Here is a 65001-nt window from a genome sequence, read left to right on the forward strand (position 1 = left end):
CTTCTTCTACAGTAGCTACTTGTTTGTCAGTTAGAGACTGTAAGGTGCCACTGCATGAGTGGAGGTTGCTTCGACACTTCTCTGGACTCCCTTCTTTGTCTATTGCCAATTGTGGTGATCTAACCGGCTCACCAGATATCATCCAACTACTATCCTCTTTGGAGAAACTATGCCTAGAAGACCAACACATGGAAGAACTGCCAATATGGTTGAGCGAGCTCCCATCCCTAAAGAAACTGGTTATAATGAGTATCAATAGTGTAAAGGAGGTGTGTGAGAGCATGAGGCAACTAACAAAGCTTGAATCACTAACACTGGTGGCTTGCTTTAAAAGCATATCAGTATCACATTGGCTAGGCGAATTAACCTCTCTCAAGGAACTTTACATACATAGCAGTGATGGCTTGAGGTCTTTGCCGGCAAGCATACAACAGCTCACCAGCCTCCAGGAAATACAATTGACTTGGTGCAATGCATTAGAGCACGTGGTTGCTGAACCAGAGGAGGGAAAGATGAAGCTCAATCACAACCAAGAAATGGTATGTCTCCTGCCCACCTCCCTCAGGAAACTTCGAATCGATGGATGTAAACATATCAAGTCTTTTCCTGAGGGAATGCATCAACTCACTAACCTCCAAGAATTAAGGATAATTGCGTGCCCTGGACTATGTGAATGGTTTGAATTAGAGGAGAACAAGATGAAGCTGGCGCACATAGAAAACAAGGTATATATGCGTCCTCCTGCCACGTTCTCTGTCATCTTAATCATATCTTGCAATGCTTTGCTTACTCTTTCTTCTTCTCTTGATGTTAGAGTGTGATACATTATGTCCTGCATCTCTTAGGGTATTTTCACGCCTAATTGTCTAGATATTCGTGTATATTGCTTTGCAATTTTCCTTTTGTTTAAAACATCTCGTTTATGCAAAACATAATAATAGAAGAAGGTGAATGCTTTGATTTTTAGAGTACAACTAGCGATAAGCTGCCACCGGCCCGCTACCAGTGTAAAGACTATAGATAGACACGGTAACCGACTAGGGGATTTGTTTGCAGCATTAGACAGTGCACTACACTTGGAATCATTATTAGGAGATCTGAACTAAACAAAAAAATGTGCACTTGGAATCATTCGTACGTGATCTAAAAAAAATCCTTATGTATAATACACGCTTATCATTCCCATGAACTAGAATATCCAAGCTAATCAAAGAATTGTTATTATCCATTTTGCAGAGTATTTCAGACACGTACTAGGTCCCAGGCCTGAATCAACCTACAACATTTTGTGGTGGGTGATGTTAATTTCAGAGAGTTGAAGGAGGAGCAGAGTTTTGCAAGATGTGCAGCATGCATGGAACTCTGAGGCTGCAGGTCATCACCCGTACTAGTGTTCTGTTCTACTCTGTCCCATAAATCTTTACTAGTGTTACATAGTATTGAAGCTCTCAACCTAGTCCTTTATACTTTGTGCTTTTTTTTCTTTTCGAAAAGGGGGTTTACCCCAGCCTCTGCATCAGAGAGATGCATACGGCTCATATTATTAAAACAATAATCCAGTAACAAAGTCTCGAAAGGTCATCGTGCAGACATAAACAAAAGCTCAAAAAGAGGTAAGACCCAAAGCCACAACCGGCTGGCAAATAAATAGGAGCACTACATGCCTATCCTATTACATGACCGCCATCCAAACCGGTTGAAAATATCCCGAACTACCATCTCCCATCGGGTAGACGCAGTAACCGAACGCTCCCTGGCCTCCGTCGGAGTGAGTAGCGACCACATACGGATGAACGCCGTGGCCCTGAAGATAACCTGCAAAAAGTGAATGTTTGTTGATCTGTTAAAGACTAAATCATTTCTGCAGTTCCATACTGCCCACAATAAAGCACAAACGCCAACCCGAATGTGTGTTGCAGTATCAGAATCAACCCCATCAAGCCATGTTCCAAATAGCATATTGATAGAAGTGGGCTGATTAATATTGAACTCAATATGAATCGACCGCCACAAAATTTTAGCCAACGGACAATCAAGAAAGAGGTGTTTGATATTTTCGTTATGATCGCAAAAGCTACACCTAGACGAGCCCACCCAATTGCGTTTTACAAGGTTATCCTTAGTCAAAATGACTTGTTTATGCACAAACCACAAACACTTTGATTCGTAAGGGAACCTTAACTTTCCAAATGTGCAACGTGGTCGGGATGACGCTAGAGTTAATTACATCCAGATACATTGATTTGACAGAGAACACACCGTTCTTAGTAAGTTTCCAATGCAACTGATCTGGCTGCTGAGACAGCCGGACTTCCATTAAACGTCTAACGAGATGGAGCCAAGCCTCCCAACGATTTCCAACTAACGTCCGTCGAAAACTAATATTGAGGGGAACAGATTGTAAAACATTTGCAACGTAGGCTTCTCTACGTCGGACAATGTTGTACAATGTAGGATATTGAAGTGCTAGGGGCGTCTCCCCAAGCCACGTATCCTCCCAAAACCTCGTAGTGGCACCATTCCCGACAATAAATTTTGTCTTGTTGAAAAAGAGTTGTTTAACTCTCATCAAACCCTTCCAAAAGGGTGAGTCGTAAGGCCTCACATTCACCTGAGCCAAGGTTTTCAGTGCTCCGTCTCAGATGACAACTTAAATAGCCACTTGCTAAGGAGACATATGTTTTTGACTTCCAGATTTTCAATACCTAGACCTCCTTGGTCCTTCGGCCTATAGATAATATCCCACTTAGCAAGCCTATACTTTCGTTTAAGCTCATCATTCTGCCAAAAGAATCGAGATCGGTAGAAATCTAACCTTTTCCTGACGCCCACTGGAACCATGAAAAAAGATAGGAGAAACATAGGCATACTGGTAAGGACCGAATTAATCAGAATCAATCGTCCTCCGTACGACATGAGCTTCCCTTTCCAACATCTCAGTTTCTTTTCAAAACGATCCTCGATGCATTTCCACTCAATGTTAGTCAACTTACAATGATGAATGGGTATACCTAAGTACGTAAACGGTAATGAGCCCAATTCACATCCGAACAATTGCTGATACGTCTCCTGGTCATCATTTGCTCTTCCAAAGCAAAACAATTCGCTCTTGTGGAAGTTGATTTTGAGCCCAGACAATTGTTCAAATAAACATAACAGCAGCTTCATGTTTCTAGCTTTTGCCAAGTCGTGCTCCATAAAGATGATAGTATCATCAGCATACTGAAGAATGGAAATCCCACCGTCAACTAGCTGAGGAACCAGGCCACCTACCTGCCCTGCGTCCTTTGCCCGACCTATTAAAATAGTCAGCATATCAGCCACTATGTTAAACAAGATCGGTGACATAGGGTCTCCTTGCCTTAGGCCCTTGTGTGTTTGGAAATAGTGACCTATGTCATCATTCACCTTAATCCCGACACTCCCTTTTTGCGTAAAGGAATCAATCTGGTTTCTCCAGGCCGGATCAAAACCTTTCATACGTAAAGCTTGTTGAAGGAAAGGCCACTTAACTTTATCATATGCTTTTTCAAAATCCACTTTAAAAACTACGCCATCAAGTTTTTTTGGAGTGGATCTCATGAAGCGTTTCATGCAAGACAATAACCCCTTCAAGAATGTTTCTATTAGGCATGAAAGCAGCCTGTGACGGATGAACTACAGAGTGCGCAATCTGCGTAAGTCTGTTCGTCCCGACCTTGGTGAAGATTATGAAACTCACATTGAGCAGACATATAGGCCTGAACTGCTCAATGCGGACAGCCTCTGTCTTCTTAGGAAGAAGAGTAATCGTCCCAAAATTCAGCTTAAACAACTGAAGCTAACCCTCAAAAAATTCCTGAAACATGGGCATCAAATCTCCCTTGATAAAATGCCAGCACTTTTTGTAGAACTCCGCCGGAAACCCATCCGGTCCTGGGGCCTTATTATTCTCCATTTGTGTAATTGCCTCAAACACCTCTTTCTCTAAGAAAGGAGCCATCAGGATCTCATTCTCGGCAGTCTCAAGTTGAGGCACATCCTCAACTCTAGACTCATCTAACGTCACAAAAGTCTCTTCCGGGGGGCCAAACAACTGCTTATAATAATTGGTAATGTAAACTTTGAGATTGTCTTGACCAACTATCGTCCCTTCGTCTTTTTCTAGTTAGAAAATTCTCTTCTTACGATGCTTCCCATTAGCAATCATATGAAAGAATTGAGTATTATCCTCGCCTTCTACTATTTTGCGAATCTTAGCTCGCAACGCCCACTTCAATTCCTCCTCGCGAAGAAGCTTCTTAAGTTGCATCTCCGCCTCTATCTTTGTTTCCAGCTCATTGGAATCCAAGATAGATGCTTCTGCTTTAACTTCAAGGTTTTGAATAAGTAGAAGAAGTCTCTCCTTCTCCGCCTTATAAATTCCATGCGTGTGCTTAGCCCAACCAAGAAGGAACCTTCGGAGATGACGAATCTTGCATTGCCATCGCTCGATAGGCGTCCTTCCTCCTGAGGCCTGAGCCCACTCCCGAGCTAACAACTCAAGGAACCCTTCTCTTTCAAACCAGGCAAGTTCAAAGGAGAAAATGTTCTTATTGCCCACAAAAGTTTGAACTTCAGAGTCGACTAGTAACGGCGTATGATCCAAGACACCTCGTGTCAATGCCTGCACAGTTACCAGAGGAAACTTTTGTTCCCATTCGACACTTGCTAGCACACGGTCAAGTTTCTCAAATGTTGGAACCGGTAACGAATTAGCCCAAGTGAATTTCCTACCCAATAGCTCAATCTCCCTGAGATCCAAGCTTTTGATAATAGTGTTGAACATAAACGACCATCGGCCGTCAAAATTGTCATTATTCTTTTCCTCTTTTCTACAGAGAATGTTGAAATCCCCCCCCCCCACTAAGAGAGGAAGTTGTTCGTTACCACAAATACGTACCATATCCGCCAAAAAGTCTAGCTTGAGCTCGGGCTGCGCAGCTCCGTAAACTGCCACCAGGGCCTAATCAAACCCATCTGCCTTAGTTCTAACTCGAAACTTGACAGCGAACTCTCCCATTACAACACTCCGAACTTCCAACGTTTCGTACTTGACCCCAAGTAGAACCCCACCGGATCTTCCTCGAGGGGGGAGGCAATGCCAATCAAAATCGACCCCCCAGACAAAGTTGCAAGAAATTGAGAAGTGAAATTGCTTCTTCCAGTCTCAGACAAAGCAATAAAATCTAAGTGATGTTCAAGAGAAGCATCCGCTAGAAACCTCCTTTTAGCCAAGTCTCTAAGACCTCTGCTATTCCAGAAAATGCCTCTCATAATTCATCATGAAATTTTTTGGCAGCACGGATCCGAGCACTCCTACGCGCTGCCGAGACTGGATAGACCTTCCATTTCCACGTCCGTTTTGGCTTAATGTGACCATCAGCCTGATCACCGCACTCATTCTCTGCTTCTAGCACTAAGGGCTCATCTACATGAAGAGACGTCTCAGGATTGGTGTCCTCCTCTGTCTCAAGTAATGCAGGGTCAAGATCAGCACACAGGCCATCAAGAACCTTAACCCCCAGCGCATCTATCTCCGAGTCGTTCATTGGTTTGACGGCAGCAATGTGACGAATCATATCTACCGCACGTTCAGCTTCCAAATCAAGAATGTCATTAACCGACTTGGATATTTCAAGATCATTATTACCAAGTGAAACTCCTACTTGATTTGCATTATGAATAATTTCATCATCAGTAAAATGCAAAATGGAATTCGACTTATTAACAGACAGTGGAGATCTCGACGTCATGCAACTTGGCAGCCCTCAAAGCGCATCTGAGCTGCATGTCATCAACGTCCGGCTGCCCCTGCAGCCTCCCGCTGATCCGCCTCCCCTGGGAGACAGGATCCGGGATACCGCCAAAGGCGATGACCTCCTCGCGTGAAGCTCTGCTAGGGGAAAGGCCTCCTGCCCGTCCCCCAACAGCCGGTGAGATGGCCGCATCACCCAGCCCTCCCCTCACAACGGGGCCCGAAGAGCCGGCGGCCACCTGCCCAGCCACACCCCCGCCCGCGCGCGGTGACGTGGAGATGAGCGCCGCGCCCGCCGTAGGGACAGGTCTGGCTGGAGAAGCGGTAATTGGCCCCTGACCGCGTCCAGCGGCCGACCCTCCCAAGAAAGCTGGCACCGCCTCTGATGGCACCAACTCCGCCATAGGGGAAGGCATCGCCATGGAGGGAGGGATGGGTGTGCGGGCCTCCTGCCCGCGTTTACACCCGAGGCCGCCAGAGCCCCCGGGGAGGCCATAGCCTCCGCACAGGCCATTGGCCCCATCGAAGCAGGTGCATCAGGCGCAGCAGAAGGCCGAGCCTCCCGCCCGCCCATATCCGCCGAGCCGTCCAGTGTGGCCGTCACCTCCAGCCTAGTCAACGGCGATGCAGGAGGAGTGGCATGAACCTCCTGTCCAGTGAGTCCTCCCGGTCCATCGACACACAAGACCGAGTCAATCTCCGTGATGGCCGGCGGTAAATGTTCCGACGGGTCATCCATGTCCACACGATCACTCCAGAGATGAGGAGGCGTTGAGAAAGCTCCTACGGAACCAAGTTGCAACATGTTGGACGGGACCGAACTCGACGATTTCCCCTGAGCAGACTCTCCTGCCTTAGACGAATCCGCAGGCCTGGAAGCCCCGTCACCATCATTATGTGCGCTATCACCATGGTTCCCAGGAGCACCTCCCCCCTCAGTAGTGTCCATATGGTGTACCTCCTCAAATTCCTGAAACAGATTAGGGTCCTCATACTCGACATTCAACATATAAGCAATACCCTCGTGACACCATCTGACCACCTCCGGCAAGAACTCGATGTTAGCCACACTAACCAGCAAACGCGCCACACCGTGAGCACGTGTGAAGGGCATATCTACCTTCTCCGTCTTACCGAGCAAGGATCCTAGGCTCCATGTGACCAAAAAGTAATCCAAGGGCTCAGATGGCGCCCCCAGAAAACGCACCCAGATCTGAGTCAGTGGCGTGCCCTGAGGCTCTTTCTTTTTCCACTCATCAAACTGTAGCACAAAACTTGTGCCTGTAACTCTACTCATGCCAAACTTGAGAATTCTCTTCTAATCCTCCTTAGAAGGAAAGTCCACTTTAAAAGTCTGATCTGAAAGCTTCATCAAGGACCAGTTAAAATTCCCCGGAGCCAACTCCCGCAACTGCTGAATAATCTGGGCTTCAGTGAGAGGTCCATTAACCACCTTAACCACCCCGGGGAAGGAAGTTTCAATGACAGGAGCCACCGGAGCCACACTTGGTGACTCAAAGAACATCAACTCAGAACAGCAGAGCCCATAAATATTAAGTGTCGTTTTGGGGCCTAGAAGAAGCGGACACTCAGCCGCTACATGCTTGGGTTTCCGACAAATATCACATAACTCAGCAGAGCAATCAACCATAAAGTGACCCGTCTCACCGCGCCGGAAACAGATCAATTTCTTCTTCTTAGCCGCCCACTTGGACAGCTTGTCACCCCCGGCCTTTTCCGAACCTTTGTCAGAATCAGCATCATCAGGTTGCATGGTCGCCGGGACTGTCACATCGGCGAGTGCCCGAACCGTCTCCACCGCCGCCTGAGTGAGACCAGCGTCATCAGTGGACATCTCTGTGGTGTCCGAACCTGTGGCACCGGGCAAGTTACGCGGAGGATAGCGGCGATGACCGCCACGACCACCGCGGTAGCGGCCCCGGAAATGACTCAGGCCAACCGCCCCCTCAACAAAATTCCCCGGAGGTCCTTGAAATCCTCGACCGGCAGCCCCGTGATCCGTCCAACCATAGCCCCGCCCACCAACGGTGGACGACGAACCTCGATGAAGACCTTGACCGTAAGCGTCGTATCCATCGTCACCCCACTGACCACGGGGAGGGTTGCGGCTGTCACCCGCAAACGCACCCGACCCGCAGCCCGCAGCACCATTAGCAGCTCCTACCCGCCCGGCAGCCATCTGTCTAGGCCATGGGCGCTGCGTCTGAGGTGGTGCGGCCCCAGGCGGCGGCGGCGCCGCAGCCCTGGCTGTAGGAGTCGCAGCCTGCGCAGGCGCCGTAGCCGCAGCCGATGCCAGCACAGTCGTAGTCGGACCACCCGGAGCAGCCCTCGCAGGTGGCTTCGCCGGCGGCGGACCCTTGGCCAGCGGCGGGGCCTTGGGCGGCATGACATCCTCGCCGGCTACCGTCGGAACGCCGTGGCAATCTTGGAGCCCCCGCCTCACACGTCGGATCACAGCAGAGGGAAAGCCAACCTGACCGCGGCGGCGAACCCTAGTAGAATCTACGTATCGGCCGAGAGAGACCGAGTGTGCATGAGATAACACACGATCCGATGCGATCACATGCACTTGAGCCTCCGCAGCCCCTTCGTCGGTGGCCGGTTTTGCCTGGGTCTGAAACCCTGCTAATCCCGGCCCATCCTCGGTCATATTTCCCTGGCCCAACGGCCTAAATGCGGACGGGCCCTCACAGCAGCCCACCGGTTCAAGCCCATCAGCGCGCAGCAAAAAATTCAAACGTGAGATCCGCTTCGCTCGGATCACGCTCGCTCGGTCGATCGCCGGCGCCGGCGCCTGCGCCGCCGGCGTTCGCCGATTCTTCTTCCTCTTCACTACTTTCCACGATCCCTCTGTAATGAAATCAGACAAGATGGGTTTTGGAAGATGTACCTTAGGAATAGGCCCCTTCCATGGCCGGATCGCAGCTATCGCCGTCCGTCGATGAACCATGCGTCGAACGATCTCGACCTTGTCCTCTGCCCCCAATCCTTGCAGCGCCGGATCATCAATCGGCACAACGCCATCAACAATCGTGGCCACTTCCTCTTCCGAATACCCGGGACCGAACGCCTCGCAGATCACCGACGACGGCATCGGCGAGTACACTTCCGGTGAGCGTCCGGCGCAGTCCCCGTCGTCTTCGTCCTCCTCATCAGAATCCGCGAGGGCCCAGAACCTCCCACCGACGTGCCCCACGCCGGAGATGGTCGCCGGAGGTACGCCCGCGGTGGACGCCACAGGCGTCGCCCGTGTCGCCCTAGTCGCCCTCATGCCCGTGTCGCCTGTCAGAGTCAAGTCCCTAGTATACTTTGTGCTTAGTTTGCATAGTTTTCTTTTTCCTGCTTTGATCACTGTACTAGTTTTGTAGTATTTTTTACCAGAGAGACAGATACAGATGATTGTACAACTTGTATGTTAGTGGCTTGTATTCATTCGTTCCTGGTGAGCGTGATAGGTGCTGCTGTACTTGTTTGTTGAGCATGCCTAAACACCTGAAGTCTGTTGCTAGTTTGCCTGTCAGCGAACTACTCTACTCTGCTAGTAACACTTAACAGGCAGCTAACCATGCCGAAGAAAGCCTGAAACATATGACAGTGGCAATACATCGTCTTACCCGAGTGGTGTCCTCCCGCCCCGCCGTGCGGTGCCCACGCGTCGCCGGTGACCTCTCTCTTCCTCGTCATCTCCGGTCGCCGCACGTCGACCTCCTCCGCTCGAGCTCCATGGTGGCGCTAGGGCGAGAGGATGGCGGTGGACCGGAGGTGAAAGAATTCGAGGAAGCGGGAGGAAGTCAAGGGTGGGGGAAGATTCCCGCCGGCTCGCCGGCGTCGTGTTGCGCGTGATTTGGGGAATTTGCGAAGACGACGAGCCATGTGCGTACTGGACTCACTGGACTCAATTTGATGATACAGGCCCAGCCCACTGCCGACCAGGCCCAACTCTTTTTTTCTATACCACAGACTAGAGAAAAATGCATATTCATCTGGAAAGATGGAAAAGAGAGATGGTCAACGCCTATCACGCTCGTGTGTGTGTGCACTGTTTCCTTCTTGAAGGCGTCGCTTTTGGAGAATTTGGACTTCGGGCGTTGTCCTGATGGTGGTTCGTGCTGCAGCTACAAAGAATTCATCACTATAACGGGATCTTTCTTTCTTCTTCTTCTTCTTCTTCTTTTTGTATTTTGGCTGTGTGCATCCGTAATGTCTTTACGACATTGCGTTGTTGCAGAGGCTAGGTGTAATTGATATCACCGCGATATTAATATATTTCCTTTGTCGAAAAAAAATCATGCTCGTGTGTGTTTTTATTTTTTTGCGAGAAATCATGCTAATATTTAGCTTTTATACACTTGGATGCTGTTTTCTTTCTCTGCTGCTTTGCTCTTCGGTTTTTTGTACACTCCTTTATTGTTTAATAAAGAAAAAAAAGAAGCTTCAGTACGCACAGGAAAAACACACATGTATACGCTAGCTCTGTAAAATAGGCGGTTCGATCATGTCAGCTTCTGATCACGTTCCCTACAAATTAGCCAATTGATTTGTTACGTACAGGGTTAAGCCGCCTCCAGAATCGTCCGATCAAGTGCATCCCAACCGTAGGATCCATGTGCACCAAAGCAACGTGCGTCCACTCGCTTGCGATAGAACATTGCAACGGAGACCGTGCTGCAATGCAACACCGGCTACACACCACGTCCCACCTGACCCCCGTGAATAGCGTGTGGCGGCGACCGACCAACCGTCTGCCCACCGTTCGGCGTAGTTCCGTTGTCGCAACGCCACCGCTACATCATCCCTGCGACACCTGCCGCTCGAATCATCGCAGCACGCCCCCTGCTTCGGCCTGATGGCCCACCATATCGTCAGAGATATGCTCGCCTATGCCTTGCCTCGAAGCTTCGATTGCTCCGTTGCACCCCAGTGGACGGATCCAACTCCGGTGAGTGGCGTAGATCCCAGACAACATGCTCTTCATACGATCTGATCTTCGTGGCGGGTAGGATTGGCCGGTGTCTCCAATATATAGGCGCGGCCTCGTGGAGAGACCTGGGTTGATCCTAGACAACGTGCTCTTCATACTTACACCTTTTTTCTTTTTTTTTTCTCTTTTTTGAACGGTTTCGTTCTGTTTTTTCTTGTAACGGTTTTGTTCGGTTTCTTCTTTTTCTTTTTTTTAAATTTTTTTATTTTTCTTTCTTTTCTCTTTGCTAAATGTGTGAATTTTTTCTTCAAATAGTGAACTTTTTACCAAAATTCATTAAAAGAAAATCAAACTCGTGATTTTTAAAAAAAATGGATAAATTGTTTGCATATTTAAAAAAACATGAAATATTTCCAGATTTGTGATTTTGTTTTCAAATCGATGAACTTTTTTTCAAATTTGTGAACATTTTTAGAATTGATTAAATTTCTTTGAAATATGATGATTTTCTTTTCAAATTTGATGAACTTTTTTCAAGTTGATGATATTTTTTCATAATTGATCAACTCTTTACTGATCCTTGAACTTTTTCAAAATAAGGTGATATTTTTTGAATTTGTGATTGTTTTTTAAAAATTGATGAGTTTTTTTAAAAATTCATGAACTTTTGATGAACTTCTCCAAATTTGTGAACTTTTGTTTGAATTCATGATCTTTTTGTCAAATTCATAAACATTTTTTCAATTTCGTGTATTCCCGATTTTTTTTTCTTTTTTTGTTTTAAGTCAACGGTCAACGCTCCATGTCCTCGGGCAAAGGTCAAAGGTTGCTGATCAATGGTCCTAGGTCAGAGTGAATGGTCAAAGTGTGCTTGTAATCTGTGCGATTCTAATGTAGTGAACGTCGGCTGTGTTCACATGCTGTTGGGCCGCCCACGGCGACCGTCATACAGGCGCTAGAAGGTGAGCAGGCACATAAGGTACCCTATAGGAGCTCTCAGGAACCACGACACATGCTAGAGGAATTGGTGGACTGTTTGCGTGGTGGCTCGAGGACCTCAAAATTTGCAGCAAAGAATAGAAGTTACGTCCCTTTGACTTCTTAGGAAGGGTCGGGGCTATATCTCCGTCACATGAGAGAAGCTTGCGACTAACTAAAGCGACTTGCAGTGGCGCGAGCATATGTGCCGGCCCAGTGTGTGGGAGGCCACTGCCTCATTTTTTCTATTTTTTCACTTTTTATTTCATTTTCATCCTTTTTTACTTTTTTCTACACTTACAAATATTCTATCCATATAGGAGTATATTACAAATATATTCTTTACTTTTGTCTACACTTACAAATATTCTAACCATTTATATGAAAAATGTATACAAAAAATCTACAATATGTGTGAAAAAGTTGATTATGTATTTAAGGAAAATGTTAATCAAGATTTTGAAAAAAATTATTGACCATGTAATAAAAAAATGTTAAACTTGTACTTGCAAAATAATAAATGTGTATTAAAAAAAGTTAACCATGTATTAAAAAAAGTTAAACTTGTATTTGAAAAATGTTAAATACGTATACAAAAATTGTTGACCATATATTAAAAAAAAGTTAGAACTTGTATTTCAAAAAAAGTTAAATGTGTATAGAAAATTATTGACCATTTATTAAAAAATTAAACTTGTATTTGAAAAGAAGTTAAATGTGTGTATTAAAATATGTTCAACATGATCAGTAGCTCCGGTGTCGAGATACCATTTGGTATCGGCGCCATAGGGAGCAGCAGCAGTGTTTGCAGATTTCTTGCCGCCGCCACCTTGTCGATTGGGAGGAGGGTTGAAGGTCTTGTCAAAACGTTTGTAGCAGCGCCATGCAGCATGCCCTTCATGTTTGCAAATCTGACACTTCTCACCCCCCCTTAGATTGGACACCGCCATTGTTGGAGAAGTTCCTAGAGTTGCCGCCCCCACCATAGCTACCACCAGTAGGACGACCAGAGTTGTTGCGGGGGCCGCCCTTGGAGGCATGGTTGATGGAGTAGCTGCTGCTGTTACCGCATTCTGTGCGTCGAGGCGCTCCTCTGCCGTGATCAACAGCGAGTAGAGCTCCGTGAGACCGATCTGCTGACCAGTCCTGGTGCGGGTGGAGACGTACGAATTGTAATCCGAGTCCAGCCCCTGCAAGATGTAGGAGACCAGACCATCGTCATCGACAGGTTTCCCGTTCGCCGCCAGTTCATCAACGAAGCCCTTCATCTTGGAGAAGTAGATGGCAGCAGACAAGTCTCCTTTCTTCGCGTTGCCGAGTTGTCCACGAAGTTGGATGTGACGTGCCCTGGACTGGGATACGAACATCTGCAGGATGGCCATCCAGACACCAGTGGAGGAGAAAATGTAGTGCACCTGCAGAAGAACCTCTCGTGACAAAGATGGAAGAAGAAAAGTGAGGACCTGCTGGTCCTGCCTGTACCAGAGGGCATGGGCAAGGTTCGGAGCAGAAGAGAGCTCCTTCTTCCCGCCTGCAACTTACCTCTCCGAGATCAAAACAGCGGGTGGCTCGGCCATGGTTCCATCGAGGTAGCCCAAGAGACCAGCAGCACACACGTGTGGGAGAACTTGAGCCTTCCACACACAAAAATTGTCCCTAGCTAGCTTTTCGGTAATGGTGTGACCTAGTGCAGCAAGGGAGGAAGCCATGGTAGAGCTTGAGGACGAGGATGACATAGATATGTGGAAGAGGTAGGCTCTAATGCCATGTGAGAAAGGCTGGAAGTGTATGCAATCGAGCAGGGACGCGACGCGTGTTATATAGGCAGAAAAGGCCGAAGAGATATACATCGGGAGGAGGTTAAAGGAGATAGGATTGATCAACTCTTATCTACAGAATAAACACAACGAGAAGATCAATCCTAACGCCCAACCTGAACAAACAGAACACGCTACGTCCCTAATACTTGGAGACCACGGTTTATACATGTACCGGCTAGATACAATGTTTTTTTAAAACCCCCATATATTAATCTACACATGGCGGAACACTATTACATAAGAGGCTATCGGATCTACTGTCAAAATTGAATTTTGCAATCTCGTGCGCCACCCTATTTGCCCGCCTATCAATCTTCCTGATCTTAAAATCCTTTATAAGTTTTGATATGCTCAACGCCTCCATTTTCAGATCCGCCAAAGGAGACCTGTCAATGGAATCTCTAGCCAGAAAAGAAGCAACAAAAGCGCAACCAGTTTCCAGGATAATTGGTTTGTGAAGTGTGATACCTATGTATAACCCGGCGAGGAAGGCACGAAGTTCCGCTTCATCCACACAAGTACAGGAGCGGATAAAATCACATGATGAGACCAATACTTCGCCCAGGTCATTCCTGACAACAACTCCAACACCAGCAGATCTCATGCTCTCCACAAAACTTGCATCAACATTAATCTTAATATACTCAGGATCCGTGGGCTCCCAAACTTGATGACCAATTGCGGGTCGAGTAACATACCTCCACTTGTCAACCACCCCCTTACCTTTGTTGCTCAGGTAACTTATACATGCATTTGCCATCGTAAAAGATTTCCAGTAATTTTCCACAAATATAGCAGAAGCAGATAATGAATCTTTCCCCCTTCCAAAGATCAGATCATTCCTCAGATGCCAAGCTCTCCAGAATATGAATAAAACTTGCTCGCGAACCGGTGACCCCAATTGGTCAAGCAGAATAAGAAACCAATCCGCCCCATACATATGAAGAACTCCTCTCCAGGAATATTCCACACATCTCTCATGGCAAAACGGAATGCACGCGCCTTAGGACAAGTCACCACGGCATGAAAAATACTTTCTTCCTCCACACCACAAATAGTGCACATATCTCGCATTGTTTGGTGATGAGCAACTCTGTTTACCTGGGTCGCCAAACTATTGGACGCGGCTCGCCAGGCAAAAATTCTTATTTTTTGTGGGACTTTGGCCTTCCAAATAACGTCCCACATCCTCCTCTCCTCGTTATCAATAGTGTTGGATGTTCCTATCTCGCCCTTGCTGTCCTTTAGACTTGATCTCCCTCACCTCCAGACTGAATACGTACATTTAGAATCTCCTCCGCATCATGGTGATAGAACAAGTACCTGATTAAATTTTCATCCCATCTTGTTGTTTCACTCATGAATAATTCAGATACCCATTTCAGGCTACATACAATGTTTAACACATTAGACATTATAACTATATTTTTGTTGGTGTATCTGAAACTAAGAAGCAATCTTTTACAAATATGTTTTTAGACATAATTAGTGGTTATACTTATTTTGGTTAATTAACTAGTGGTATATTGCAGGGTGTTAATACTAATAATGCTTTTAAGGTATTAGAAAATGAAGTTGGCATTTATTTTCTCAGAGCTATGGTAAATCATTCAAACAAAACAATACCATTTGGAATACAATTTCGTTTTATGGGGCTGCTCAGTAAGGAGAAAGATACATTTTTGATAGAGCATAGAACTTTTGTCTGGTATAACACTTACGACATTTTCGTTAATCAATGAACATAATCTATGTATGTAGACACATGAATCCATACATCTAAATTAGAAAAGAATCAATCGAAGGAGAATCGGACGATATCTTCCTCGAAACAAACAAAAAGAAAAAGGAAATTTTGCCTAGTCAAAATTTTGGAAATGATCCCTTTATTCCCATGCCTTTCGGCTATTTTACCCCCAACTTTGATTTCACACTTCTGTAATACTAGCAAAATGGCCCGTGCATTGCAATGGGAGAAAAAAACTATAATCTCCAATGGCCATGACCACATTTTGCTGCATCACGGAGATACACTATCAATCTCATTTTCACGAAATCATGAACAATTTTTCAAAATCATGAATGTTTTTTAAAACTCATGAACATTTCTGAAATCATGATTTTTTTTAAAATTCTTGAACATTTATACAGATTTTTGAACATTTTCTAAAATCATGAACATTTTTTGAATTCAAGAACATTTTATACTATTTGCAAACAATTTTTAAAATTGTTAGCATTTTGTAAAATAATTTTCATGAATAGGCGAAAAAATCTAGAATCGATGAATTTTTTTGGAATATTGCTGGAACAAGTTTTTAAACTAACGAACATTTTTTTCATTTAACGAACATTTTTTGAAATGCCTGATCATTTTTTGAATCATTAAACATTTTAATAATCAGTAAACTATTTTGTAAGTCACAAATAGTTTTTGATTTTTTAGGATATTTTTTAATTCATGAACATCTTTCGAATTGGCAAAATTTTGTTCAGTTTCATTAACATTTTTTAATACACGAACTTATTTTTTTAAAATGTGATCATTTTCTGAATCGATAATTTTGTATGAACTATTAAACATTTTATTCCAAAGTTCTTATTATTTTAATTTTCAGAACTTTTTTGTAGTCCAAATTATTTAAAGTAGAAAAAAGGAAGATGAAAAGGAAATCGAAGAATAAAAAAAGAAATTAAGAAAAGAGGCCTCCCAAACATGGGCCGGCCCAAACATGCGTGTTGTGTCTTCTCGCAGCGCGCAAAGTGGAATATAGAAGGTTCCTACTACATGGGCCGGCCTAGGCGGGAATTCCCTTGTGTGAATTTTTTTAATCACTTATAGGTGACGTCAGTGGGTAATATTTTGCAACTATGAGGGCAATTTTGATGACGTACCGCCAGAAGCAATAGCCCCTTTATTATTAGGATTATGATAGATATGTAAACGAACCATTATGTCAAGGGGGTCCTTTTGGATCCACTTCACATCGATAACACGCCCTATTCCACATATAGGTAATTTCAGAGAAGTTTCTTTTGAAGTGTTAACCTCTAGGCCAAATCTGACCCGAATAATCCAGCTTCTGTGATATATGATGATTGCCACTATCCTACTGCAATAATTCTCGCTAAGAAGAATGGCGTCGTGGCAATTCCACCTAGAAGATAATGGGTTACTCCTGCAGAGCGTCCTTGTATGAGCCAAAACGGCTACTCAACGGATAAGAGTTACTCTAGGGATAACATGCTGATCTTCCCCAAAGGTTTGGCAAGTCGATGTCGGCTCTTCGCCACTTGGAGTTGTAGGTGGTTCCAATGGTTGGGTTGTTTGCCCATTAATGTGGTACATGCGTTCGGTTCAGAACATTGTGAGACAGTTCTTGTGCATATCCGGTGTGGGCGGTAGAGCATTTAGATGACTTTTCCCTAGTACGAGGGGATCGGGAAGAACGCAACTCTGGTGTACCAGTTATCGTGCCTGCGGTAAATGCTGGGTAGTCAAGTGCAGAGAGGATAACTACTGAAAGCATATAAGTAGTAAGGACTGTCGGCGGTGCTGCTCTGGCCGTCGGTGTAGGTGTCGGACACCGAGGGTCATCATCATCGAAGCTGGATGTGGATCCGTCGCTGAGGTCCAACGCGTCGTCCGACAGCCCGTCTGCACCCCGGCTAGTCTGCGGAGCAAGGGCTCCTGCTCCTCGGTGTGCCTCCTTGCCTTCGACTTCACTGTCGCCTAGGTGTACAACTACAAAACACAGAAGACAGATATACTTTGCAGTGCCAAATTCCACCCATTAAGTTAGTAGGCATTGTCTGTGCAACTTGTTCTATGTCTTTTTGAATTCTTGCAGAGAAGTTAGTTGAATAATATTTTTTCACGAAAAAGCGGAGTCTACATCAGTCGATGCACACAATTATCTTTATTATTATTCAACCAAGTCTAACAATATAAATACATGAATAAACCCAAAGCCTCTTATCTGGCGAACAAAGTCGCAACACCTACACTCTTGATAATGTGACCGGTCCGCATGAAGGTGCACAATCTAATCCAGTGCCCTCACACCTGCCCCACATCGGGCCGAGAGCACCATCCGGTCTGGCCGACCCATAGCGGGCATCGTCTGCACGCGCTTTGGATGTGCCGCCACCATCTTCTGCAGTCCCATCTTCCGGAACGGTCAACGCATTCACCTTGCCAAGCCGTACTATTGTCGACGCCACCATAGTGCCAGACAGTGTCGCCCTCATGCACGCATCCATCCACAAGCACCCGTCGCCGGAACTCCACTGCGCCACGTCGTCGAGACCCGTCGTCGTTCTTGCGGTAGATGAGACACCACTCTTCCGGTCAGCTCATGCCCCAAAACGATATCCCATGAGGGAGATGCCATCATCGTCGGATCCGGGAGGCCCAGATCTAGGGGTTCCCCCGGAGCATCCCGAGCGTGTTGCCGCAACCTGCAACAAAGATGCTTTGAGAAGGGAACGACGTCACAGACGCCGCCATCATTCTCCATGAATGCAGTCGGCGCGATTTTCACCGAAAGTCATGTCATCCCGATCTCGCAGTTGGATGAACCGTACGGAGTCTCGCCGTGAAGACGAAAGCCGCCCGTCGGCACACCGTTAGCTGGGTTAATATAACTGTACCGTTATCTGCAAGCAATCATTAATTAAACGGGACTGAAGTTGAACTTCAATTTTTTGAAACAGGTGGACTCCACTTTGCCATCTTCAAACTAATCTGTGGCAGGCAAGGCCACATCTGATGTTCCAACCTAAGGCCCTGTTTGGATTCACGTTTCTGCTCTGTTTCTCGCAGGTTTAGAATACACACCTGGTCCCCTCGTTTTCGATCTAGGAAAAAGACAAGTGTTGACGAGTAATTTACACCCATTCCAAGTGAGGCCTAGTGGGTGGGTGCGCGTTTTGGTTGGGCTCGATCGCTCTCCTCCTCTCTTCGCCGGCGGTTCCATTATTGAATCAAGCGGCATTAAGCAAACTTAAACTATCTCCGTAGTAGGTGTCTTCTGGACGGGTTCAGCAGCTGTGCCGTATCGATGGATGCAAAACACAGAGCAAAGACTTCTCATACAGTCGACTCCGCCACCAAACACGTTATGTCTGAAAAAACTAACACTTTTTTTGTTGAACATTCTGAAAAAACTAACACTTGGGCGGCACATCAGCAAACCACCCCACTTTGTTAAGTAATTTTGGAGACTAAACAGAGCCAATAATTCAAATGACGCAACCCAGCCAATAACACTATCATTAGAATAAGCCAAACAAAAAAAAAGAGTAATATAGACCGGATCAAGTTAGCAGGAGGGCCGGCCAAGCTACCACATGATGCGTACAACTGTTCATTACAGATATTCCCTCTTCCAAAATGAAGACATACAATGACTTGGGATAGAGCCATGGCCCCAAACTCCAACAATAAGTCACCATTGCGTACCTCTGTAGCATTTACCCAACCATTCTTCCTCCCCCGACCTTCGACACCCGCACCTTGAGAGCGCGACCGAGCACGAGCAGCGGCGGCCATGGCGGCGCTCGGCGGCATGCTTGCTGCTGCCATCCTCAAGGTGGTGGGTGACCAGATTGGTTCTCTGATCGGAGGTCAGATCGCGCTGCAGATGAATTTGGACAAGGACCTCAAAAAGATGAAGATGGCGCTGGAGTCTGTCAAGGCAGTGCTCAAGGTCGCGGAGAGGCAGTCCATCACAGACGAACTGACGGGTCTTTGGCTGAAGCGGCTCAAGGACTTCTTGTATGAGGTCTCTGACATGATTGATGAGTTCGAAGCAGACACACAGGCCATCGCCCAGCCGTCTGCGTGCAAGGTACGCATTTGTGCAGTAAATTGACGCAGTTCTTTAATTTGTGAGTATGCTACTCTTCTCCTTTTGAGAAACAAGTGCTTTACATCTGCTGCCTCCAGATGAGCTAAGCGGTAGCTTGCTTGGCTACAAAATGAGCTGCCATATAGGTATTCGAAAACAATTTGTAAATAATTAGTTAAACATACTGAGCTATTGAATCTGCTAGTAGATTGTTTGGCTTGATCTTGGCTCTATGATTGTGAACATCTTCGCCAACCCTTTTTTTGACAAATAACGGTTTTTATTGACTCAAAATGAAATATCAAGCAGATACAAACACAATGAGCACACACTCTGCCTCTTCATAGCTAGGATGCACACAGCTAATAAACATGCCTACATCTTTACAACACTTGGTAATCTGTTATCCAGTCTCCACAATAATAATTTGGGCACCAGATCCTTGGATGAACTAGACATGGTTTTGATAGGCCTCAGCCTTCGGGTCAGGCATCTGAAACATCTCCATACCATTTTGTTCTAGCTCCAGTTCTCAGCACATCATTAAAGGTGGTCTTAACCTTGGCCCTTACAGTCGGAGGTTCTTAGAAATAAGAGGATTTGCCTCTTATGTTTTAACAAAATTTTCTGTTGAGTGCTGGCCATTTTGTATTTTACTAACAAAGCAACTGTCTTGCAGTTCTCCTTCAAAAAATATTTGGCGAACATGATCCCTTGTCTCACAATTGGCCCCAACATTACAATGGCCAATAGGATGAAGAACATGAGGGACGACCTGAAGGTCATAACAGATCAACACAAGGAATTCAAGTTAACAGACCACACTAATGCCAATGAGCCAAAGGTGACTGATATACGGGAAACATCATCAACCCTGGAGACAGAAATCACTGGGAGGACTGGGGAGAGAGATATAATATTGGCTTCTTTATCTGAGAGCATGACAAAGGATATCACAATCCTTCCTATATATGGCATTGGAGGCCTTGGCAAGACAACCTTGGCAAAAATGGTTTACAATAGTTCCCAATTCAATGAATACTCTCAAGTGTGGGTTTACGTGTCTCAGACATTTGATTTGATCAAAATTGGGAACTCTATAATATCACAACTATCAGAGAAAGATAAAGAGAGTGGGTACACTGGAAAGCAGATGATCCATAATTCCCTTGAAAAGCTCCTTGCCAACAAGAAGATTCTGATTGTTTTGGATGACCTGTGGGAAGACAACATATCTTAGTTGGAAGAACTGAAATATATGTTAAAAGTTGGGGAGAGCAGTAAGGTGGTTGTTATAGCAACCACACGGAGTGAAGGTATTGCAAAGAAGATGTCTACCATCCAACCATACAAATTAGCACCCTTGACTGATGATATGTGTTGGTTTATTATAAATTTGAATCTAGAGGTGACAAAGAACAATTGGTGGAAATAGGCAAGGTCATTGCAATGAAGTGTGCGGGTGTGGCTTTAGCAGCTAAATCACTTGGACACACGTTGCAATCTATGAAGTCTGGTCAATGGGAATCAGTGAGGGATAGTAATATCTGGACTGCACCTTCTTTGGAAGATACATCTTCTACACAAGTGCTTGCATCACTGAAGTTAAGCTATAGTGTTATGCCTTCATATCTGAAGCTATGCTTTGCCTATTGTGCAATATTTCCAAAAGGTCACAAGATACTTAAAGATGATCTTATTCATCAGTGGGTTTCTCTTGGTTTCTCTACTCGGGAGCTTGGCGAGAGATACATTAATCAGCTTTTGGGCCTTTCTTTTCTTGACCATTTCAAGTCGTCATCGGTGAGTTATGCATACCTTTTATGATTTGTTTTCATTGTTCTTTTGGAACTGGTGTAAGGTAACTCAAGTATAGTTGTAAAGTACACAAACTGACAGATATTGAAATTATAATATAATTCTAAAATTGCTGAGAATGATTTGGAGTACATCACATAATCATTGCTTACAGTGCAGCTTTTCCAAATAACTTCTTGACAATATCTCAATGATTGATACACACAAATGCTAGAGGTTTGCCGCCCCCAATTCGCTCCCTCCCCCACTGCGCTTGTTTTCCCGCGGCTGGTCGCTGGATCCGGTTGAGTTTGGGACTGGTGTTGCAGATCGGGACCGGGGGAAACCCCTGGCCGGCTGGTTCGGCTCGGCATCGACGTCGGCCTTGGGCGACGTTTCCTTCTTGGAGGCGATGTCGTGATCTCCTTCTCCCCACCTCCGTTCCCTTGTTGGCTTTTGATCGCTAGATCAATTCACCGGAGATCAAATCACCCAGGAGCTATGTACAGGCACGTACAAGCTACCAAGCAAGCAGGCTGGCTGCTTGATGGATCCACAGTACACGCATGTTGTGAGCTAGCTTCAACTTGGCGGCCGGCGACTTTTACTACAACGCAACGGATCGTATCGAGCACGATGGAACTTGGCGAACTAAACGATGGATAGCCGCAGGCTCGTATTGAGCCTGTTATTTCTTTATTGCTTCGATGGTCTGATCAGATTACAAGGGGGGGTACATGTATATATACTGCTAAGCTATGTCTAACCCAAACCGACTCGGTACAGGTATCCAACATGGATACGCATACACGCACGGACACGGGATTAACTCTAACATTTACCCCCTAATCATGATGTCCTTACTTCCGACCTGGATCCCACACACGATTGCTCGTAGGCTTTACCCTTAGCATTGCCTTCGTCGTTTCTCGTAGCATTACAGGGATCGTCTTTGCTGTCGTCAGCTCGTCCGTAGCTTGACGCCAGCGCTCCTCCTTGGTCGCGTCTTCAACCTTCACCTGTTCTTCGGTGCTTGGCAGACTGTCTTTTGCATCCTTGAGGGGACATCTTTTGAACCCGAGTGAGACCAATCTTCGGTCTAATTTTGAGTTCCAAGCTCTTGGCGCTTGCTTCAGCCTGTAAAGTGCCTTCTTGAGCTTGTAAACTTTCCCTTCTTCTCCTTTCTTCTCGTAGCCGAGGGGTTGTTCTACGTACACTTCTTCTGTGAGATCGCCGTTGAGGAAAGCGGTTTTAACATCCATGTGATGAACCTTCCAATCCTTTTGTGCTGCCAAGGCTAGGAGCACCCTCACCGTTTCGAGTCGAGCAATCGGTGTAAACACCTCCTCATAGTCAACTCCTTGACGTTATACGTAGCCTTTGCAACGAGTCTTGCCTTGTATTTCATAGTGGCACCCTTCGTGTCCTTCTTTAACTTGTAAACCCACTTCAAACCTATCGCCTTTTGGTTCGGACGTCAGGTTAGTAAAGTCCACGTGCCATTGCTCTCGATCGCCTTCATCTCCTCATCCATGGCGTGCATCCAACTTGAACTTTTGCTCGCCTCTACGAAGTTCGCCGGCTCCTCAACTCCAAGTAAACACAAATTGGAGTACTCAAGCGTAACTGGCTTTGCGTACTTGTAGACTTTCTTGAGGGTCTTGTAGCGACGAGGCCCGGAAGAATCCGTCGTGGCTTGCGAAGGAGGCGACACAAATTGTGTCGGCGTCGATGCACTTGAGGAAGACCGTTGAGTCTCGAGCGTAGTGGATGCCGGATCGTTGACATCCGCATCGTTGACATCCGCGTCGTCGGCGTAGTCGTCGTGACCGTGACTTTCATCTTGATTGTCGTTGTCACTATGCGCCTCGTTGTCGATGTCATTGCCGAGATCTCTACCCGTGTCTTGCGCGTCGTTGTCGCTATCACCTTGCGACCCATGCACGTCGTCATTGGTGTCGGCACCATGATGATCACTATCATTGTGGTCACCTTGGTTGGGCATCTTGCCAACCACCTGCACGTCTTCCCTTGCATCATCATCAGTTGGAAATTCAACTGTGAATATGTTACTGTTTGGAGCATCGTCGGCTGCTGCGCTCCAGTTCCACGCTTGGTTTTCTTCAAACACGACATCGCGTGAAATTCGTAGACGCTTGGTTCGTGGATCGTAGAAGCGGTATGGCTTGGTGCCGGAACTCCTCTCGTATCCGATGAACACCATCTTGGTGCTACGATCGGCAAGCTTGGAGAGATGTGGCTCCGCCGTCTTCACATGCGCCACGCACCCGAACGTCCGTAGATGAGACACATTCGTCTTACGTCCGTAAATTGCTTCATACGGAGTCTTGCCAATCACTGCCTTCGTTGGAGCCCGGTTGAGAAGATAGACCGCCGTCGAGACAGCTTCTCCCCAAAAAGTCCCCGGCAAGTTCTTGCTCTTGAGTAAACTTCTCGCCATGTCAACGACGGTTCGATTGCGTCTTTCAACAACCCCGTTCTGCTGTGGCATATAAGGTGCCGTGAGGAACCTCTTTATGCCAATCTTCTCGCAGTAGTCGTTGAACTCGTTCGACGCAAACTCTCCGCCGCGATCTGTCCGTAGAGCGCGAACCTTCAGCTTGTGTTCCATCTCCGTTGCAGCCTTCAGCTTCTTGAACGCTTCAAACGCCTCATCTTTAGATCGTAGGAGAACGACCCACATGTATCTCGAGTAGTCATCTACCACAAGGAAGAAATACTTCTTTCCTCCGTGAGTTGCTGGGGTGATAGGGCCACATAGATCACCATGGAGCAGCTCGAGTGCATCACTTGCACGATAGGTAGACTGAGCAGGGAACGGCCTGCGGTGCTGTTTTCCAACCAAGCACCCGTCACATACTCGATCAACATGGTCGATAAACGGCATCCCAGATACCATGTCCATCTTCGACATCTTCTTCAAGGCGTAGAAGTTAACGTGTCCAAATCTAGCATGCCATAACCACGAATCATCATCACTCTTGGCGAGCCAACACTCCGGTTGAGATTGATCAAGGTTGAGGATATAGAGCCTGTTCCGCGTGCGATTCACACGCGCTAGCACATTTCAGAGGTTGTCGAAGATCGTCATCACTCCGTTCTCAATATCCACCTTGCATCCATTCTTGTCAAGTTTCCCGACAGAGATGATGTTGTTGCGAAGCCGTGGGATGTAGTACACTCCGGTGAGTATGCGATGTTCTCCTGTTAGACCCTCGAAGAGGACAGAACCTTGCCCACAAATCTCCACATTTGAACCATCACCAAACTTGACCGAGCCTTGAACATCATATTCTAGCTCGAGGAACTTCTCCTTGCACCCCGTCATGTGGTTACTGGCACCCGTGTCGAGATACCACGACACGTTCTGGCTCCCGGATAACTTTGGTGTTACCTTTTTCTCATGAAGTAGCACCTTTCGGTTTGGTTTCACAACCGCTGTTTGGACGAGATCACAAACTTCGGCCATCAGAAGACCTGGACGTTCGTCTTCCTGCTTCGCCAAATTTTCCTTGATCTCCCACTTGTTAGGCTCCGAACAATCCTTCGCAAACACTGGTAGAAAAAGGGCCTATAGTCCCGGTTCGTAAGGGCCTTTAGTCCCGGTTCCGGAACCGGGACTAAAGTGTCGGTACTAATACCTCCCCCCTTTAGTCCCGGTTCAATCCAGAACCGGGACTAAAGGCCCTCCACGTGGGCAGTGCGCAGAGCCCAGTCAGGAGACCCTTTGGTCCCGGTTGGTGGCACCAACCGGGACCAATAGGCATCCACGCGTCAACACTTCTGTGGCTGGGGTTTTTGTTTTTTTTTGAAAGGGGGGGGGGGGGTTGGGGGTTTTGCGGGGTTAATTTAGGTGTTTCATATATTGTGTTAGCTAGTTATAATTAATAGAGAGAAGTGTCCTCTCTTATGTCCGTGCTTGGTCGACGCTATGTACTATACATACGTATATAGAGAGGACTAGACACGCTAGCTAGCTAGTAAGCAAACGAAGGAAACAGAAGATCGTCATGAACATATATGCATATATACAGAGAGAAGTGATATCGACCACCTCTCCTTCTCTGAGAGATTGGTAGAACAACAAGTTTTCGTATATCTATCTGACACTACCGGCTACATATATACAATAATTATCTCTTACAAATATAATCATACGGACTCAGGGTCCACATAGAATTCTCCGTCTTCAGGGATCACGTGGTCAAGAAAGAATGCCGCCAATTCCTCTTGAATTGCTCGCATGCGAGCTGGTGCTAGGAGTTCATCCCGCTTCCGAAACATCTAATTTGAAGAAGGGGGTCAATACATATATATATAAATGAATGAAACTCAACACAAATGATGGTAATAAAATAAAATTGTGAATGTTGTTATTTACGTACTTCATATTGTTCGTTAGAGTACCCGCCCCGCTCACAGGTCGTGTGGCGGATGGACTCGCAGATGTAGTATCCACAGAAATCATTCCCTTGTTCCTGCCACAACCACTTTACAAGAAATAGAGGTCAATCAAACTGATAAGCAAGAATGCTAAATGGTATTGATGAAACTAGCGCTTGAATCACTAGGAGATGCGCGGAACATGCTACTATAGTACTTACTTTCGGGTGTCTAAATTCCAGCTCCTTCGGCAGTCCCGGAACTGTTTTGGTGAATTTTCTCCAAACCCTGCCGGACAAAGAAAACAATTACTTGATATCAGGAAATGAACAAAGTTGTTGATATGGTGGATAATGATCGATTTAACTTACTTCTTGAGGATTTCAGTCATGTCCGCATACTCCTTGGGATCTTTTCGTTTAGAGTCCAAGACGGTTACTACTCCCTGCTCAAGCTTAATCTCTAGGAGAATATAGTGGTAACTGCACACACATGCATAACTCATCAATTACATTACTATAACCTTGACTAATATATAAGGGAAACCGAATACGCACAAGACAGTAACACTCACCTGAAGTTGTAAGGAAAGAGTATTATATCTTTGTTTTGATTTATTACGAACGATCGTAGCAAGCTGGCCTCGGTAGCTGCGGCATGAAGTTTAACCTGAGTTGCATCTATGAGATATGTGTTAATGAACCCAATATCACCGACTTGTCTTTTCTTCAATTCGACGATCTTCAATCTGCATAATATAGTGAGGATGATTATAAATACATGCAATGAAAGAGCTAAGCTATATAGAGAAACTTAATGACAGAAGTAGTACTACTTACAGACAGTAGCAGGCGACCGTTGTTTTATCGAGGGCCAATTGATTGAAAAACTGATAGAACTCCTCAAATGGAACAGGCAACAGATCAATTCCAACGAGGTCATGCTCCGGTTTAACTCTCGCATACAAAGTACTCCTCCCCCCAGAGTCTCTGCAGATTTTCAAGTACCAATCATGCAATCTTCGCATCATCGTTGATAGAGATCTTTCATCTTTGACGAGAGGCTTCCCGTACTCGTATCTTTGTATATGCACGTCCATGGGTTCATAATGTACTTCGTCGGGCAGGTAATCTGCAAGATTGCTATAACCGGGCACCATCCTCGGATCATTATCGACGTTGTGGCTAGGCACCTTGAGCGGGGGGCACGATTGCTTCGCTTGTTCGCCGAGCTGGGCAATTTGTTTCCCAGCTCGTCGTTCTTTCAGCCTTTGATCACTGACAGTACTTCCCGACCGCTCCGCTTCGGCAAATTCTTTTCCAATAATGCGGTCATAGTTTCCTTTCGGCGGATCAGACTTCGGTGGTTTTGTCAGGGCAGCCAGAGTGCGCTTCACTTTCACCCGATCTACCTTCTCCTCCGGAGGTGGATGTTTCTTTGCTTTCACCCCTTCAAAGAATTTCTTCACTTCTTCTCGCGCGATCTCGGCGTTCTCCTCCTGGGTCCTCTCGTATGGTAACTTCTCTGGAGTCTTCAGAGAAGGACCGAATCTGTATGTCCTCCCGCCTCTGGTTGTACTGCTAGACGCCGACCGAGCAGACGTAGCGGTTGTCTTCTTTACTTGCTTAAGCGGCGGAGGAGAAGGACTACGACGCGCCGGAGCAGCTGGAGCGGCGGCAGGTCTCTTCCGCCCTTGCTGACGAGGCGGAGAAGGAGGAGGCTGGCTGCTCGGGCGCGTCGGCGCAGGCGGAGAAGGAGGCGGAGTGCCGCCACGCGCCGGAGAAGGAGCCGGCCGAGGGCCCTGATCGTCACTCGCCGGAGGAGGAGGCGGTGGGGGCGAAGTGCCCTGACTCGCCGGAGGAGGAGGAGGAGGCGGAGGCGTCCAGTTCGAAAGGTTGATGAGCTCCTTCCGCCATAGGCATGGAGTCTTCAAAGCAGACCCCAGCCGAGTCTCCCCTTCACCGGTAGGGTGGTCAAGCTGGAGGTCCTCAAATCCCTCCGTTATCTCATCCACCATCACCCTAGCATATCCTTCTGGAATCGGCCGGCAGTGAAAAGTTGCACCGGGTTCAGTAGGAAAAACAGAGCCAACAGCCGCCTTGACCTTCAAATTCATCCATTGCGTCATAAGGTGGCAATTTTGAGACTCCGTGATAGCATCCACGGGATCGCTGGCAGGAGCCGTCAAGGCATGCTCTGGCTGAAGCAGCTCGGTGGAAGCCACGCTGCTTCTGCGCTGAGATGGCGGGGTAGCTTCGGGGGAGGCTTCGGCAGTACGTTTGCTGTGATTTGCTTCTCGTTCCTCTATCGCGTCCACCCTTGCTTGCAGCGCCTGCATTTGGGTCTGCTGCACTTTTTTCCTCCTCTCATGGGATTTGTAACCGCCTGCGTCCGGAAACCCACCTTCCACGGAATGGAGCCTGGCGTGCCTCGTGTCCGTCCAGGGTGCTCAGGATTCCCGAGGGCCATTGTGAGCTCATCGTTCTCTCTGTCTGGAAAGAACGTCCCTTCCTGCGCTGCTTCGATATACTGCTTAAGCTTACTGACTGGTATGTCCATTTGATCGTTCGTCCAAATGCACTTCCCTGTTTCAGGGTCCAGGGTTCCGCCAGCCCCGAAGAACCAAGTCCGGCAACGGTCTGGCCAGTTATTTGTCTCTGGTTCGATCCCTTTATGAACCAGATCATTCTCACTCTTGGACCACTTAGGCCGGGCTACGAGGTAGCCACCTGACCTCGTGCGATGGTGAAGCTTCTTCTTCGCAGCATTTTGCTTGTTTGTCGCCGACATCTTCTTACTCTTTTCTGATGTCTTGTGGGCCACAAATGCGGGCCAGTGATCTCTGATCTTCTCATATCTGCCCTTGAATTCTGGTGTCTCATTATTTTCGACAAACTTATTCAGCTCTTTCTTCCACCTCCTGAATAGTTCTGCCATCCTCTTCAGAGCAAAAGACTTGATTAATTTCTCTTTAACTGGGTTCTCTAGATTATCCTCAGGCGGTAGGGTGAAATTTGACTTCAGCTCAGTCCAAAGATCATTTTTCTGCATATCATTGACATAAGACACCTCAGGGTCTTCTGTAGCCGGCTTAAACCATTGCTGGATGCTTATCGGGATCTTGTCCCTAACCAGAACCCCGCACTGAGCAACAAATGCGCTCTTTGTCCGGAGGGGTTCAATAGGTTGGCCGTCGGGCGCGATTGCTATGATCTCAAACTTTTCATCCGAGCTCAACTTTTTCTTCGGGCCTCGTCTCTTTACCGAAGTTGTGCTCGATTCAGAGGGCTAGAAAAAAGAACAAAGACTTAATTAATATGTGTACATACTAAAACAATGAATGCATCAATCAGCTAGTCAGCATAGGCTTAACTAATATATATACCTGGCCGGACTCGGTTCGGTCACCGAAGCCGTCATCACGGTCTCCTTGCACCGGCATTGGGTCACCGGAGCCGTCCTCATGTTCTTCTTCTTGCACCGGCATTAGGTCACCGTAGCCAGCTTGTTCACCCTCTCCTTCCAGACCATCGGTTTCGTTGAGAAACAACGAGATGGCATCACTTCCTTCTGCGATTATGTCCCTCAACAACGCTTCTTTTGTTGCTTTGTCTAGGGCGGTGTCCATAGTTTCTACAAATATTTACAACATGGCAATTATTATTCAAACATGACAGATGGATATATTAGTGCCAAACGTAGAACTAGCTACCTAATCATAGTAAGCTATTGGGAGGGGGTATATATCGACAACGACGACACTACATCATGTCCGAGAGGATCGCCGAGGGGTCGGGAGGTTGCCTAGTGTCAAAGGATTCAACAAAACCATGTCTTCATCATTAGGCGAAAGTAACATGTGCATGATGGTACGAAGCTCTTCAAAGTTGTTCTGGAACGGAGTCCCAGATAGGATAATTCGCTTTTTGGTACAAAGTTCAGCAAGAGCCTTCCGAATATTGCTATTTGGAAGGCCTTTGCTGAATTCGTACCAAAAAGTGGATTATTCTATCCGGGACTCCATTCCAGAATAACTTTGCAGAACTTCGTACCAACATGCCCTGGTTACTTCCGGCTAATGATGAAGGCATGGATTTCTTCAATACTTTGACACTAGGAAACCTCTCTCTACTTCCAGCTAATAAGAAGAAGAAGAAGAAGAAGAAGAAGAAGAAGAAGAAAAGAAGAAAAATTTTCTTCTTCTTATTTATTTCTCCTCTTCTTTTCGGTAGAGGAAACCCTAAATAGCTAGCAAGTATCGTGGGTGTGAGATACATGTGGCCTTCGGTGTCGGACACTACATCCACGTCCCACAAGTGACGTGGGCGTCGAAGCCCGCGCCACTTGTGGGATGTGGGTGTAGTGTCCGACACCGACGGTACATGTATCTCACACCGACGATACTTTCTATTTAGGGTTTCTCCTCTACCGCTCCTCGACCTCTCGACGACCCTCGTTCCCGATAAAATAAAGAGGAAGACGAAGAAGAAAAAAGAAGAAAAGAAAGAATAGAGGAGAAGACTTCCTCTTCTTCCTCTCCTCTTCTTCTCCCTCTTCTTCCCCTTCTTTTTTCTTCTTCTTATTTATTTATCCTCTTCTTCCTCTCCTCTTCTTCTTCTTATTTAGTTCTCTCGACCCCTCATCCCTCTCTCGACCCCTCGATGACCCTCGTCCCTAATAACATATTTTTTCTCCCCTCGACACCTCTCGACCTCTCGTCCCACTCTCGACCCCTCATCATCATCTATCACCCCCTCGTTTTCTTTAGCATATATCCATGAACAAAATAGAGGAGAAGATCGAAGAAAAAAAAGAAGCCTTCCTCTTCTTATTTTCCTTTTTCCACTCCTTCCTTTTCTTCTTCTTCTTCTTCTTCCTTCTTCCTCTTTTCTTCCTTTTCCTTATTTTACTTTTTCCTCTACACTAACCTAAAATCGATATCTACTAATTAACAACCTAAATAAAAAAATGAATACATATATGAAAAAAAAATCATATAAAAAAAACATTTTTGACATATTTAGCATATTCTGATCCATAGTTCAAAATTTTCAAATTTCATTCAAATGAAATTTGAATCGGATTCAAATAACTTGTTGAAAACCTATTCTAAACCTCTCCAAAAATTCTGAAATTTTGCCATCGCCTTTGTCTTGCATCAATACCTCACCACAATTTTTTAAAAAAAATTCCAAAAATGCCCAAAGCCATCTAGCATTTCATCAAACACCTTCTATATGGACAAAAAAATTCCTCCTGTTCCAAAAAATTCAGAAAAGTGGACAGCGCGTTGCTGCTGCTCCACTTCTCCTCTCCTCTACTTCTCCTCGGGCGCTCGGGGCCGGCGGAGCAGGGGCGGAGCAAGGGCGCAGGGGCGGAGCCGGGGCGCTCGGGCGGCGGCGACCATGGAGCAGGGGCGGAGTAAGGGCGCTCGGGCGCAAGAGTGGCACTCGAGAGGGGGGCTCACTTTGAGGGGGGCGGCGACGGCTGGAGTCCGGCGATGAGGACGGCGGGCTCGGGGCGGCACGCGGTGACGGGGACGGTAGCCGGGGCGGCGGGCGTCGGGCAAGGGGCCGGCGCGGGCGACGGCGAGGGCGGGACGGGGCGGTGCGCGTCGGGGCAGGGACGAGGGCGACGGCGACGGGGGCGGGCCGGGGCGGCGCGTGTCGTGGGCGACGGCGACGATGGGCGCGGGCGACGACGACGATAGGGGTGGGCGGCGTCGGGGCAGCCTGGCGGCGTCAGGGGCGGCAACTGCAAGATGAGAATGAAAAATTCCAAAGTGTGGCCTTATATAGAAGAGGCTTTGGTCTCGGTTCGTGGCCGCAACCGGGACTAAAGGTGGGCATTAGTCCCGGTTGGTGCCACGAACCGAGACCAATGGCCTCTTTTCGGCAGCCCAAAGGGCGGGAAGCGAAGCCCATTGGTCCCGGTTGGTGGCACCAACCGGGACTAAAGGGGGGCAATGGTCACGGCTGGTGCCACCAACCGGGACCAATGCCACCGTTAGTCCCGGTTGGTGCCACCAACCGGGACCAATACCCTTGTGCTGCCCCACGCCCATAAGTTTAGTCCCACATCGCTAGTTGACAGCGCCCAACACCAGTTTATAAGCTCTGCTGCCTCCTCCCTCTCGAACTCCTCTGAACTGCAGGCCTATGGGCCTAATTTGACACTGCTTTGCCTGTGGGCCTATTGGGCCTTCTGCGGGCCTGAATCCTGGCCCATGTAGGGTTTCTAGTCGTATTCAGGCCGTGGAGGCCCAGTAGGTGGCATTTTTTTTGTTTTTTCTTTTTTATTTCTACATTTTTTTGGTTTTTTATTTTTTTTATTTCTACTTAAAACTAAATACTTACAGTTTTTTAGTGATTTCTTTTTGCTTTTAGGTCACAAAAATTATAAACTTTCTGTTAGTGCCATTTGTTTTAAATTTTAAATAGTTTAAATTTGAATTTTTAAAAATTTGTGTGAATCACTAGTTTATGAATAACTTTACTATAAAATTAGAATTTTTTTTCTATTTATTTTTTATTTCTACTTAAAACTAAATACTTAGAGTTTTTTAGTGATTTCTTTTTTGCTTTTAGGTCACAAAAATTATAAACTTTCTATTAGTGCCATTAGTTTTAAATTTTAAATAGTTTAAATTTGAATTTTTAAAAATTTGTGTGAATCACTAGTTTATGAATAACTTTAATATAAAATTAGAATTTTTTTTCTTCTTTGCTATTTATTTTTTATTTATACTTACAATTAAATACTTATAGTTTGATTTTAGGTCACACAAATTATATTCTTTTTGCTATTGAAGAATATTATAGTTTTATTTTAGTTGATCATAACATAATATTTTAATTGATTGTTTTTATTTTCATAAAAGTTTTGTAGTTCATTTTGTTTGCTATTAATTCATTCTTTGAGCTAAATGACTCTGAAATTGGAAAGCATTTCAAAATGAACTCTGGAAAGGTTGAAAGTTGGCATGGTCTCATCATTTCACCCACATAGCATGTTCCAAAAAGTAGAGAGGGTTACGACAAAATTTGATGCACTTCATGTACAAAATGGACAATCACTTTCGAAGTATCAAAGTTTCAAACCATAAGACATGAAAGCATTTCAAATGAACTCTGAAAAAGTTGAAAGTTGGGATGATATCATAATTTCACCCACATAGCATTTGCTTATTGCGGGAGAAAGTCTTCACTTTTTCTTCGCTTGTGTCATTTGCTTATTGCGCCGTAACCATGGATAATCTTCATTCTTTATCAGGATGCTTGGGTCAGCCTTGACATTGAAGGGAGGAATTTCATGAAACTTTTCATAATCTTCAGACATGTCTGTCTTGCCGTCCACTCCCAGGATGTCCCTTTTTCCTGAAAGAACTATGTAGCGCTTTGGCTCATCGTATGATGTATTCGCTTCCTTATCTTTTCTTTTTCTCGGTTTGGTAGACATGTCCTTCACATAGATAACCTGTGCCACATCATTGGCTAGGACGAACGGTTCGTCAGTGTACCCAAGATTTTTCAGATCCACTATTGTCATTCCGTACTGTGGGTCTACCTGTACCCCGCCGCCTAACAGATTGACCCATTTGCACTTAAACAAAGGGACCTTAAAATCAGGTCCGTAGTCAAGTTCCCATATGTCCACTATGTAACCATAATATGTGTCCTTTCCGCTCTCGGTTGCTGCATCAAAGCGGACACCGCTGTTTTGGTTGGTGCTCTTTTGATTTTGGGCGATCGTGTAAAATGTATTCCCATTTATCTCGTATCCTTTGTAAGTCAATACAGTCAAAGATGGTCCCCTGGACAACAAGTACAACTCATCACAAACAGTGTTGTCACCTCTGAGACGTGTTTCCAACCAACTGCTGAAAGTCCTGATGTGTTCACATGTAATCCAGTCGTCGCACTGCTCCGGGTGTTTGGAGCGCAGACTGTTCTTGTGTTCATCGACATACGGGGTCACCAAGGTAGAGTTCTGTAGAACTGTGTAGTGTGCTTGAGACCAAGAATATCCGTCCCTACATATTATTGAGTCTCTTCCAAGAGTGCCTTTTCCAGTTAGTCTCCCCTCATACCGCGATTTAGGGAGACCTATCTTGTTAAGGCCAGGAATGAAGTCAACACAAAACCCGATAACATCCTCTGTTTGATGGCCCATGGAGATGCTTCCTTCTGGCCTAGCGCGGTTACGGACATATTTCTTTAGGACTCCCATGAACCTCTCAAAGGGGAACATATTGTGTAGAAATACGGGCCCCAGGATGACAATCTCGTCGACTAGATGAACTAGGACGTGCGTCATGATATTGAAGAAGGATGGTGGGAACACCAGCTCGAAACTGACAAGACATTGTGCCACATCACTCCTTAGCCTTGGTACGATTTCTGGATCGATCACCTTCTGAGAGATTGCATTGAGGAATGCACATAGCTTCACAATGGCTAATCGGACGTTTTCCGGTAGAAGCCCCCTCAATGCAACCGGAAGCAGTTGCATCATAATCACGTGTCAGTCATGAGACTTTAGGTTCTGAAACTTTTTCTCTGGCATATTTATTATTCCCTTTATATTCGACGAGAAGCCAGTCGTGACCTTCATACTGAGCAGGCATTCAAAGAAGATTTCTTTCTCTTCTTTTGTAAGAGCGTAGCTGGCAGGACCTTTATACTGCTTCGGAGGCATGCCGTCTTTTTCGTGCAAATGTTGCAGGTCCTCTCGTGCCTCAGGTGTATCTTTTGTCTTCCCATACACGCCCAAGAAGCCTAGTAGGTTCACGCAAAGGTTCTTCGTCATGTGCATCACGTCGATTGAGGAGCAGACCTCTAGGTCTTTCCAGTAGGGTAGGTCCCAAAATATAGATTTCTTCTTCCACATGGGTGCGTGTCCCTCAGCGTCATTCGGAACAGCTAGTCCACCGGGACCCTTTCCAAAGATTACGTAGTGTAAATCATTGACCATAGCAAGCACGTGATCACCGGTGCGCATGGCGGGCTTCTTCCGGTGATCTGCCTCGCCTTTGAAATGCTTGCCTTTCTTTCGACATTGATGGTTGGTCGGAATAAATCGACGATGGCCCAGGTACACATTCTTCCTGCATTTGTCCAGGTATATACTTTTAGTGTCATCTAAACAGTGCGTGCATGCGTGGTATCCTTTGTTTGTCTGTCCTGAAAGGTTACTGAGAGCGGGCCAATCGTTGATGGTCACGAACAGCAACGCCTTAAGGTTAAATTCCTCATGTCTGTGCTCATCCCACGTACGTACACCGTTTCCATTCCACAGCTGTAAAAGTTCTTCAACTAATGGCCTTAGGTACACATCAATTTCGTTGCCGGGTTGCTTAGGGCCTTGGATGAGAACTGGCATCATAATGAACTTCCGCTTCATGCACATCCAAGGAGGAAGGTTATACATACATAGAGTCACGGGCCAGGTGCTGTGATTGCTGCTCTGCTCCCCGAAAGGATTAATGCCATCCGCGCTTAAAGCAAACCATACATTCCTTGGGTCCTTTGCAAACTCATCCCGGTACTTTCTCTCGATTTTTCTCCACTGCGACCCGTTAGCGGGTGCTCTCAACTTCCCATCTTTCGTTCGGTTCTCACTGTGCCATCGCATCAACTTGGCATGCTCTTCGTTTCTGAACAGATGTTTCAACCGTGGTATTATAGGAGCATACCACATCACCTTCGTAGGAACCCTCTTCCTGAGGGGCTCGCCATCAACATCACCAGGGTCATCTCGTCTGATCTTATACCGCAACACACCGCATACCGGGCATGCGTTCAGATCCTTGTATGCACCGTGGTAGAGGATGCAGTCATTAGGGCATGCATGTATCTTCTCCACCTCCAATCCTAGAGGGCATACAACCTTCTTTGCTGCGTATGTACTGTCAGGCAATTCGTTATCCTTTGGAAGCTTCTTCTTCAATATTTTCAGTAGCTTCTCAAATCCTTTGTCAGCCACAGCATTCTCTGCCTTCCACTGCAGCAATTCCAGTACGGTACCGAGCTTTGTGTTGCCATCTTCGCAATTGGGGTATAACCCTTTTTTGTGATCCTCTAACATGCGATCGAACTTCAGCTTCTCCTTTTGACTAATGCATTGCGTCCTTGCATCGACAATGACCCGGCGGAGATCATCATCATCAGGCACATCGTCTGGTTCCTCTTGATCTTCAGCAGCTTCACCCGTGGCAGCATCATTGGGCACATCGTCTGGTTCCTCTTGATCTTCACCAGCTCCCCCCGTTGCAGCATCACCGTATTCAGGGGGCACATAGTTGTCATCGTACTCTTCTTCTTTGCCGTCTTCCATCATAACCCCTATTTCTCCGTGCCTCATCCAAACATTATAGTATGGCATGAAACCCTTGTAAAGCAGGTGGGAGTGAAGGATTTTCCGGTTAGAGTAAGACCTCGTATTCCCACATTCAGTGCATGGACAACACATAAAACCATTCTGCTTGTTTGCCTCAGCCGCATCGAGAAACTCATGCACGCCCTTAATGTACTCGCGGGTGTGTCTGTCACCGTACATCCATTGCCGGTTCATCTGTGCGTGCATTATATAAAATTAAGTGTCCAAATTAATAGAAGTGTACAAATCTCGAGGAAAATGGAGCTTGAAGGTCGAGCTTCGAGAGGAGAAAGCTTAAGTAGTGTGGCTCGGGCATTCCATCGAACACCTCATGTGCATAGGAGGTGAGCTAGAGCACCACAAAGCCCTCTCCCCCTCGGCCAGAAAAAACAGAGCACTGTGCTCTGCTCTTGCGCGAGGGGGTATATATAGGCACCTCATTGGTCCCGGTTGGTGGCATGAACCGGGACTAAAGGGGAGCCTTTGGTCCCGGTTCAAGCCACCAACCGGGACCAATGGTGGTGGGCCAGGAGCGAGGCCCATTGGTCCCGGTTCATCCCACCAACCGGGACCAAAAGGTCCAGATGAACCGGGACCAATGGCCCACGTGGCCCGGCCGGCCCCCTGGGCTCACGAACCGGGACCAATGCCCACATTGGTCCCGGTTCTAGACTGAACTGGGACTAATGGGCTGAGCCGGCCTGGACCATAGCCCTGTTTTCTACTAGTGAAAGTGACCCATCTCATTGCAGTTATAGCACTTGACCTCGGACATATCCAAGTTCCTTGGCTTTCGCTCTTTAGATCGGTCCGCCTTACCACGACCTTGTGGCTTGCCTTTTCCTTTGCCTTCTTCGGTTTGTCCGCCGCACTTTGCGTTGCTTGAGCCTTCACCAACGTTGCGCCTTCCTTTGCTACTTGGGGACTCCCAATCCGCGCGCAAGTACATGAGTTGGTCGCTACCTCCTCCTTTGCCTTTCCGACAGCCACGAGCATTCTCTTCCCATGTCCGCAAGCGTCCGATCGCCTCCGTTATGCTCATGTCGTCGATGTCGTAAAGCTGCTCGAGCGTGCCGATGATGTACGTGAATTTATCAGTCACCGAACTGAAAAACTTCTCCACAATCTCGGTCTCCTCGAGCTTCGCACCAAGCGCGCGGATCTCTTCCACCAAAGTAGTCAGACGCATGGCATAGTCGTTCACCGATTCAGTTTCCTCCATCTGCAACTTGTGAAATTGGCGCTTCAACACTTGTGCCCGAGCCTTCGTGACGCGATCTTCTCCGATCCTCATCTCTTTGAGTGCGTTCCACGCCTCTCTTGCTGTCTCGAACTCCGCCAATGTCATCAGCACGGAATCCGGCACAGACTGGGCTATGGCGGCCATGGCACCTTCGTCGCACTCCTGGTCGACGTCGTTGTCCGTTATGGCCTCCCACACTCGAAGGGTTCGGAGAATAATCTTCATCTTGACCGCCCACATGCCATAGTTGGCGTCAGTGAGCATCGGGTACTGGATGGAGATGTTGCGATGCGCCTGAACGTTGGCGCCGCCCGTTCCACCACCACTAGTCGCTGACTTGCCGCCCTTCTTCACCTTGTCGCCGTTTTTGTTTGCCTTGGAACCACCGTTGCCGGACTTGACCGACTCCTTGTCGCTGTCCGTCATCGTAGATCGTAGATCGTCGAGGCTCTAGATACCAATTGTTGGCTTTTGATCGCTAGATCAATTCACCGGAGATCAAATCACCCAGGAGCTATGTACAGGCACGTACAAGCTAGCTAGCAAGCAAGCAGGCTGGCTGCTTGATGGATCCACAGTACACGCACGTTCTGAGCTAGCTTCAACTTGGCGGCCGGCGACTTTTACTACAACGCAACGGATCGTATCGAGCACGATGGAACTTGGCGAACTAAACGATGGATAGCCGCAGGCTCGTATCGAGCCTGTTATTTCTTTATTGCTTCGATGGTCTGATCAGATTACAAGGGGGGGGGTACATGTATATATACTGCTAAGCTATGTCTAACCCAAACCGACTCGGTACAGGTATCCTACATGGATACGCATACACGCACGGACACGGGATTAACTCTCACATCCCTCTCCCAGGTGAAAACCCAAAATCTGGCAGGATTGGGCAGCGGCGGCGCCGTGTGTGTCGTTCCCTCCATGGAGGTGTTGCCTGGGGAGTGTGGATTCGGGCGTAGGGTTGCTGAAGGTGGGGTTTTTGGCCGGCAGCAAGTGCAGTGCCTCTTGCTGTCCCGCTGTCCGCCTCTCTGTTGTTGCTCGGCGGCTTTCCTGCAGCCTTCAGACGTTCTTGGCGCGTGATGGTGTGGCCGGTCTGGTGTGTCCCAGCGGCATTTCTCCTATGTCTTTGGCGCCTGAGGGTTGCGGTCATCGGTTTATGCTAGTAGTGCCCTTTCTTATCTTAGTACCTCTTGTAACTAGCTCTCCAATGTGTTGTAAGTTCAGAGTGCCCCCTTGTATCTTTTGGGATTTTCTTGTTGTTCGTTTTTGTGTTGTTTGTATGCTTGGAGATGTCCTAGCGTAGGTGGTGGTCGTCATTTGGCGTCATGGTGGCGTTGATGGCGGAGGAGCCTGCCAAGGTTGGCACCTCAATCTGCTTGGAGATGAACCAGTGGAAGATGGTGGAGACGACACCTGTGAGTGCGTCAGACCGGTTTATGCCCCAGACCCAGTATGTGGCTAGGCTGGGGATTCCGGCTTTCGATGTTAGGATTAGGTGAGTGGTCTGGGTAGTGGCCCAGCTAGCACCCCTTCATCATATGGATAGGAGTAGCGGCATATGTTGCCTAGATGGTGGATTCAGGCTTATTGTTGTAACACTTTGTAAGGTCCACGAGAATAATCAATAAAGTGGCCGTATGCATCTCCCAGATGCAGAGGTCGGGGGTCATCCTCCTTTTCTAAAAAAAAGTCTGACACTGCTGAATGGTTTTGTTGCAGACTTTTGAGCTATATGATGAAGATGTTATATTGTTGACCATGCATTACCTGGTGCATGATTTAGCAAGATCTGTCATGGAGGATGAAATTATTTTTGTTGGCAATATCAATAATGCTGAAGGAAGCCGCTACCACTATGCATTGCTAGATGATTGTAGCAAGCCATTGGGATCAGACTTATCCAAGATAAGGGCATTGCGTTTTATGGGTTGTGACAAATATAAACTTCATGATGACGCATTTTCATCTGCCAAGTCTTTGCGTGTCTTGGACTTAAGTGAGTGCACCATACATAAGCTGGCATACTGTATTGGTGACCTGAAGCAATTAAGATATCTTAACACTCCAAGAGTCCAAGATGCAAAGATTCCAGACAGTATCACCAAGCTCTCAAAATTGATTTATCTGAATCTTCATGGATCTCCTACAATCTTAGCATTACCAGAGTCAATTGGAGAAATTGAGAGTCTAATGTATCTTGATTTGTCAAGTTGTTCGGGAATTACAAAACTACCAGAATCATTCAGGAGGCTACAAAAATTGGTTCATTTGGACTTATCAAATTGCTCATCTGTGGAAGGAATATCAGTGTTCTTGGAGAGTCTCACAGAGCTAGAGTATTTGAACTTATCATACTGCCCAAATATCGGAGATATACCAGAAGTTCTGGGCGGCCTATCCAAACTGCAGTATTTAAACTTATCAAACAGCTCATATCTTCAATGTGGTAAAGAAGCAGAATTTTTGGGTGCCCTCACAAAAATCGAGTATTTGAACTTATCTTCAAGGGAATGTGGACTCAAAAAGCTCCCTGAATCTTTGTGCGGATTCAGTCAACTCAAGTACTTAAACTTATCAGGTTGGTGAGATATGGAAAAATTGCCAAGATTATTTGGGAGTCTGAAGAATCTGCTCCATCTTGACTTATCACGTTGTTATGTGGTTGATGGTGTACATGAAGCTTTGGTTGGTCTTACCAGTCTGCAATATTTGAATTTAAAAGAAACACACGTCAGTTCCTTGCCAGATGATCTGACAAAGCTCCGGTATTTAAATCTATCTGAACTAAGAAACATACCAGTAGATTCCTGGGATGAACCGAACAGACATGAATTCAGTTTTCGCTCCACGGAAATCTTGGACTGTCTCGTCAACCATATATGCAGAATTAATCTTTCAGATCTAGAGCATTTGGACTTGTCTAGAAATTATTGTATGGAAAAATTACCTGAAAATATTTCTAGCCTGACAAAACTGCACACATTGGACCTCTCGGGATGCAAATATTTGGAGAAAATACCTGGAGGTATATGTACAGTTGGTAGCTTGAAGTTTCTTTATTTAGATAATTGTTATTGTCTTGCTGAAATATCTCAACTCGGTAGCAGTGCAATATCGTTACCACACTTTGTGGTGCGTGCTGGTAATGATGGATCTAGCAGCAATCTTGTCCTGCTAAAGCCCACAGATCCTTTTCAGCTGGACATAAGTAAACTTGAAAATGTGAAGTCTGCAGGAGAGGCACATAGTATAAAATTAATGAAAAAGCAAAGCATTCGGGAGTTGAAACTGGAGTGGACTCAAGGTGTTGACAGATTTGTGGATGACAAAATGTTGCTGGAAAAACTTGTGCCACCAAGGACATTGAGGAAGTTGGAGATAAGTGGTTATAACAGTGTCGTCTTTCCAGGCTGGGTAGTGGGACAACTACCAAACCTGGACTCGCTGGTTCTCAGAGATATGCCAAATCTGGAAGAGTGGGACGCTTCATACTCCACCGGTGGGGAGAAGGTGTTAAAAGGAGTAGAGATTGCCCCATGCTAAGGATGAAAGGGCCTCTGCCTAAATCTAAAGAGTGGGAGATAAGATGCAGTAATAATGTGTTATCATCATGGGATGAGTGCATTGAGTCACACACCAGTGCTTCCTCAACTTCTCCAGTAACTACTATGGTGTCAGTTAGAGACTGCAAGGGGCCTCACCAATGGAGGTGGCTTCAATACTTCCCTGGACTCCCTTATTTGTCTATTGACAATTGTGGCGATCTAACCGGCTCACCAGAGATCATCCAACTACTATCCTCTTTGGAGGGACTATACCTAGAAGACGAACACATGGAAGAACTGCCAATATGGTTGGGTGAGCTCCCATCTCTAAAGAATCTGCATATACGGAATAGCAATGGTGTAAAGGAGTTGAATGAGAACATGAAGCAACTCACAAAGCTTGAATCACTGGAACTGTATTTCTGCAAAAGCATATCTGCAGTGCCACATTGGCTAGGCGAATTGACCTCTCTCAAGAAACTTTGGATACATAACAATGAAGACTTGAGGTCTTTGCCGGCAAGCATACAACAACTCACCAGCCTCCAGGAAATGGTAGTTATTAACTGCAATGCATTAGAACACGTGGTTGCTGAATCAGAGGAGGGAAAGGTGAAGCTCACTAACAACCAACAAAGGGAATCTGCCTTGCCCACATCTCTAAAGAGTTTTCATCTGAGTGGATGTGATGGTATCAAGTCTTTTCCTGAGGGAATACATCAACTCACTAACCTACAGGACCTAAAAATAAAGAGGTGCCCGGGACTAAAGCAATGGTGTGAATTAGAGAAGACCAAGACCTTTCTGGCTGGCATAGAAAAGAAGGTATGTGTCCTGCCAAGCCCTTTGTCATACTAATCTTATTCTGATATGCTTCATCTTTTGTTTTCATGGTATTCAGTCTTGCATTTCTTATTGGGTTGTTTCATGCATAAATGCAGAGATATCCATCTACTTGGATATGCAATTTCCCTTTTGTTTAAAAGCGCCTTGTTTTGCAAAATATAATAATAGTGCAAAGACAAGTAGTCTAATTTCTAGAGTATGTCTACTGAAAGTGTACCGTTACCAATGTAAAGATGGACACAATAAGTGTCTTGGGAATTTGTTTGCAGTGCAGGCCAGTGCGTTACACTTTTCTTCTTGATCTGAACAAAACATCTTACTTGTGTATATTGAACCTGCACTTATCATTCATATCAACTAGAATTGAATCTAATCAAATAATTTCCACCATTCGTTTTACAGACGATTGTGTTCTAGACAGTGCATGCATATACTGCACAACCAGGTTGCAACCTGAATCAACCTGCAAGATTTTGTTCTGGGTGATTTAAATTGTTGGAGTTGAAGAAGGACCTGAAATTACAAGCCATGGTCGTTTGCAAGACCTGCAGCATGTGACTTTGAAGCTGCAGGCCATCGCCTGTACTAGTGTTTTGTTCTACAGGTTCTCGAAACTCAATGTAGTCCTCTCCCCCACCCTTTCTACTTTGTGCTTAGTTTGCAGGTATATGTTCCCTGCTCCTTTCACCGCCTCTCTGTTTTTGTTTCTTTGACCAAACGGAAGATTGCAGTACTTGTAACGTCTGTGATTTCCATTTTTCGGTCCTGGTGAGCGTGGTGGGTACTCGCTTGCGTTGAGCATGCCTAACACTTGTAATCTGTTGCCAGTTTGTCTGTCAGCAAACTACTTTAGTCTTTACAGTCTTACTCGGCGTTAGCACCCAAAGCAGAGTCAGCTGCATGGTTGCAGGCCTGAATTAACCAGAGTCTTACTCTCTACAAGGTTTTGTTGTGTGGATGTTGGTGTTCTTGTTGGTTTGGGCTTGGTAGGTTTAGGTGTGATGTATTCTCTGTATGGGCCGAGCATCCTTTGTCTCTCTGCTCCGGGCATCATGTTCACGTCTGCTTGTGTTCGTGTCATGTGTTTTACCCCTATCTGTACTCATTCTACCCCTTCTATCAATGCAATGATATGCAAACTTTGTGTATTCGTGGAAAAATCAACCGACAAGGTTTTGTTGTGTGGATGATGTTGATGTTAGATGTGTATGGCCCTTTTTGATTTATCCCCATTGTATAAGGGGTCTCTTGCACTTTACCATACACATGTATATTTATTGGCCTTTGGCCCTCCTGTGAATGTAGTTGCTGATTATCCAACATGGTATCCGATGCCAGGCTAGCCCCTCCCTCCCGCACGATGCAACTCCGTGCGCCTCGTTCCTAGCCTGCTCGTCTCCGGCCGTCCGACCGTTGTCTCTCCGGCCCGGCCAATAGGTCACCGTCTCGCCTGGCCACCTTGCCCGGCCGTCGCTCCGTCCGGCCGCTGTCCCGTCTCGCCGCCCCGTCCGAGCGCCGTTCCGCTCGCCCGCTGCTCTGTATGGCCTCCCCCTCGTCCCATCTCGCCCGGCTGTGGCCGCTGCCTTGTCCGGCAGCCGCGGGAGCTGCTGGCCCAGCCGTTCCTCCCGGCCGGCCCTCTCATCCCGCTGCTGTGGGTGCTGCGAGCGCTTCTGGCCCTGCCGGCTCTAGATCCAATCTGGGGATCGATCCAGGCTGCTACGGGCGCTGCCGGCTCTCGATCTAGTTTGGATTAATCCCGCTTGCGTCTCCGCCGCTGGTTAGCGCCGCCACGTGCGCTTCTGCCCGTCTCCCTCGATCCAGAATCGGGGGTCCTGGCTCGAGCGGGTGAGCCTCATCCCCGATCCAGATCCGTTGACTGCAAAAAAAGGCAGAAGGAGGGATATCTCAGTATGTCATCTCGGGCTATGTGACTGTTCCTCGCTGTTCGGTGATCTTCGATGGCACCAACTATGCTGAGTTTGTGGGCTCCATGCGCATCCATATGCATGGACTTCTTCTGTGGGGTGTTCTCTCTGGCGAGGTCCCTTGTTCGCCATGTCCTGTTGCGACAGTGGCCCCAATTTCACCCGTGCCGCCGGTCCTTGCTGTTGATGCTTCTCAGGCTGACCGGGATGCCGCCAAGGCCCTAGATGGTGCTGCGGTTGATGCCTATGATCAGCAGGTATCCGCTTATTCAGATGCTCTTTCTGTGTACCATGATGACCTGTCTGCTTACACTCAGTGGTGCAATGATGATGCTCGAGCTGCTGCTGTTCTCACTGCGAGTGTCCTCCCTCAGTTTGCTTCGGAGTTCATGGGACTTGGCACATTTGCAACGATGTGTTCTACTGGTCTTACCTCTGTCAGCGCTATCAGCCCTCTGGTGATGCTCTCTACCTCTCTGTGGTGCGTCAGGAGCACGCACTCCAGCAAGGTGATTCTTCTGTTGATGAGTTCTATTCACAGTGCTCTGCCATCTGGCGCCAGCTTGACTCTCTTCGGAAAGTTGTTTGTGGAACATGCCATTGCTGTCAGACTACTCGGTCTGATCTGGAGTTTCAGAGGGTTCATGAGTTCTTATCTCGTCTCCGGTCTGAGTTTGAGCCTCGACAGGCGCACCTGCTTGCTCGTGGTCGTGTTCCTATTTCGGAGGTCCTTGCCGAGCTTCGTGCTGAGGAGACCCGCTTTCGCTCTGCTGGGTTGCTTTTGGTTCCGTCAGTATTGGCCGCCCGAGCTCCTGTGTCGTCTGCTTGCCTCACCGCTCCGCCGCTCCCGCCTACTCCTCCAGGGGGGGGGGGTGAGCCGTCCTCCTTATGCTGAGAAGGGCACGTCGCGCCGTGACACTTTCTGTGGTTACTGCTCCCGGTCAGGTCATCCAGAGTCTGATTGTCGCCAGAAGAAGCGAGACCAGAGGCGCTCCTCTTCCAGCGGGACTCCCGTGTCTTCCTCGACTCCGTCATTCACTAACCAGGACATTGTACGCCTCAAGTGTCTACTTGCTTCCTCCGGCTCCTCATCGACTGGTTCTGCTGCAGCTGTGACTGCATCCCCTTCTTCACCATCGCCGGCATCTTCACAGTCAGGTACATCTTCGTGGGTTCTGGATTCTGGAGCTTCCTTTCATATGTCTTCTGATTCTTCCACGCTGTCTTCTCTCCGACCTCTTGATTCGCCTGTTAATGTTCTTACTGCCGATGGCACACCTCTTCCTGTTGCTAGTCATGGTATTCTTTTCACTCCATCTTTTTCTGTTCCGAGTGTTTCACATGTTCCTCGCCTTACCATGAATCTTTTTTCTGCTACCCAACTTACTGATTCTGGTTGTCATGTCATTCTTGATACCGACTCTTGCTCCATTCAGGATCGTCGCACCAAGGCTTTGGTTGGTGCTCGCCCCGGCACCGTGAGTCAGAGGGCCTTTGGGAGGTTGACTGGCTTTGTGTTCCTTCCGCTGCCACCACTTCTGCCAGCTCTCATGCTCTTGCTGCCTCTTCGTTTGCATCCTTCCAGCAGTCGCATCATCGCCTTGGTCACATCTGTGGCTCTCGCTTGTCTTCTTTAGTTCATCAGGGCCTCTTAGGGTCTGTATCTGGAGATGTCTCCTTACATTGTAATGGTTGCAGACTTGGCAAACAGACTCAGTTACCTTATCCTACTAGTGAGTCTGTATCTCAGCGTCCTTTTGACTTAGTTCATTCTGATGTCTGGGGTCCTGCTCCCTTTGATTCGAAAGGTGATCATCACTACTATGTTTTGTTTATTGATGATTTCTCTTGCTACACTTGGCTCTACTTCATGAAATCTCGTAGCGAGGTTCTCCCTATATACAAATGTTTTGTTGCCATGGTTCACACCCAGTTTGCCACGCCCATTCGTACTTTTCGGGCTGACTCCGCTGGAGATTATATCTCTCAGCTGTTGCGTGGTTTTCTTGCGGAACAGGGTACTCTTGCCCAGTTCTCTTGTCCTGGTGCTCATGCTCAGAATGGTGTTGCCGAACGAAAGCATCGTCATTTGCTTGAGACGGCTCATGCGCTGATGATTGATGCTTCCCTTCCACCCCATTTTTGGGCTGAGGCTGTTTCCGCATCCACCTATCTCATCAACATTCAGCCATCGACTGCTCTGCAGGGTGGTATTACTATGGAGTGTCTCACTGTTCGCTCTCCTGACTACTCAGCTCTTCGTATGTTTGGATGCGTGTGCTATGTTCTTCTTGACCCCCGTGAATGCACCAAACTGACTGCTCAGTCGGTTGAGTGTGTTTTCCTTGGCTACAGTGATGAGCACAAGGGCTATCGATGTTGGGATCCTGTGGGTCGTCGCTTGCGCATCTCGCGTGATGTGACTTTTGACGAGTCTCATTCTTACTACCCACTTTCTTCTTCCTCGAGTTTCTCTGTGGACGACCTTTCTTTCCTTCTCCTTCCCGATACACCCTGCTATGTGCCTCATGTGTCACCTCTTCCTCCGGCACCTCTTATTCCTTCTCATTCACCATCGACCCCGTCTTCTCCATCCTCCTCCTCCACCTCTCCACCATCATCTCCAGTCCGTCGCCCTCTCTCACCGTTTCCTCTCCACTATACTCGTCGATCTCGTACTGAGGATGTCTCCTCTGACGAGCCTTCCACCTCTGGTGCACCTCCTCTCACGCCTCCCCCGGTTCACAACCTCCGTGCTCGGCCTCGCCCCCCGCCTGATCGCTACTCCCCTGATCGGTACGGTCTCTCTGCTATTGCTGAGCCCACTTCCTATCGAACTGCCATGACTCAGCCTGAATGGCAGCTTGCGATGGCCGAAGAGCTTGCTGCTCTTGAGTGCTCTGGCACATGGGATCTGGTTCCCCTTCCTTCCGGTGTCCGTCCCATCACCTGCAAGTGGGTCTACAAGATTAAGACTCGCTCCGATTGTTCTCTTGAGCGCTACAAAGCTCGTCTTGTGGCCCATGGTTTTCAGCAGGAGCAGGGGGGCGATTATGATGAGACATTCTCTCCTGTGGCCCACATGACCACTGTCCGCACTCTTCTTGCTGTGGCTTCTGTTCGTCAGTGGTCTATCTCTCAACTTGATGTTCAGAACACTTTTATCAATGGCGAGTTGCGTGAGGAGGTTTATATGCAGCCACCACCGGGGTACTATGCTCCTGATGGTATGGTCTGTAGACTTCGCCGCTCCCTCTATGGTCTCAAACAGGCCCCTCGCGCCTGGTTTGAGTGCTTCGCCTCTGTGGTGACTGCCGCTAGTTTCTTGCCCAGTGATCATGATCCCGCGTTGTTTGTTCACACGTCTCCTCATGGTCGGACTCTTCTCCTTCTCTATGTTGATGACATGATCATCACTGGTGACGACTCTAATTACATTGCCTTTGTTAAGGCTAGCCTTCGCGATCAGTTTCTCATGACTGATCTTGGTCCACTTCGCTATTTTCTTGGGATTGAGATCTCCTCCACCTCTGATGGCTTCTACATCTCCCAAGAAAAATATATTCAGGATTTTCTTACTTGCGCTGCTCTCAGTGATGAGCGCACAGTTGTGACTCCCATGGAGCTCAACGTTCAGCTTCGTGCCTCTGATGGTGACCCTCTTCCTAATCCCACTCGCTATCGTCACCTTGTTGACAGTCTTTTCTATCTTGCTGTTACGCGTCCTGACATCTCCTATCCTGTACACATTCTGAGTCAGTTCGTTTTAGCCCCCACCTCTGTCCACTATAGTCATCTCCTCCGTGTTCTACGATATCTTCGTGGCACGATCTCTCAGCGTCTTTTCTTTCCCCGCTCTAGCTCTCTTGAGCTCCAGGCCTACTCTGATGCTACCTGGGCTAGTGATCCCTCTGATCGACGCTCGTTGTCTGCTTATTGTGTCTTTCTTGGTGGCTCTCTTATTGCCTGGAAGACAAAGAAACAGACTGCAGTTTCTTGCTCGAGTACAGAGGCTGAGTTGCGAGCCATGGCTATGCTGACGGCTGAGGTGATCTGGTTACGGTGGCTACTTGAGGATTTTGGTGTGTCTGCTACTACCTTGACTCCCTTATTGTCAGATAGTACTGGTGCTATCAGTATTGCGCGTGACCCAGTGAAGCATGAGCTCACCAAGCACATCGGTGTGGATGCCCACTTTGTGCGTGCTGCTGTGCAGGATCAGACTCTCGCTCTTCACTATGTGCCCTCTGAGTTACAGTTGGCGGACTTCTTCACGAAGGCACGAACTCGAGCGCAACATAGTTTTCTTCTCTCCAAACTCAGTGTTGTCGATCCACCATGAGTTTGAGGGGGGCGTTAGATGTGTATTGCCCTTTTCGGTTTATCCCCATTGTATAAGGGGTCTCTTGCACTTTACCATACACATGTATATGTATTGGCCTTTGGCCCTCCTGTGAATGTAGTTGCTGATTATCCAACAGTTGAATTCAGAGTTGAAGGAGGACCAAAGTATTGCAAGATGTGTAGCATGCATGGAACTCTGAGGCTGCTAGTTTTCTGCTCTGCATAATTTTGTGCTTAGTTTGCAAATTTTTTGGGAACGTTTGGTTTGCTAGCTCACCTAGCTTAGCTGGGCTAGTATTTTCTAGCCGGCTCTGGCAAGAGTCGTCAAAAGCAAGCCTGGATGTTTGGATGAGTAGCAATTAAAGCGTTAACCACCCATGATTTGTGTTCTTGCCCGTGCGGGAGAGGCAAATTGGCTCGCTTCCATCGGCAAGATTTTCATGGCAGTTGCTGGCTATGTTGCCCTCAAAAGCTAGTTTTTATTTAACTTACCAAATAGCTATCCTTGCCTAGCAAGGCTAGGGGCTGGCCTTGCCTAGGACCCAAACATACCTGCTTCGGCAACTGCCCAAGTGCGCTGTTCGTTGTAACAACCACTCTACAGATGATTGTAGAACTTGCATGTTCGTGGCTTGTATTCATTCCGTCCTAGAGTGCGTGATAGGTACTGTACTTGTACTCTACACGATGTTGGATGGAGGTTCCTTCAGCGGATCCGGGTTTAGGTGAAAACCTAGTTCTCGGCTTGATGCCAAGACCGGCGTTGGCGGCACTTTTTTGTGTCATTACCTTCTTGAAGGCCTCGTCGTGGAGAAGCTCCAGACCTCTATCTGCTACCTTCGGGGGAAACCCTATATCAGTAGATCAGATGACGGCGGCGCGTTGGTGTCGTTTCCTCCTTGGGGGCGTCATTCTTGGAGGCGTACACGGGTTCGAGGGACCAGTGGGCGGCTTTTTTGGTGGAGCGGTGCTTCATCCTGCACATTGATGACGGCGGATCTCGGCGGCGTGGTGCAGTGGAGACTCGGTGCCCGATGCGCGGTGCTGGACTCGCGCAGGAGGAGGTTGCTGTCTGGCGTCATGGTGACGTCGATGGCAGAGTGGCCAGACAAGGTAGAAGCCTCAATATGATCTGAAGACCTGTGGAAGATGGCGGCGACGACACACGAGTGCGTCTGACCGGATTGTGCCCCAGACCCGGTATGTGGCTCGGCTGGGGCTTCCGAATGAGTTTCGGCTACCGGCTATTGATGTTAGGCTTAGCTGAGTGGTTTGGGTAGTGGTCCAGCTAGCACCTCTTCATCATATTGGATAGGAGTAGCGGCATATGTTGCCAAGATGGTGGATTCAGGCACATTGTTGTAATACTTTGTAAGGTCCTCGAAAATAATCATTAAAGTGGTTGTATGCATCTCCCAGATGCAGAGGCCCGGGGTCATCCTCCTTTTCTGAAAAAACTATACAAACTATACTTGTTTCCTTATACAACTTGATGCTAGTTTGTTTTTTGACCGTAAACTTGATGCTAGTTTGTCTGTCAGCAAACTAATCTGTTGTTACTGTTGCTACTCGATCTAATCGGTGTTAATAGGCGGCTAACCATGTGTTCGCACACGAACACGTCACCGTGTACCTCCAACGCCGAGGGTGATGCACCGCAGCTCACGTCGAAGGAGACCCGTCCGGAAGCGCGGTACGCAAGCAATCCGGCAGGTGCTTTTCAGGACCCGAAACCCCACGCGCCCGGGAAGGACCCGGTCTAGACGCGCGACGGCTATGGGCTGCCCTAGGTCGGTTCGCCCGCCCCTAGAGCCTCGAGGATTTCTGCCCTTCAACATGAAGAACGAGAGAGAAAGAACCAGGAAGGGACGTAAAACTAAGGTAAAAAGTAGATGGGTTTTGCGATTGTGTGTTTTTCAATCGGCCGTCACCCCTTAGGTATATAAGAGGCGGTTGGACTTCCCGTGCAAGGAAAAGGCTTGGATTCACGTCCAAAACCCTAGTCAAATTCGGATTGGTTTTATCCAAACTTTCCAAAACTGTTCGGTTTAAACTGGCTGCACCTTGCGGGTCTTTTTTGTGGTGATAAACGACCTCGGATGGAAACGAGTCCAAAAGCAATCTTGACCGATTCGACGAGACAAACAACTTTCATGTTGAACATTTTTTGATCAGAGGTCATCTTGAGGTCAAATCGCTCGTATAAAAAAGACTATTATTCGCTCTACCTCGCGCAAAACAGGCTATACTCGCGCTACCCATCAGACATGGCGTCTTGTGGGGCGCGTCATTTTCTGCCTCTTGACAGAGCTGCATTTCGATGGCTCTAATTTTTGCATACAAACTCGGATTGGAACGAATTTTATATTAAAATCTATCCTTTCAACGAGACGAAGATAATCCATGTAGATCATTTTTCCATACGAGGCAGTCTTGGGGGCGTAATGAGTCGAATAGTGTTTTGAATAAAAAATCTCAGTATTTCAAACACAACTTCGTCCTTTGAGATGAGATCGGATGGCGATGGCCCAAACTTCAAAGATGTTCATATCGACAGTACGAAACTTTTTTATGTAGATCACTTCTCCATTTGAGGTCATATTAATTAAGTTCTTAACCGTGCCAAAATTTGATGTCAACACCATGCTAAAAGCCTGAAACATATGACAGTGGCAGTACGTTGTCTTACCCGAGTGGTGTCCTCCCGGCCCGCCGCACGGTGCCCACGCGTCGCCGGTGACCTCTGTCTCCCTCGTCATCTCCGGAGGTCGGCCGCACGCCGACCTCCTCTGCTCGATCGAGCCCCACGGTGGCGGGAGGGCGAGAGGATGGCGGTAGACCGGAGGTGAAAGAATTCCGGCCGTCCTAGCGCTTGGAGGAAGGGGGAGGAAGATTGATTCCAGCCGGCTCGCCGGCGTTCTGTTGCGCGTGATTTGGGGAATTTGACAAGACGACGAGCCATGTGCGTACTGGACTCACTGGACTTGATTTGATGATACAGGCCCAACCCACTGCCGACCAGGCCGAACTCTTTTTTTTATATACTAGAGAAAAATCCACATTCCTGTCTAAAATAAGAAGAAAAAGAGAGATGGTCAACGGCAATCATGCTCGTGTTTTTTTTGCGATAAATCATGCTGCTTTCTTTCTCTGCTGCTTTGCTCTTCGGTTTTTGTACACTCCTTTTTCTCATAATAAAAAAAGAAGAAGCTCCAGTACGCACAGGAGAAACACACGTCGATGTATACGCTAGCCTGTAAAACGGGTGGTCCGATCATGTTGACAAGAGCTTCTCTGACGAAACCAAACGTGGTCCTGATGAAGTTCCCTCCCTTATAGTTGGGTCATGTCCATGATTCATCTGAGGAAATAAATACAAAGGTCAATTTAAAGCCACCTACGATGCGAATAAAATCGCTACACCTATAAGTACAAAGATGTATCCTGGCCACATCATCGGACATCATCTAATTGGCGTCAAGAAGCCGTCCGCATGGCAAGCTGAGAGCACCAACTGGTCTAGACGACCCACGACGCGCATTGGATGCACACGCTGTAAGATCCGCCACCGCCCTCTTTCGCTATCACATCTTCAGGAGAAACCAATGCATAGACCTTGCTAGGCCCATCTGCTGTCGACGTCACCACGACACCAGACGATGCCACTAGCCTACGCGCGTCCATTTTCAAAAAAAAAAACGCGTCCAACACCGAGACTCCTGTGCTCCACGCCGGCAAGACCAACCGTCTTCATATCAGTAGATGTAATACCACTCCTCCTGTTGTTCCCTCCAGCTACTTCCTGCTCCAAAAAGATGCCCCCAGAAGGGAGAACGACACCGAAGGCGTGTCATCGTCCAATCCGGTAGACCAAGATCTAGGGTTTCCACTGGCCATCCCAAGCGTGGTGACGCAAGCTGAAACGACGATGCATCGAGAGAAGGGAACGACGTCAAAAACGCCGCCACCGTCCGCCATGACCACAATCACCGGAAATCGCGTCACCCCCATCTTAAAGCTGACTAGATCTATGCAGAGCCTTGCCAAGAAGATGTACGCTGCCGCCGGCATGCTGGCAGAGAGCCTACATCTACCCCTCACAGGTCCATCCACGCGCTGCTGGCCGGTCAAGGCCACACCGTGATGGATCTAGACGGGACGGTACACACAGGAAAAATATACATGTATACATTAGCTCGGTATAAAACAGACGGTTCAATCATGTCAGCTTCTCTGACAAAACCGAGCAAGTTCCCTACAAAATCAGCCGGTTGATTTGTTACAAGGTTATAAGCCGCCTCCAGAGTCTTCCGATCAGGTGCATCCCAGCCGTAGGATCCATGTGCACCAAAGCAACGTGCGGCCACTCGCTTGCGATAGAACATTGCAACGGAGACCGTGCTTTTTTTTGAACAAGCAAAGGCACCGAAGTGCCAAATTCATTCAGCTTGTAGAGAAAGTACAGAGAGAATTACATAGATCTGCTGAAGATGTAGAGAGGAGTAGCAGCAGTATCTAGAAAAGAGAGCTGAAGAAAGACCCTATATGAGGCAAAGTGGGAATGACCACTACACCATGATCAACATGGTCAGAACTAGCACAGGAACACTCTGAATCTGAAACTATGAATTGCTGTTGTCTTTTGCTTCACTGCCATCTTTCTTGAAGCAAGCATGTCAAGGTTCTGTAGAAACAGCAAAATACATCTGAAACCAAGATGAAAACCCTGCAAAATAAGAAACTGATGTACTCCAGCTTCGCGATATAGCATCAAACTCTAGAGATCTGCAAACGAATAAAAACCAAGCACAACAGAAAGTATAGAGAGAAGACAGAGCTCAAGAAGAAACAAAGAACAAGCCCAGGCTACCATCTATAACTGAGATAAAAACCAGCCACACCAAAACCTACAGGGAGAAAATTAATAACAGTGAACTGTATGAATTCTAAAGCCCTGAATCTGAAAATTTTCAAGAAGAGGCAGTATTGGGCAAAGACCATAATTGTGTCTTGCAGCAAAACAAGAAAGGCGAGTGTCGCCAATAGCACGGAAAACTTGTTGAGCAAGATTATGAGCAATACCATTGATCTCCCTAGAAATGTGAAACACCTTTGGCTGAAGTTGATAAGTAGTCTTAAAAAAACTAGCCAAAGATTTCCTGATACTCCATGGAGTTTCAGAAGTGGAGACATTACCTAGAGCAGCAGCCCCTGCTAAAACCAAGCAGTCCGTCAGAAAAGTAGGCTGAGCAATGTTGAGTTGAGATGCAAGATAAGCAGCAAAATTTAGTGCAAGAGCCTCCGCTTGCAGAGGAGTAGAAGTTGGAGGAGCTGAAGCTTGCACTTGCACATTGATCTCTCCTCCGTTAGAGGGTAAGGAAATAAAGATTCCCACACCTGTGCCAACCTGTCCTTGCAACAAACCTGGAATTTTCTTAGTCCTAAAAGCTGCATCCGAATAGATTTTAGCCCCATCAGCCAACAAATCAGACCTAAGGGTTCTGCCAGGCAAAGGAATTTGATTAGAAGACAACTGAGTTGGAGTTGGAGCCTGATTCAAGAGAAGGGCATTGTCATACACATTAGAGGTTAATGCAAGAGCAGCAATGTGAACTTGATGAGGAAGAGATTTCGCCCTATGAAATAGAAAATCATTCCTTGATTTCCAGAGACACCAAAGAAGCGTAAAAATGTTAGAAAGAGAACCATATGGATGCCTCATGCGAAGAACATCAATAACAGAATGCAAGGTGGAATGCCCCTGGACTAAAGCATCCGAACGAACAAACCAAGGAGAGGAAAACCAAGCTGCACGAGAAAAAGAGCACATGAAAAACAGATGGACCTCATCCTCTTGTTGACCACATCGGCAACAACTTTTTGAAATATGAATGGAAAATCTACCAGCCCTCAACCCTGTAGGAAGAGCCCTCCTAAGCAGTCTCCACGCAAAAGTTTTAACTTTTGGGAGCATATCCTTTTGTTTCCAAATGAGTTTAAGAAGATTTGAGAGATCCAAAGGAACAGCAGAAGGTGCATTTCGGGGAATGGCCTGAATTTCTTGCAAACAAAGTTTATAGGCAGATTTTGAAGAACAAATACCATTATGAGTGAGATCCCAACAAAGCGTATCCGGACTATCATCATCAATAATATCTATTTGCACAATAAGAGAGGCCAAAGGTTCTTGAAAAAGAGAGCAAACCAAGTCATGATTCCAGGTTTTTTGGTCCGGAAGCCAAAGATCTTTAACTAAAGATGGATATTGAAAACCATGTCGTTGATGAATAAGACAATCATGAACTGATCTCCAAAGAGAGCACCAAGGAGTGCTCCAAATTGAGATATTGCCTTGAGATAATTGATAAAAAGAATGGGCTTTGAGTTTCGGTAGAATTTTAAGAATAGAAGCCCAAAAGGCCAACTTAGCAGAATTAGCAGAGGCTGTCCATATGGAGGCATTATGAAAGTATTTAGCCTTAAGAACAAGATGCAAGTGAGAAGAAGGAGACTTAGCTAATCTCCAAGCAGCTGTGAGAAGGAGACCTTCATTGATAGCCTTCAAGTTCCTTATTCCTAATCCTCCCTCTTCCTTAGAGTTACAAATATCCTTCCAAGCTCGGAGGCAAAGGCTCTTTTTGGAATCACTTTCTCGAACACCTGTCCACCAGAAATTCCTAATGATTGCAGTAAGTTTAGCTATGAACTTCTTGGTAAACAAGATGTTAGCCATATAATAAACAGGTATAGCCGAGAAAACCGAACGAATCAATTCTAATCTGGCAGCATGGGAAAGCATGTTAGCTTTATAAGTAGGTAGCTTATTCAGAAATTTTTCAATGACAAAGTTGTAAGCCGAAGCTCTATTCTTAGCTGGAAGCACAAGAGGATGACCAAGATGAACAAAACTGCTATCCAAGTTAGAAACCGGGAAAATCTGCTTAATAGCATGAATTATAGTTTTAGGAACGTGAGAGCTGAAAAGAATGGCTGATTTGGCCCAGTTTGGAGTTTGTCCTGAGATGGCACAAAAATGGTTAATGATTTGAGCCATAGAATGAGCCTCTTGAAGACTTGCCTGTCCACAAACCAACAAATCATCTGCAAACAACAAAGAGTGAATAGGAGGGCAGTTTGGTCCAAGAGAAATTCCCTGCAAATGGTGAGCAGCCAGAGCCTCATTAAGAGCAAGAGACAATTCATTGATAGCGATGACAAACAAATAAGGTGACATGGGACAGCCCTGACGGATACCTCTGAAGCTTCTAAATTTACGCGAGGGCTGACCATTAATCAAGACCGAGAACATGGGAGAAGAAATACAAGCATGCACCAAGTTAATGAAATGACCATGCAACCCTTTACGTGTAAGAGCAGCCACTATAAAATTCCATTCCAAACGATCGAAAGCTTTGGCCAAATCAATTTTAAGCATAAAGGCATTATGATTCCAAGATTTAAGAAAGAAAGAGTGCGTGATTTCTTGGGCAATGATGATATTATCACTAATGCGTCTACCCTCAATAAAAGCTTGCTGAGCAGGATCAATATAATCAGGCAAATGCAATTTAATCCTATTAGCAAGAGACTTCGCAATGATCTTATACACAACATTACAAAGACTAATAGGCCGGTAATCCATGGGAACATGAGGCTCAAGTTTTTTTGGAATAAGTGCAATATTTGTGTCATTAATATGAGGAGGCAAAATACCAGTATTATAAAAATTAATGACAAGTTGCGTAACTTCATCACCTATCCAGTCCCAAGCTGCCAAATAAAACTCCACATTGAACCCATCCGGCCCTGGAGAAGCATTTAATTTCATCTCCTTGAGAATCTGCAATACCTCCTGTTTTTCTGGAAGAGCATAAGTAGGATCTAGGGAATCATTAGGCCAATGAGAATGAGGGTAAGGTCTCTTAGAATTATTGTTGGGAGAAGAAAATATATATCGGAAATAGCTAACAAAAGTGTTAGTGATAGCAGTGGGCTTAAATTGCATCATGTCCTTTTCATCCTTAACAGAACAAATAGTATTCCTCTTTCTACGCTTGATCACAGCTTGTTGAAAAAAATTAGTATTGCGGTCTCCATCCTTAGCCCAACCTTTCTTGCTTCTTTGTTTGTAAAACTGATTAAGCTTATAGAGAGTTTGCTCATACCTGATAGTGAGAGTACTTTCTAAAGCATGATCTTGCTGCTGCAAGGGAAGTTGTTGTATTTGGTTAATACTCAATTCAAGGTCATGAAGGTCCTGTTGGAGGGGCTTCTTCCTTTTACACCACTTTTTAAGTGACCCTGCTAAAGAGGAAGTTTTGGCTGCAAAAGATTGAGCTGGGCAATTAGTCCAAGCTGATTTTGCAAAAGCAGAAAAATCCTTTTCTAACAGCCACCAATTTTCAAATTTGAAGGTCTGCTTAGGTTTGACAAAATTACCTTCGGTAGACAGTAAAATGGGAGCATGATCACTCAAAATGATAGGAAGATTAAGAACTTTGGTATTAGGATAATGCATGCACCATTCGGAATTAACCAAACAACGGTCAAGGCGTTTATAAATAGGATTGGAAGTGTTCTGTCTACCACGCCAAGTATAAGCAGGCCTACTATAACCTATATCAAACAAACCACAATTTTTCACAAGAGAACGAAAAGCATGCATACGATAGTAATTCACATTGCCATTGCAACCATCAATATCATACAGGATGTCATTCAGGTCTCCCATACACAATATCGGCATGCCCAGATTATCATACACAAAAGAAGAAACTTGATCCCAAATGCCAGTAGTCTGCCTATGATATGGGTCGCCGTATATACAAATTAAACAAAAGTTGACCCCCGAAGCTAGATGAACTACTTTAGCTAAAATATAATGGAAAGCAGAACTATGAACAGAGACTTTAAGATCATCAGTCCACATAAGCCAAAGACCTCCCGAAGCACCTCTAGAAGGAACAACAAAACCATCGATAACATCAAACCTATTAACAAGATCAACAGAACGAACTTTGGATGATTTGATTTCCGAAACAAAGGTTACATGCGCCTTCGTGGATCGCATCAAGTTAGCTAGGTAGAGCATTCTTTCATTGCCAAGGCCTCGGCCCATACCTCGGCAATTCCAAGCGATGGCCCTCATGGCGCCCGAGGCACGATAGGGCTGTGCGCCGCTCCCCAAGAAGCGGAGAGCGCCCCTCGGACCAAATCCAGCAGATGCTCTGATTTGCTAAGGTCGATTTGCAAAGGAACCGGCGGCGCGAGGTGTGAAGGCACAGCAGCAAGAACTGGGAAAAGCGCACCGGAAACAACCAGATCACTCTGCGCTAACGAGCGGGCCAAGGTCAGCGGCGGCGCAAGGCTTTGGTGACTGAAGCGGGAGAAACGGAGACGGGACGGCTGCCGGACGCAGATGCGAGAGCGAGAAATCGAGTAAGAAAGGAGAAGGGGAGAATCAAATCAGTCTGAGATGGGCGGGGGGACGAGGAAGCAACAAGAACAGGGCAATAGAGAAAGGGGATCTAGAGATGTCCAAGAGAAAAAAAAATCAGAGACCGTGCTGCAATGCAACACCGGCTACACACCACGTCCCACTTGAACCCCGTGAGTAGCGTGTGGCGGCGACCGACCAACCGTCTGCCCACCGTTCGGCGTAGTTCCGTGGTCGCAACGCCACCGCTACATCATTCCTGCGACACCTGCCGCACGAATCATCGCAGCACGCCCCATGCTTCGGGCTGATGGCCCACCATATCGTCACAGACATGCTCGTCTATGCCTTGCCTCGAAGCTTCGATTGCTCCGTTGCACCCCAGTGGACGGATCCAACTCTGGCGAGTGGCGTAGATCCCAGACAACATGCTCTTCATACGATTTGATCTTCCTGGCGGGTAGGATTGGCCGGCGTCTTCAATATATAGGCGCGGCCGCGTGGAGAGACTTGGGTTGATCCCAGACAACATGCTCTTCATACTTACACCTTTTTTTTCTTTTTTTCTCTTTTTTAAACGGTTTCGTTCTGTTTTTTCTTGTAACGGTTTTGTTCGGTTTCTTATTTTTATTTTTTTATTTTTCTTTCTTTTCTCTTTGCTAAATGTGTGAATTTTTTCTTCAAATTGTGAACTTTTTACCAAAATTCATTAAAAAAATCAAACTCGTGATTTTTTAAAAAAATGGATAAATTGTTTGCATATTTAAAAAAACATGAAATATTTCCAGATTTGTGATTTTGTTTTCAAATCAATGAACTTTTTTTCAAATTTGTGAACATTTTCAGAATTGATTAAATTTCTTTGAAATATGATGATTTTCTTTTCAAATTTGATGAACTTTTTTCAAGTTGATGATATTTTGTTCACATGCTGCTGGGCCGCCCACGGCGACCGTCATACAGGCGCTAGAAGGTGAGCGGGCACATAAGGTACCCTAAAGGAGCTCTCAGGAACCACGACACATGCTAGAGGAATTGGTGGACTGTTTGCGTGGAGGCTCGAGGACCTCAAAATTTGCGGCGAAGAATAGAAGTTACGTCCCTTTGACTTCTTAGGAAGGGTCGGGGCTATATCTCCGTCACATGAGAGAAGCTTGCGACTAACTGAAGCGACTTGCAGTGGCGCGAGCATATGTGTCGGCCCAGTGTGTGGGAGGCCACTACCTCATTCTTCTTCTTCTTTTCACTTTTTATTTCATTTTCATCCTTTTTTACTTTTTTCTACACTTACAATTATTCTAACCATACCGGAGTATATTACAAATATATTCTTTACCTTTGTCTACACTTACAAATATTCTAACCATTTATATGAAAAATTTATACAAAAAATCTACAATATATGTGAAAAAGTTGATCATGTATTTGCAAAATAATAAATGCGTGTTGACAAAAAGGCAACCATATATTAAAAAAAGTTAAACTTATATTTGAAAAATGTTAAATATGTATACAAAAAATGTAGAGCATATATTTAAAACAAATTGAACTTGTATTTCAAAAAAAATTAAATGTGTATAAAGAAATTAATGACCACGTATTAAAAAATTTAAATTGTATTTAAAAAGAAGTTAAATGTGTACATGAAAAATGTTGACCATGTATTAAAATATGTTGAACTTGCATTTGAAAAAAATTTGAATATGTATATAAAAAATGTTGGCCATGTATTAAAAATGTTAAACTTGTATTTAAAAAATTATACAAGAAGTTGAAAAATGTTAGACATGTATAGAAAAAGTATTTACCACATATTCTAAAAATATAAATATGGTATTTGAAAATGTTAATAAAGCATTGGAAAAATGTTAAACATGTTCAGAAAAAGGTATTAGATATATACCAAAAATGTCTATATAAAAAAGAAACCCGAGAGAGAAGGGAAAACCGATGATAAACGAGAATGAAAGAAACAAAACCGAAGAAATATGAAGAAAAAGGATAGAAAAGAAAAGTTAAGAAAAAATGAGTGAAAACCAAGAAAGAAATAAAGAAAACTTTTAAAAAACAACGAAAATAGGAAAGAAAAGAACCTGTGGAAATAGAAAAAACTCAGAGAAAAACCTGTCGAAAAACTAGTGAAAACACCCGGGAAACCCAATGGAAAAACTGGCTCATTTCGCATCAAGTAGGTAAGCTCCAACCGGATGCAGCTCTGGGCGTCTTAGGAGACCAGGGTTCCACCCCTTACGCGCTCCCCTTTTCATTCACTTATTTCATTTAACCGTGCGCGAATGGGCCAGCCCGACCGATTGCTGTAGACGCTTCAGTAAGACTGAAGAAAAACTCGCTGTGAGCGAGATATAGCCTTTTAATTCTCTGCACGCGATGACATGGGCCGTCTGACTCCGGTTCCACGTTGTGCTAAACTTGGGCCCGTAACGCGTTAGAGTTCTCGAAACAAAAAGGGTAATCTCCCATCGATACAAGCCGAGGAGCGAGGAAGGGGTACGTATCGTCATCGATCGATCATGGCGGCGGCGCTTCGACTACAGGCGGCGGCGAGGATGCTCCAGCGATCTCCGGCGGAGCAACGGCTCCGGCTGCTGCCACGGCTCTTGCACGGCGCCGGTTCACCGTCGACCCCCTCCGCTGCTGCCGAGGTACGTACCTACATGCTCCATCATCTCACGAAACTAAAATAGACAAAGACGTACTTTTTCTCATTAATTAAAGCCTCGTATATACAAGTACTCACTCGTGCTGCGTTGCGTCCGTTCGTCACCAGAGGCTCTCGTTGGTGCAACTGCACGACAGGCAGCAGGAGCTGTCAGAGGAGCTGTACCCCGTGCTGCTCGAGCTAGACAAGAGAATACTAGGCAAACACCACAAGGCCACCGGCTTGATCTTCCACACCAGATACTCGGATCTGCTCGGGATCGTCACCAAGCACATCGATCCTAGACCAAACGACTCCAACTGGTACGTAAGTATGGTACATACTACCTCTGTCCTGGTTTATTGGTCCCTTCATAATTTATGCCAAATTTTGATCAAAGATTTAAATAATAGAATGTTAATGCATGTCAACAAAAAATATATCGTTGGATTTGTATTTAAATTTAATTTTCAATAATATGATATGCATAAATATTTTGTTAGTTAAATTTATGGTCAAAATTTGGCACGAAATACAATGAAGACCAATAAACCAAGAGAAAGATAGTACATACATACATACACACCTATTTTCTCTGCGCTCTTGTTAGTTAATCAGTAGTCTTTTCTTTCATATGCATGCTTGCAGGCGGTGGTTTCGAGCCAAAGTGATATTGTCCAATGGGTGCGCATGGTTGGTGGGTCTGGGTTTCCTACATTGCATGTGCTTCCATGATCTGCTTGCGGAAGAAGAAGAAAATGATGTAGATAAAGAGGAGTGATAAAATTTCATATATCTCGATTGGTGTCAGGTCTTTAGTTGCTCTATAGTTTATACATCATGTTTTTATCATTCAGGTCTTTTCTGGAATGCAAGGGATCTAGGAGATCCTCACACACAAACCTTTATTGCTAATTGTATTTGACATTATAACTTTACTTTGGTTGGTGTATCTCTGAAACTAAAAAGCAATCTTTTACATATATGTTTTTAAACAAAAATTAGTGATCACACTAATTTTGAGTGTATTTTTTGTCCCGCTGGGTGTTAATACTAATGCTTGTAAGGTATTAGATTCGAAAATGAAGTTGGCATTTATTTTGTTAGAGCTCTGGTAAAACATTCAAACAAAACAATGAAGTTTGCGAAAAGTTTTGGTGGAGCTCAGGCTCCATGGCACCCGTCTTACTATTCATGCGCTTAAATCATAATTTAAAGTTTCAAAAAATTCTTAAAAACATACACATGAACATAGAGATGGCCATCAGGGGCTCCATAAATCTGCTGTGACCCTCCAGGGGCGTGGAGCATGGCGGGGAAGAAGCAATGCTAGGGAGATGGACGTGCACGGTACATGACGCTGTCGACACTACCCTCGTGGTGGCCGGAGATGGCAGACGGTCTTCGGATGCCTTCAGCGCCACCTTAGGATCCGAAGTTAGGATTAGGAGTGTAAGCTATGTTGTTAGATCTTTCTAACAACCTCAAACCCCCTTTATATTATTCCCGCGCTTAGGAACTGGACCAAAACCAAGTGGTTGGTTCGGTGCCCCCGATCATGGCACTTATGAGGGAGTTGTCGGCTCCCCTTTACCCTCTCAGTTTGTTACAACTAGAGATTAATTCCAACACCCACCCCTTAATCATGAGGTTAACAAACATCATAAGCCCACTCTCAATAGAAATAACGCAAGGTAAGGTGTTGCAATGACCAGTGAAATGCTACTGAACCTCAGTGCCTACAGTACATCATTCTATTTTGGAAAGGATGATATATTGCTTTATGGCTGTTAGTTCATTTAATGGTTCTTGTTTCCATGAGAAAAAGGCTCCTAAGCCTATGTCAGCAACACCATCATAAAATAATGGGTGGTAAGCCTTTAGTAAGCGGAACCGCAAAACTTATAAATACAACATCTTATGTTTGATCCTAGAATCTATCTTTCACAATGCAGACATGATGTCAATGTCTTTGGCAACACAAATTGACTAGTTGTTACTCGCATAGAGAACTGTGTGTTCATAGTCGCAGTGAGTGGTTTAGAGATATTGTGTACCACTCTTAACTTTGGAAATAATGTTATTTCAACATCTTGACATGCCAAAAATTGCATATGATGATGCCATGGTTGTTATTTAGGAGCTTTTCCATGATAAAGCTCATTGCGCGAGGTGCGGATGTATCATGACGTCAAATTCTGAATATCCGTATACCTCACCAAAACAATGTCTGACTAACCCACAATTATGAGGTTATCAGACTCATTATCGACGAGCATGTAATAATGATCGCCTTGCATATACTACAAAGCTTGATAATGGCTTTCTAGTGACCCAATTCTGGTTTAAACAGAATTTTGCCAAGAATCCCAATCATAAATAAGAGGGCGCATTCATACTTAATACGCAAGGTGCTTCTGACAGCTGAAAAATGATGAACCAATATTATCTGATCTGTTTAAAATTTCTTCTGCTTGGTCACTAAAATGTCCAACTTCATCACCATTAGCCTTAGCAGCATGTGATACGGAGTACTGGCGCACAACGTATTTCTTTCATATTCTGTCCATGTATGTCATCATAATATGAATTTTACTTTGTCTCGATAAATCTCCATGCAATTAATGCACAAGATAACACCAAGATCATTCATGTCATTATTGGAAGATAGAAAACCTCTTGGTTTAGACAATAAGCTTTTCATCTACATGAGGGAGAGAACTTAGGGGCTGTTTGGTTTGCAGCCACATATTGCCACACTTTGCCACACCTCAACTTAGGCAAATTTGAGCAAGTTAGGTGGGTGTTTGGTTCTAGCCACACCTAAGACAAGAATTTTTTTATGAGTAGTGAACCCCACATGTCATAGACACAAAAAGTGTGACAAGATTCCCTTAGGCAAGCCAAAGTGTGGCTAACAATTTGAGCAACTTTTATGAAACTTCCGTCTATTTTAAGCCTTGACGGTGTAAATGACACCTTAAAAACATATTTACCCTTCATGTGGTATGTGACCAAAATTTTACGTGTATGTGCATCCGGCCGACTCGATCTGTATTGGCCTCGACTGTTGAATATATGAGCAAATTACTATTTAATCCGAATAAACAGTAAATAAATCATGACATCAACAATATAGATTAAACTAATCATGCAGACTAACATAGTAGATGAACAGATCGAATCTAGGGCACAAAGTAGAAGTAGGAATTCTAGTACGATCCCAAACAAGGAGGCCATAATCACATACGATGCAGCAGGAATAGGACAGCCTGGCGTTGATGTTGTCGCCCATGTCGTTGATGAAGAGATTGCCAAGGTCGGGGAAGAAGTTGTCGTTGGCGAAGTTGTCGCTGCCAGCAGTCGCGCGAGTGCGCTCGCCAAAACCTTAACGCCCCTCTCCTGTACAGGATCACGAGAGGCGGGGTTTCAGAGGCCTGCTGTCCCTTCTCGCAGTGCACGCCGAAACGAGGGATGGAAATGACTTGCGTGGCGGCGCAATGATCTGGAACAGTGAGAAACCATATGATGTGGTGGCAGTTAGGATAGACGTCTGCCTGCCAATATAGAGCGGGTCAGTTAGGTCTTGTCGTGGGAGTAAATCCCACGTCAAAGTCAGTAACAGCCCAACGATCCTAAAGAATCAGAAACGACTGACTAATTAACGCGTCTGTTATTAGTAATTAATGACTCATTAATTTTTTCGAGCAAAAAAAATATAGACAACGTGCATAGCTTTGTCCTCGGCTCATCTCATCCTAAAACCCGGCCCGGTCTGACGCGGCGTGACGAGGCGGGCGAGGAGGCAAAGCGCACGTGTAGGTCTCCTCTTCTCATGCTCATACATGTGCTAGAAGAGCCCACCTTATAAAGAGGTGCAACTATCACTCAACTAGCAGGGTGGGACTAAACTTTAGTCCCACTCACACCACTCACAGCCATGCATGAATGGCCATGATAATTTCAGATTTTTAGTTGGGCTTTGGGCCAAAGGCCTACTAACAAATTCCAACAATCCCCCACAAAGTCTCATTGGCACATGCCATCTTTTAGTTCCAAAACATTGTTTATATATCTGTGTTTAGTGAAGACCATTAAGTTGAACTTCCTCTTAGAAATTTTTGCTACACTAGACCACAACTTCAATAGTGGACTATGCCTTGAACTACAAGTTTCTTGGGGACTAGTCTCACACAAATCCTTGGCTGATAATGGGCTGCCGCAAGCCTTCCCCGCGGGTGGAGCGTATACGCCATACACCCAATTCTCACAGACTGCGACGTTTAACAGTCAAATTTATGTAGGTGCGTTCATCAGGATATGCTCTGCAGGACAACATCTCTGCTTATATAGACAGGCCATTTGGAACACATTAAGACAAGTATTAACCTACCATGCAGCTTAGGAGAGTATTGCATCTTCACGGAGTGGGATAATTAATATAGGGATATTCTCCTCCCAGCTGACCGACAGTTTGTCTCCCACTTTTATTTTACGGGATCTCCGATCACATAGAGTAGGCTACCATTATGGGTAATTCATATGGTGGGTCTCAAACCCATCTCTATCGACGCATTATCTATCACACTGCGTGATAAAACCCTTCGTGAAGGGATCTGTCAGGTTCTTAGACGTTTGGATGTAATCCAACATAATAACACCGGACGTCAGGTTCTTAAAAGTTTGGATGTAACCCAACGTAATAACTTCGGAGTTCGATCTTTTTGACAGATTTCAATCTCCTCTTCACATGCCTTGAGGCCACTGTAATCCTATGTTATAAGACACAACAAAGACGAAAAATACACAACTCCTGGGCTACGCCTTCAAGAAGGAATCGCCACATGGTTGAACTCGGGATTCTCATACTCAAATCCAAGCTTCAAGTAACCACCTTCAGCAAGAACACGGCGCATGCACGCGTCGACATAGCCCGATCTGTGATCTTATATTTCCACCGGAGTGCATAAACTCGTCGTTGAAGCCTACTATACCATCCACCCTTATCCGTCTACCGACGCCTCGATAGCCGGATACCTCTGGAGAAG

General features: G+C 46.1%; 2 protein-coding genes, 1 long non-coding RNA gene and 2 pseudogenes across 3 annotated transcripts; 3 read left to right on the forward strand and 2 right to left on the reverse strand.

Moving 5' to 3' along the window:
• LOC147993060 (uncharacterized) overlaps positions 1-1416 on the forward strand; it is a 7350-nt pseudogene extending 5934 nt beyond the window's left edge.
• A 17652-nt stretch (positions 1417-19068) lies between these two features.
• Positions 19069-44409, forward strand: LOC147993061 (uncharacterized; annotated as a pseudogene).
• On the reverse strand, positions 25950-26656 carry LOC147993062 (uncharacterized). Its single transcript, XR_015615443.1, has 3 exons — positions 26409-26656; positions 26144-26317; positions 25950-26051 (listed from the first exon to the last, which is right to left on the reverse strand). It is a non-coding gene; the product is annotated as an uncharacterized LOC147993062 (long non-coding RNA).
• Positions 44410-46155: 1746 nt separating the features above from the next.
• Positions 46156-50617, reverse strand: LOC147993063 (uncharacterized). The gene is made up of 2 exons (XM_087539209.1): positions 50548-50617; positions 46156-47249 (listed from the first exon to the last, which is right to left on the reverse strand). The coding sequence occupies exons 1-2, from the start codon at positions 50615-50617 to the stop codon at positions 46156-46158; spliced, it is 1164 nt and encodes a 387-aa protein (XP_087395335.1).
• A 9191-nt stretch (positions 50618-59808) lies between these two features.
• Positions 59809-60734, forward strand: LOC147993064 (uncharacterized). The gene is made up of 3 exons (XM_087542210.1): positions 59809-59957; positions 60083-60276; positions 60602-60734. Exons 1-3 carry the CDS (start codon positions 59826-59828, stop codon positions 60732-60734), a joined length of 459 nt encoding a protein of 152 aa, XP_087398336.1. The 5' UTR covers positions 59809-59825.
• Positions 60735-65001: the final 4267 nt, after the last annotated feature.

The sequence above is a fragment of the Triticum urartu genome, chromosome 1A (genome assembly GCF_056163025.1).
Source record: "Triticum urartu cultivar PI428250 chromosome 1A, HENAU_Tu73, whole genome shotgun sequence".
NCBI lineage: Eukaryota > Viridiplantae > Streptophyta > Magnoliopsida > Poales > Poaceae > Triticum > Triticum urartu.

Coding starts and splice junctions, on each gene's coding strand:
- LOC147993064 (XM_087542210.1), top strand. CDS start 59,826: ATGGCGGCGGCGCTTCGACTACAGGCGGCGGCGAGGATGCTCCAGCGA. Junction 59,958..60,082: donor CCCCCTCCGCTGCTGCCGAG/GTACGTACCTAC, acceptor GTTCGTCACCAG/AGGCTCTCGTTGGTGCAACT. Junction 60,277..60,601: donor AGACCAAACGACTCCAACTG/GTACGTAAGTAT, acceptor GCATGCTTGCAG/GCGGTGGTTTCGAGCCAAAG.
- LOC147993063 (XM_087539209.1), bottom strand. CDS start 50,617: ATGACGAGGGAGACAGAGGTCACCGGCGACGCGTGGGCACCGTGCGGC. Junction 47,250..50,547: donor GCCGGGAGGACACCACTCGG/GTAAGACAACGT, acceptor TGTACAGGATAG/GAGATGTCAGGACGCGTAAC.